This window comes from Protopterus annectens, chromosome 1.part0, assembly GCF_019279795.1.
Source record: "Protopterus annectens isolate FY-2018-M chromosome 1.part0, PAN1.0, whole genome shotgun sequence".
In the NCBI taxonomy this organism is placed as follows: Eukaryota; Metazoa; Chordata; order Ceratodontiformes; family Protopteridae; genus Protopterus; species Protopterus annectens.
The window spans coordinates 751,623,088-751,695,176 of NC_056725.1; positions in this window are offsets into that span (position 1 = coordinate 751,623,088).

Sequence of the window (72,089 nt, forward strand, 5' to 3'; positions counted from 1 at the left end):
GTAGGCCTAAACAGCACAGTATGGTGTATATCCACATTGCTTTGAAACACTGTTTTGTTTGTTACCTGTAGTCCCCACATTACATACCTCAGGCATAAGGTTTTGTAAGTGCTGACACACAGTACTGTATGGTACACAAGTAAAGCTCATCTGGGTTGCCATACCTTTGTGTCTTGTAGGTATGTCTGGTGTGTGTGGGTATGCCTGTAGCATGGCCTGGGTCATCTGTGTGTTACAGGATATAAGTGCATATCTAGCAACATGTATAGTGTAGTACAGCAGTATGCCACCTATATTGATGAATGTGTACATATGTTACTTAGGGGTTTGCTATCAACAAGTAGTGTGGTGTACTGGTAGTACTGTAACTGTACTTTACAATCATTTCAATGGATGACAAATTTCTGAATGCATTAGCTTCATATATACCTCCTGTGGCGAGGTGGTGCATTGTGTCACATACAGTGTGCCATGTGCTGTTGTATAGTCTTACATACCGGTTTCACATTGTTGCTGTGCAGAACATGGTTTAATATGTAGAGCGTGCCAGGCACTGTCAGGCAGTTGTGGGCTAAGCATTGATGTGTGGTATTAAAAGTGTGTATCTACTGACAGCCAATAGGTTTGCTATACATGGGATTTCATTGATATCTGTACCTTAGAATGTTAAGTGTGCCACAAGACCTGCTCACAATAATTGCCTTATTTTCTTCCAGGGACATGTCTCATCATCACAACTCTGCCTATTCCCCTGAAGAGGAGGAATTAATCATATCCACACTATTACAACATCACACCCTGCTGTTCTCCGGAACCAGCCAGGACCAGCATGAGTGTACTGCACTGTGGCAAGATGTTGTCCTTTGGGTTAATGATGTAGGCATGCTTAACTGGACTTATGAGCAGGTACGCCATCACTGCAGTGATTTAATCAGACATGTCCGGCAGCATGCCTCTGATGTCTGCAGACAACAGCTTGCCACAGGTGGTGGTGCAGCATCACACCCACCCCTCACCAGAGTGGAAGAGCTGCTCCTCAGCGTGGTGGCTCCTGGCCAACCACTACAACAAACATGTGTCATCATGGAGGCTGGAGTCATCCAGCAAGTTGACTCCGAGCGTACAGGTAACATGCCATATCTGTAGACTACTGCTAGCTCGATTGTTAGAACATGCATATGTCAGATGTGTACTGTGTATTTGGAAGATGTGGAGGATGGTGTTGTGCAATACTGATAATTTTGAACATAATCTGTATGCCTGTGACTGTCAACCGTTGTACTACTGTAAAATTGCAAAGTCACAGCAGCAATGCCACAGTTGTTGACACTGACAAACTGTTTCATATCCTTGTAGGTCCCTCTGGTGTGACAGCAAGACAGCAGACCCATGCTGGTGAGTGTCCTACATTTCATATGGCAAATAACATGTGCGTGGTATAGGTGGGTTTTAGGCCATTTACACATGTACAACACCTACACATAATGCATGCTCTGCAAGTTTTATGTGGGACTATGCACATCAGTAGCATGAGTGGCTGCCTCAAACACATGCTATACACAGAGCATCCCAGACAATTATGGTACACTGTAGTGGACATTGTATAGGCAGAGTCAATACACATGCACACAACATACACCACCTTGTCATCACATGCGTGTCAATATGATACACATGGCATATGTAGACACCTGCTGTAATGTCAGACTCCAGTATCACAAATGTCATCCACACAGCACACATACTATACCTGAGGGGTAGAGGCCTATCATGGGGCATTGCAAAACTCTTCAACAAACAAGACATTCATGTTAGGCAATCCTCCCTATTGAACACCTTACATACCCATGTAACAACTGCCTGTGAAATGGTTAATGCAGCCACAGTGCTGCAGTTCAGATACAGCAAGATAGTTGCCAGTGTGGCACACATTAGTGGCCTTGAGTGACCACATGATGCTGCCTGATGATGGCTCATGGTACTACACTACATCCAGTTACAGTAACTACAGTACAACACATGGCATTCATTGCTATACACCTGACAGTTGTGTGCATCCAGCCATGGTATGTATACCTGTGAGTGATGGTGCACAGGACATTGAAAAGCATTTAACACTTGCACAGCAATGTTTTGTCCATGTACACATTGTGTTCCAGGGTGAGGCCAATCATTGAACAACACACATGCATCAAACACATGTATACTGTTATTAACAAGGACTCTCTACACTCACACTGCATGATGTTGAGCAACACACATCTTGCATGCTGACACGTGATAGGACTCTTTGGCTTGTTATACTGTACTCCACCATCAACCACTAATGGGTATGTTCTGCATTGCTGTTGGTGTGTGTGTGTGTGTGTGTGTGTGTGTGTGTGTGTGTGTGTGTGTGTGTGTCTATGTGTGTGTGTGTGTCTATGTGTGTGCGTGTCTACTTTAGTGAGTAGTGTATTTGTGTTCATGTGTGCATGTGTGCATGTGTTCATGTGTTCATGTGTGCATGTGTGCATGTGTTCATGTGTGCACGTGTGCATGTGTTCATGTTTTCATGTGTTCATGTGTGCATGTGTTCATGTGTGCATGTGTGCAGGTGTTCATGTGTTCATGTGTGCATGTGTGCATGTGTTCATTTGTGCATATGTGCATGTGTTCCTGTGTGCATGTGTGCATGTGTTCATGTGTGCATGTGTGCTAACATCATGTACAGACTGTAAAGTGCGTTTCCTGTCTCCCTCTCACAGGTGCTGAGGTTGTGTTGGTTGAGTGCAGCAGGGAACCTGAAGACACTGCCACAAATAGTGGAGATGATGAAACTAGTGGCACAAACATCATGTACAGACTGTAAAGTGCGTTTCCTGTCTCCCTCTCACAGGTGCTGAGGTTGTGTTGGTTGAGTGCAGCAGGGAACCTGAAGACACTGCCACAAATAGTGGAGATGATGAAACTAGTTGTGGCACAGGCAGGTTTGACAGGGTCTGTTGTTGTTCCGCCAATCGACAGTACACAGCTTTCCACACCATCTATGCGCACATTCATACTGCTAATACATCCCTCATCACCAATGGCCTTAGCTGAGGGGCAGCATACAGTAGGCATTGACCAGGATAGTGTGGTATCTATGGCACATGCAACCCCTCACAGCAGCCATACCCAGAGTCCTGGAATGGTACTACATAGACGGATGTCCAGGGGTTCTCGTGGGAGCACTGCTGGTCGTAATACCCCTGGCAGATGTGCCCCCACAGGTCTTAACAACCTCAGGTATGTTCCGGGCTGTAATGCAGGCACAGGCACATATGGAACGGTACACCAAACAGGGATTGATGGTGCAGAGGGCCCATAACACCGCTATCAATGACAGTATCCGTGACCTTGCGGGTGCAGTGTGTCACTACAACGAGGTCATTGATAAATGTTGGGGGGAGACATTAGATGCCCTCTGCAATGTAATGTCCATGTGCCAGGACAGTGCAGGATGGCCAAGACGTCAACATGGACGTATGCCAGCAACATCATCGGCTGGCAGTCGTCGTGGACGACACAAAAGTCACAGCTGCTCCCGTAGTGGCAGTACCAGCCCCAGCAATGTTGCAGCAGGGCTGTCAATAGACCGTCATAGAAGACCATGTGCATGTGGCTCTGGCCAGTCCCAGTAGGGACATGGGTCCAGTTGACATCCCTCTGCCTCTGATGATAGTACCCAGTCTGGCTTAGTACCCGATACTGTCCGTTGCACCCCTGCCAGGCACAGGTACTGTGTCCGTGGCCAGAGATGTTGATCTGTACAGCCTGACAGGTACAGTCTGTGGCTGTCCCACAACCTCCCGTATATGGCAGCCACATGGTGGAACTGTGTGCATGCAGACGCACACACATAATCCAAACACCTAGGGCTAACACATACACACACACATTACATCAACATTGACCCATGCTGTACTGTTGCCCCCCCACACACACACACACATACACACACACACATACATGTCAATTGGATGGGTCAATGTCGGGCTCTGGCAAACCAGCAACACACCCTGTGCATATGATGAAACTGTGCCACCTCCTGTCATCTGTAACATTGATGCAGGAATAGGCTAACATGGTGCTGATGCACAGGGTGACTTTATAACAGTGTAGCAATGTCAGCATGTTGTCAACAGTACAATGTAATGATATCCCTGTAGGTATATCTGAGCAGGCATGATGCATTAAAGCTATGATTATCAATGTAGTATTGTTTACAACAGTGTAAATTTCAAAAAGGTATTGTCCATCCATGTGCCACTTGGCTGATGTGTGTAGTTTTGGCAGCATGTGTTGGTGAGTGGACAGTACGTGTGTGATGTGTGCAGTACAGATTTGCAGGTGTACATTTGTGACCATGTTGGAGGTGCACTGTCTGCATGTACATGCATATTGGACACATGGGAAGAGTGACATGCCCTGTATTACACAGTGTCAAGACTTCATTGTTTCTATTGGTGGCCAGTCTGCATTTTAATACACACATGTTTTAAGTTGGGTGCACATGTTTGTATGACATGGTTTGACACTATGCTGTGGGTGATACTGTTACTATCTTTCATTGGTTTGCATTCTGGCAGTGTACACAACCTCAACAGCCTGACTATAACCAATCATTAGATAATGTCTTGACAACTGACACACAGATGTAGGTAACTCAGTAGCATTTGGATCCGTCCGGTACTATACTATACCAGTAACCAGTGGTATTGACTGTCACCCATTTCTGGGACCACTCCTGTTTGGCATATAGCCCTCTTAGGTACAAGCAAACACACTAGGGATATGTCCGTCCACATCTGGAAATGCATACAGTGGCCTACAATGCATTCTCCGGATGAGACACTTATCCTGCACAAGGGTACCATACAGACAGATACCTGTTGTCCAACCCATGGTGTAAAGCTGTAAGCCAAATATAGCATAGTCATCCACATTTATTGAACATTGTATCCTGACAGTACCACATAGGTAGTAGCCCCAAACATGTAGAATGGGTACGGATGTGTACATACGACCAAGTGTTATGTCATCTGTCCTTTGGTATTCACATTGCCATAGGTATTCTGAAGTCCCCCGGTGTATCATATAACCAATAAGGGGTCTGTATGCATATCTACAAAGATGTTGTACACCTATAATGAATGTTCATTATTGAATGACTTTGTTGTGTTTGAACATGTCTAAAATATACCCAAGGCATGAACCCTCACTCACACTATTCTATAGAAACTGTCATGGGTGTGTGTGTCACAGATGACCTAGGCCACAGATCACTACAGTGGCTGGCCTTGTCACAAACATACATATGTGACCGAAGGTCTGAAAAGCAGCAGCACAACCTGTCATAGGTAACAGATGTATTCATGTAGAAAGCAGGCTTCACACCTTTGAACTAATTGAGGTCACATGTACATATATGTATTTGCCACACAGATACCTGAAGTGTGCAATGCACATACTGTTGTTATACTGATATATCATACAGTAGTAAAAGTTAAATATACAACACATTGACCAACAGTATCTCACACACACAGCAATTACAGGATTCAGACCCCTACCTAGTTATGTTACGATACTAGAGAGACACGCATTAACACGACACACTATATGCTTTATTGGGAATTTTCATTTCCACTGCTATATTTGTAGGATGCAGACAGCATCAGACTTGCCAAACAGGAATATAACACTTTTAAGGTGTTTGCCTAATCGCCAAACAGGGCAATACTCTGAAAGGAATTCACACACCCCCACACACACAGCAATTTCAGGATCCAAACCCCTACTTAACTATGTTATGATACTAGAGAAATACACATTAACACGACGCACTACCTGCTTTACTGTGAGTTTTCATTTCCACTGCTATATTTGTAGGATGCTGACATATCAGACTTGCCAAACAGAAATATAACACTTTTAAGGTGTTTGCCTTGTCTCCAAAAAGGGCAATACTCTCAAAGTAATTCACACAAAAACATACACACTCCCCCACACATGCACACTCAGCAATTGCAGGATTCAAACCCCTACTTTACTATGTTGTGATACTAGAGAGATATGTATTACCACGACGCGCTATATGCTTTACTGCAAGCTTTCCTTTCCACTGCTATATTTGCAGGATGCTGACATCATCAGACTTGCCAAACAGGAATATAACACTTTTGAGATGTTTTCCTAGTCTCCAAAAAGGGCAATACTTTTAAAGGAATTCACACAGAAACAAACACCCACCCCCACACACTCAGCAATTGCAGGATTCAAACCCCTACCTAACTATGTTATTATACCAGAAAAATACACATTAAAATGACATGCTATATGTTTTACTGGGAGTTTTCCTTTCCATTGCTATATTTGTAGGATGCTGACATCATCAGACTTGCCAAACAGGAATATAACACTTTTAAGGTGTTTTCCTAGTCTCCAAAAAGGGCAATACTCTCAAAGGAATTCACACAAAAATATATACACACACTCAGCAATTACAGGATTCAAACATCTACCTATGTTATGATACTGAAGAAATATGCATCAACATGACGTGCTATATGCTTTACTAGGAGTTGTCATTTCCACTGCTATATTTGTGGGATGCTGACATCATCAGACTTGCCAAACAGGAATGTAACGCTTTTTAGGTGTTTGCCTAGTCTCCAAAAAGGGCAATAATCTCAAATGAAATCACACAGACACATACCCCCACACACACACAACAATTGCAGGTTTCAAACCCCTACTTAACTATGTTATGATACCGGAGAGACACACATTAACACGACGCACTATATGCTTTACTGGGAGTTTTCATTTCCACTGCTATATTTGTGGGATGCTGACATCATCAGACTAGACATGGCACTGTGTGTGCACTTAGTTTTATGCAATCCCAGGACTGAGACATGGGGGACAGCAGGTGTTACCAGCTTGAACAGGGCTCCACAATTCCTACCTTGTGTAATCTATCTGTGGCACAGTTGCCAATCCATCTGATGACAATACATATTTATGCACAGGGTGTTGATTTTGTGGGTACGACATGTGTCTGGGATGTTGGGAAAGGCCTATTCAAAGTGTATGTGGGACGTGTGTAGCTCATTTCATTGATGCATGTCCTGGGTGGCTGCTTTGCAAACAGACTAGCAGGTTTGGGAAACATGATCTGCCCATGAAAAGTCCGAAGTTGGTAGGATTGTGTGTTTATAGGCTTCCAATAGCTCTGTTTCTGACTTCAATAATGATGGACTCCATGGCCTTGCAGATCAGACTTCATTGGCTTATAAGACTATAGTTCTCATGGTCTGTTGTGCACCAACACTTGTGTAGTGTGCCATATGTTGCTGTAACCCATTCAACAGTTTCCTATCCTGTAGAGAGGGTGAGGCTCAACAGACTGTTCAGGTGCATGGTCTATTTGTTTTGCAGTTCACTTATGACACATATAGGGGTACAATGTAATCCAATGGATGCCATGTTTTCAGCTTTGGAAGGAGCTGTTTACCCATTCTACATGTGATATCTCCTGGTATGATGAGTGGGCCTTTTGTCAGTGGGAGGTGGGTATGTATGTATGGGCCTGTCTGACAGGATGTTGGCATTGTCAGTCATTTACAGTTGTCCCTGACTCAGGGCATATATGAGTGTACATTGCTATTTATGACATAGCTGAAGGAAGTGTCATGGTTCTGTATGGACTCCTTAGCAGATAATCTTTCCATGACCTGGATTGGATTGTGTTTGGAGTGCACATTGTTTATTGATGATACTGATTTTGTTTTTTTTCCTTTTTCCTTTGCTTTTCAATTTTCTATGACCAACCTAAGTATCTGTAGTACATATTTGATTATGGCAGGGTTCCAATATATTATATATGTGTCTGTTGTCATATCACTGTGTGCACAAGTCAGGATTGCTGAATTTTGAGACGTTCCTGGGATAACACATGCAACTGCCTGATATGTGTGGCCCATTGCTGTACTCAGACATAGCCTAAGTGTGTGAGCATGCCCAGTGTGAACTTTCAGTATGTTGCTGTGTGAAGTTCACTACATTTGTTGACGTGTGTGAACACGCCCAATATTAACATTTATATTATATGTGTGTTGTAAATCGAGTTGTATTTTTACTGCAGGGCTCACCTTTGTGTCATAACTCTACAGGGATTATGCTGTGCCTGCGGGGTTTCCAGGAGACACTTTGCATAGACTTATCAACATTTCTTCATACAGGATGACCAGTTAAATGCTGTCATGGTTTAGTGGTTCAGTACTGTGACTATAGTGCACAGTATCCTGGGTTCAAGGACTATCACAGCTTCATATTTTCATACTGGGCAGACCAGACTGCTTAAGGAACAGTAAAGCAAATATGACCATGTTTACCTGCTTTTGCTCAACTATGCCCAGCTTTGACCAAACCTGCACAACATTGCTCAACGTTAACCAACATTGATGAACGCTGCCCAATATTGCTCAACATTGCCCAAAGTTGTGCTACTTAGTGTGTGCAATTTTGTTTACTATACTAAATAGTGGTTAAAGCTGTTTAGCACTGCTTTATGTTGGTTAACACATAGCAATCATGGCTCAGGTGGTGCTGCAGGGTTGCCTATGTCGGATTCCCATATTACACTCCCTATACATGTTTGACAACAGGTAGTGTCAAGTTGGGCATCCCTTTTATTATATGTGCGAGTCAGAGAGAGGTATAATTTCCAGGGTTCCTACTGAGCCAGTGTATATGCTATGCGTTGCCTCTTTGCCAAGGCCAAAGCATACTGGGCACTCCTCCTTCTGCCTACTGGGGCAGGCTCAGGTTGTTCCTCCTCTGAGTCAAGTTCTGCCTGTGTTGGCCTTGGCAATGGTGGAGAGCTGTTTGGCCTGGCCCTATGCTGCTCCTGCTGCAGCTGTTTTCACAGGATCATATTATGTAGCATAGCACATACCATGACTATTTGGGTACATGTAGTTGGTGAGTATTGCAAGGCTCCACCAGATGTGTCCAGGCACAGGAACCATGACTTGAGCAGCTCAAACACACGCTCAATTACATTTCGTGTTTGTGCGTGTGCCTCATTATGGCGTTCCTGTTCAGGTGTGTGTGCATTTCTGATGGGTGTCATCAGCCACGGCTCCAATGCATATCCAGCATCCCCCACTAGGTGACCATGAGGGATGTCCCCATTGGCAAATGTCTGGTACAGCTGTGTCACATGCCAGATATGGGAATCATGGTAGCTTCCAGGGCAGCCAGCACACACATTCATTATTATGCCCTGGGCATCATACATGACCTGGCAGTTGATGGAGGGGAATCCCTTGTGGTTAAAGTAGACCCTACCCCACTCACCAGCTGGTGCTTTGATGCATATGTGCGTGCAGTCTATTGCACCCACTACCTCAGGGTATTCTGCTATATGCTGGAAAAGATGCATATTGCTGTTTGCTGCATTATTTTAAAATCTGCACTTAAAGTTACATTTTAGTCAAATTTGATCGAAAGTTTGTTATTTGTTTGTTTAATTTAACTGTGGAGGCTGCCCACTCAAGTGTGCTAGCCGGTGTAACTAATTTATCACTGTTCCTGCATTTTCTGTGTGTTTCTAGCAAAAAAACAAAAAAAACAAAAAAATAATCCTTGTTTTCCCGCCTTGACTAGTTTAGACCAGTTTACAGGCATTGCTGTATTCTGGGCTGTTGTGTAGTTCCTGTGTTGTCCATTACCTTACTTGGATAGAAGGAAGTTTATTTGCTCACCAGTGGGAGTAGGGAGCCTTGAGCAGCCTACCTGTCCCTGTAGGAAGTGACCTCAGCACAAGAAGCTGTAGTAATTGGTTGTTTCAGACCATTTCTAGCTCTTTTGTAGTTCACTGCTTAAAATCCACCTCTGGGTATTTTTTTCTGGCTATACTACTCAGACAAGCTCCTCGTGGGTCTGCAGAGTGGTCCTAGCAGCAGGGAACTCAGAAGAGCGACTACTTTCTGGATTTAAGTATCTTTGCTTTTTTCACTTGGAATAGCTTCTGTAGCTTATCCTGAACTAGCTTGAACTGTTTTTTAAATGTTTGCTGCATTATTTTAAAATCTGCACTTAAAGTTACATTTTAGTCGAATTTGATCGAAAGTTTGTTGTTTGTTTAATTTAACTGTGGAGGCTGCCCACTAAAGTGTACTAGCCTGTGTAACTAATTTATCACTGTTCCTGCATTTTCTGTGTGTTTCTACCAAAAAACAAAAAAAACAAAAAAATAATCCTTGTTTTCCCACCTTCCTCGACTAGTTTAGACCAGTTTACAGGTATTGCTGTATTCTGGCTGTGGTGTAGTTCCTGTGTTGTCCATTACCTTACCTGGATAGAAGGAAGTTTCTTTGCTCACCAGTGGGAGTGGGGAGCCTTGAGCAGCCTACCTGTCCCTGTAGGAAGTGACCTCAGCACAAGAAGCTGTAGTAATTGGTTGTTTGGACCATTTCTAGCTCTTTTGTAGTTCACTGTTTAAAATCTATGTTTGTATGGCTTTGCGCGGTTGTGCGCATAGCGCAGTGCCGGTTAAACAAGGTTAAACTTTTTCTGGCTCCGTCAAGTCTGCTCTTCAAATTTTCCCTTAAGGAAGCTCTACTCTTAGTATAACCAGACTACTTACTATATTATAAGCCTAGCACTTGTTCTCAATACTTCTCTACTAAGTAAGCACTCTCATACTAAATAAAGCACTACATCTACTTACCACCCCTGTGAATATCCACTTCCCTTAAAGGTACAGCACTCCCTTATACAGTTCTAGCATGTCAAGTGGTAGATTACTGGTGTCGTCTCCAGTTCATCTGGTCAATCTGGATATCTTGAGACAATGCTACAATTGTCTCATGTACACAGACAACCCTCTCCTCCTCCCAACAAACGCAAATACATGTGAGAGATGCAACTATATAGCCAAACTGGAGGCTGAACTCTCTCAACTCAGGGCTGGCATGACCAGACAGGAGGAGATGGCAACCACACACACAACAATCCCAGTCCCACATAGACCTACCACAACTGCAAACCAAACACATAAAAACACAAAGACATACTCGGAGGCTCTAATAAAAAACTTACCAAAGCAACAGAGGCTCCCAAAGCAGACACCCAAAAATCCACCACCTCAAAACAAAACACATGCAACACATACTTCAATAAATCAGTGTGTCAACCAATCACAGTCCTTAAGGCCAAACACCTTGCCTGATACACTAGTAATAGGTGACTCTATAGTCAGATGCACTGATGTCCCGCTGACCAGGCTGAACAAGGAGAAGGTGACTGTGAGCTGTCTATCAGGAGCTAGGATCCGCCACATAACACACGCACTCAAGTCACTCCAAAGCAAGTGCAAATATGATTCCATCATTGTCCATGCTGGTGTGAATGACCTGAGACGTACCTCCCTGGACTACATGAAAAGAGACATAGAGGAGCTCTCCGATTATGTAGCCCAGGCTGGTATGACCCTAACCCTGAGCAGCATCTTGCCCTCACCAAGAATGATACCTCAATACAAAGACAAGATGATCAGCTTTAACAATTGGCTCAAGTACTGGTGTCATTCTAAGGGGATACAATGTCTGTCTGCCTGGGATGACATGTTGGATAAGCCACGCTGCTTCGCAAGGGATGGCTTACACCTGTCACCACTGGGCTTCCGGATATTGGCTAAGGCTCTTGCCACCCCCATAGTGCCTTTTTTAGGCAAGGCTCAAAAGACAAAACCACCTCCTTAGAAAACAATAATGGAAAAAAACTAAGGGTAATGCTGCTCAACGCCAGAAGTCTAAATCTCAAGATGCAGGCACTTGATGCACTCCTCAGCATGGAGAACATCGATGTCTGTGCAGTAACTGAAACCTGGTTCAAGGCTCCTGAGAGCACCCCAGCCATAGCAGGCTATACCTCGTATCATGCTTTTCGGCCCCAAAACCCGGGCCGAACCACAAAGGGAGGGGGAGTGTCCATATTCATTAAGGACATCCACACCTCCAGGTTAGTAGCAACACATGAAGCATCAGAGACCATACAGGTGCAACTAACCATAGGCAAAACTTCTATACAATTGGTAGCATGTTACAGACCACCCTCCCAATCTCAAGAACTCCACTCAGCCTTCCTGAAGACATTGGAGGATATGAATGTATCACAAAATACCATCATACTGGGAGACTTCAACTACCCAAACATAGATTGGGTGCATTATTCTAGCCCTAATACCCTAGCCCAATGGTTCCTGGAATTCATAAATTCAAATGCACTGGCGCAATTAGTCACCACTCCCACTAGGGGAGATAATATACTAGACCTGATCATCACAAACATGGAGACAAAATGCTCCACACCAGAAGTATACCCCTCACTAGTGAGATCTGACCACAAACTAATCACCCTGGATATACATATCCCACCTCCACCCCCAGCACAAAAGACCACAGTGAAAAACTTCTCAAAAGTAGACTTCACTCTTCTTAAGACTGAGATGGTATCCTTTAAGCCCACTGTGCCAGTGGATACCACATCCCACAATGCCGAATCCTTCACAAATGCTTTCTATGGACATTTCCAAGAATGCATGGATCATGCAATCCCAAACAAATCCAAGTCCCTCTCCACCAAAGGTAAGCATCCTGTTTGGTGGACCTCAGCCATAAACAAATTGTATAACAAAAGAAGGAAGCTACTGCACGTCAGAGCAAAATCCCATGAAGGGAAGACATCTCTGATCAACATTAGCAGAAAACTACGTTCTCTCATAAAAACATCCAAGGCCAACTTTGAGAGAAAAATTGCTAATGACACTAAAGATAACCACAAAGCCTTCTTCAGATATGTTAGAAACCTGGGTGGAAACCCTCAGATATGCTCAGAGTTGGTTCACAACAATAAAAAATACACTGAACCCACAGATATTGCCAACATTCTGGATGACAAGTTCAGTGCAAATTTCTCCCCTCCTTCACCCCCAAAAGAAGAAATACTTATCCCAGCTGAATGTAATCTCCCTGTCATCTCAGATGTCCAAGTGAGAACCGCCCTAAACAAAGCAAAAAACACAGCATCAATGGGACCTGACGGTATCCCGGGTTGCGTGTTATGTGAACTCCAAGAGGAGCTAAACCCACACATAAAAATGCTATTTAACCTTAGCCTTACTTCGGGATATGTACCTGAACACTGGCGTACAGCAACAGTGGACCCACTCCACAAGGGGGTGCCTCTACAGACCCTGGAAACTACCGCCCCATAAGCTTAACCAGCCTGGCCTGCAAAGCTATGGAAAGAATCATTATGGAACTCATAAACAGAGATATAGGGGACCTACAGACACTTGACCCCACCCAGTTCGGCTTTGTAAAGGGCAGATCCTGCCTTTAAAACCTGGTTGACTTTTTCGAAACAGTCACTAGAGCCATTGACGAGGGCAAAGCAGTCCATACAGCATACCTGGACTTGGCTAAGGCCTTCGACACAATACCCCACTCAGGCATCATAGATAAGCTCAACAGCTTAAATGTAAACCCTTATGTCACTAGATGGGTTGCAAACTGGCTAAAGGACAGAACCCATAAAGTTAAAATTGCTGGAGCAATGTCAGGCTGAAAGCCAGTCACAAGTGGTGTCCCACAGGGATCTGTCCTGGGACCCCTCTTGTTCGGCATTTATTTCCCAGATGTTAAAGCAAATACGGGAGGGCTGTGGCTGACAAAGTTCACAGATGACTGCAAACTAGGCGCCATAGTCGATACACCAGCAGACACACACATCCTACAAAAAGGCCTCACAGAAACGGATAACTGGTGCCGGAGTCATGGCCTTAAACTAAATGCCAAAAAATGTATAGTCATCCTCTTTGGGAAAAACAAAGTACCCACAAATTATCACATAGACAGCAACCCACTTGAGTACTGAAAAAGTAATCAGAGACCTAGGGACCCAAGTCGACAGCGACCTCTCATTTGATACCCACGTTGCCAAAGTGGTTAGAAAAACATTCTACCTTGCACACCTCATCATGAAGGGATTCACATCCAGATCCAAGGATGTCATTCTACCCCTATATTCCTCCCTCATCAGACCCATGATTGAGTACAATGCCCCATTTGGTATGTACCTCACCCGGCATTTGCAACAGCTGGAGAGACCAAAAAAGTACCTCACCAAGAGGATCAAGGGTCTCCAACATATGTCTTATTCTGCCAGACTAAAGAAACTTCAGCTCTATTCAGTATCATACCGCCTGCTCAGAGGTGATCTCTGCCTGACGTACAAGGCCATGTCCAATCAGGATCTGATGGACATGCTCCACCTCAAAAAATCCAAGTCCATCAGGACCACGAGAGCTAAAGACTTAAACCTCAGCACAAGCATGAATAGGACATGCTGGAGGGATAGATTCATAACCCAGAGGCTTCCCATGCTTTGGAACAAGATCCCAGTTTGTATCAGGCAGAGCCCCTCACTGACTCTCTTCAAGAGAAATCTTGATGAGTGGATGGGAGATCGTAAGTTTACCCCAGGGGTCACATCTGTGTCACTGCTAGACAGGGGCACAGTAAACTAATTCTATTATATAAGAGGACCTTCATGTCACTACTAGACACAGTATTCTAAATTTATTCTGTACATTTTTGTACCACTTCATGGGGTGGCAAATGCCACATCACTATGGCTAGGCTTACAAATGCCCCAGGGCAGATAGCCTAGTACTATACTATGAAACTATGAAACTATACCTCACGGGAATTGAGGAAATATACATGATCACCGACATGTGCTGACATGGCATTCAGGAACTGGTGCAGTACCCTGGATGCTGATGCCTGTGAAATCCCCATCATATCACCAGTTGGTCTCTGGAAGGTACCTGTTGCTAGTATTCTTAGGCCAACACATACCTTGGTTTCCACTGGAATGGGTTCCCCTCTGTTGGTTCTGTGTGTGAGGCATGGCCTGCACAGCTCAACAATTTGCTGCATGAGGTCTCTGTCCACTCTATAGCGCTCCACTATCTGCAGCTCATGTAGCTCCTGGTAGGTTACCCTGGGCCTCTACACTCTTTTCCATCTCCTCACTGTGGGTTGCTCAGCAGCATTTGCATTGTCAACACCCTCAGCATGTTGCATATGTCGCCTTATAACAGCAATGGCAGCCCTAACATTTCTTTGTCTCAGTAAAGCTTTTTCAGTTTTCACTTCTACTAGCTTACTGCAGTGTTGCAATGTCTTTGAGAAAAACATAGTGGAAAGTTGTTTGCAGAGTTTTAAGTGCTGGGCTGGGCTAGTGTACTGCCTGTGTAATTGGCTCATTCTGATTTGTTTCACCTGCTAGCTCTGCTACTTCTCCTTGGTTAAATTCCTAGTATTTGTTGTGCTTCCTTTTCCCTTTCTGTTTCCACAGGGGGCAGTGCCCCGCAAACATGCGCAAACACGTGCACACAAGCTCATACGCATGCACACATGCTTACATGGCCTAACACTTGCTGATTCTGGCTTAAACGCGCACACACAGGTGCAAACGCACTTACACAGGTCTCAACAACCTTACACTTGCTTACCCCAGCTTAAACACGTGCACACAGGCACTCACACACACAACCAGGCTTACTCGGTTTTACAGGCATGCACAAGCATGCATACATGTTGCAGGCACTTCTACAAGAAACTTTAGTGTTCTCCATGGCATACACCTAAAATTTCTTGCCATTAGTTAGGACACCTGTTGACACGCCTCTTCCAGTGATGGGTAACTGACAGCAAACACATGCCAATCTGCTCCAATGAGCTTACATTCTTTCATACATACCCCCCTCATGATGTCACCTATCTTCTACTCTGATAGTCCCCTTATCCTACTCTTACACTCCATGGACTTTGCTCATATGCCATGTGAAATTGGGATTCACTATCCTTACCCTCATTTGTATAGGATTGCCTACTAACGCTTGGTTACATCTCTTAGACTAAGCTTCCCCCCTTTGCAACCTCTACTCAGTAGCCATGTTGTCTTCAGCCTGCCATTCACTTGCATGGCAGATGTATATTTATAATAAAATGCCTATTTTTGCCTTTTATTTTTTTTTTTTTGATTTTTACAGCGCAGCACATTTGCACGACGGTGCGCTATGCTTAAACTTTGGAGATCGGGGTAAAAAAAAAATATTAATTTTATTTTTTGCAATGGGTAGAATTGCCAATGGCCGTATATTTGGCCATTGGCATGCTTCCTCAACTGGATGCATCCTTTATTTGGAGCTGTCATGGCTCCGTTTTGCTATTTGCAGAACGGTACTCATTTGACAACCGAGTACATTTCTGCAAATAACACTACTCTTACTCAGACAGGTTAGGGTTTCCTGGATCACAGATTTGCCTCATTTGCATAACTTTCAGCAGCAAATGAGGTAATTTGCATATCCTAGCCCTGTTCGTGTAAGAGGAGTTTTAGGAGCTCTCTTGCACGCCCCTGCCGGCTGTTCCTGGATCGCTCGGCAGACATGTTGGCTGCATGGAGTCTTTCTCTACTCTTAGACTCCATGCAAGCCTTCGTGAATCCGGCCCTGGCTGTACTATTACATGGACAGCTTTTTTATTGTTTCACCTTAGATTGATTTTACAGGTTTATATTATTATTATTATATAATATACATTTGCTGTACTTACTGTTGAGTGGAAAATGTGAAACTTTGCTGTTTTTCAGTATAGTAAATGTGTATAATGAGACATATAAAGTTTTTATATTTAGCTTTTTAATGTATTGAATAGATGTTTGTTAAAGGTGTTTAATGAAGAATATAAATTACTATATCTGTTATAAACATATGAGAGTGTTATTTTCCGTTTGCACTACATTACTAAAAGGTCATTTCTTTTAAGAAGCAGATGCATTTGATTGACATTTTGTGCTCATAATTAGTGATGTTGGTGAGTAGTTTGCATGATTGCTTCATCAAACTAGGAATTGTTCATTTCATGTTAGAGTGTAGTGGTATTAATTTATCACAGTATTTGATAGCTGTTTTTGTTGTTTTGTCCATAACAACATGTTTTAAATCTTTGTTTTCATTATTCATATTAGTTTCTCATCTATTATTTGTTGTTACAATTTATGCCATCAATGTTGCATTACAAATGATTGTCTTTAAATGTTAATGGTTTGAATAATCTTTTAAATTGAGTAGTTTATTTAAATATTTAAGATTACATAATGCTCATGTATTTCTTTACAATAAACTCATTTACTAGACAATGAAATAAATAGATTAATTACAAAAGATGATTAAATCTTAGCTGCTTCTCACTTTAAATCTTAAAGAAGAGGTACACACAATGACAAAATATTTGATACTTACTGTAATAAAATGGTATGCTTTGTCTTGTGATAGCTGAAATTAATAATAAAAGATTTAGCTTTCTTAGCTCTTATTGGATACCAGGATTTGGAGCTAAAATTGAAAAAAGCATTTAGACATTATATCTTCATATATGAGAGGACAGATAATTGTGGCAGGTGTTTTTAATTGCATTTTATCAGAAAGATTTTGTACTTCTAATACGAAGCATAGAATTTTATCATCTGCTAAAAATTTCTAATTTGCATTAATTCAATGAATTTTAAGGAAATGCATGATTTGAAATCACTTAATTCTCTTAATTTCACTCATTACTCTTATAAGTTTGGAACTAAAACTAATATTGGTAAAATTTTATTTCGAATGGATTATGCTCATATATTGGTGATGTATCAATATCTTGTCCTCTGTCTGACCGTAATGTGATTTCATTTAGCTTTACTCTAAAATCAAATAAATTGATTCATTGTAATAGAATTTCAGCATATATTTTTAAAATTAAAGGTTTTAAAGAATGTTTTTTGAATGAGATACATACATGTCTAGAAATAAACAATAACTGAGTAGTTTCTAATCTTATTCTATGGGATTCATTAAAAGCTTATCTTAATGGTAGATCTACCAATTGATACATGCAAAAAAAGGAATGGGATAAGGATATTCATATTTTACATTACAAAATAGACAAATAAAAGTTATATTTGAAACCAAATGATACTGTTTTCCATGCTGAATTGAAAACTTTGAATTCAAATATGATGAGATACTAAATCACAAAGTTTCCATTAATCTGGGAAAATTAAATTTCAATTATACTGAATTTGGGCCAGATTCACGAAGGATTGCACGGAGTCTAAGAGTAGAGTAAGACTCCATGCGGCCAACATGTCCGCCGAGCGATCCAGGAACAGCCGTTAGGGGCGTGCAACAGAGCTCCTAAAATGACTCTTACACGGACAGGGCTAGGATATGCAAATTACCTCAACTGCAGGCAAAAGCTATGCAAATGAGGTAAATTTGTGATCCAGGAAACCCGAACCTGTCCGATTAAGAGTAGTGTTATTTGCAGAAATGTACTCCATTGACAACTGAGTACGGTTCTACAAATAGCAAAATGGAGCCATGACAGCTACAAAAAAAGGATGCATCCAGTTGAGAAAGCATGCCAATGGCCAACAATACGGCCATTGGCAATGTTCACTGATGCAAAATAAAAATGAAATAATTTTTTTTATCCCGATCAACGATGTTTAAGTGTAGCGAAGCACCACGCAAACGTGCTGCACTCTAAAAAACAGAAAACCAATAATTAAAATCCACAAATGTGGATTTTATTGTAATTCTTAATATACAATGCAAGGGAATGGCAGGCCGAAAACAATATTTCTACCGAGTAGAGGTTGCTAAGGGGGAAAGCTCAGTCTAAGAGATGTAACCAAGCATTAGTAGGCAATCCTATGCAAATGAGGGTAAGGATAGTGAATCCCAAGTTTACATAGCAAAAGAGCACAGTCAGTGGAGTGTAGGAGAAGGATAAGGGGAGTATCAGAGTAGAAGATAGGTGACATCATGAGGGGGGTATGTATGAAAGAAGTGAAGCTCATTGGAGCAGAGTGGCATGTGTTTGCTGTCAGTTACTCATCACTGGAAGAGGTGTGTCAACAGGTACCCTAGCTAAAGGCAAGAAATTGAAGGTGTATGCTCTGGATAACACTAAAGTTTCTTGTAGAAGTGCTTGCAATGTGTTTGCGTGCGAGTACACACCCGTACATCCGAGTAAGACTGTGTGCACGTGTGTGTGCCTGTGTGCGCGCGTTTAAGCTGGAGTAAGTATGTCTAAGGTCGTTTAAAGTTGTAATAATCCAAAGCCACAGCCTAGAAGCAGAATCAGCAGCCAGTAGTAATAAAACAATCCCTTTAATGTCACGAACCGTCACAGCAAATAAAACAAGCGCTTTCGCTCAGGAAGTCCTGAGCTTTATCAAGTAACAGTTTGCAATTGAAGAAAAGTGTCTTATATACTTTACAGCAGTGTTTAAAACTAACCAACCCTATTTACCAATTAAAATTTAAAAGGGACACTGCCTTCCAGTATATAAAAACTTAATGCATTTTAAAGCTAAAACATGAACTGATACTATTATATACAATACTAAAAACATGCTCATACAAAATGTTGAAATAGAATATTACAATAATTCTATTAAAAGTTAAAATGTAATAAAGTGCTTAAAATCATTATCTAAAAGTTTGTAATATTCCTCAGCCAATTTTGTGTTGAGCAAAAACTGAGCCAGACAAACAAATCATCCCCAAACGACTGAAATAAGTAGTATTAAGCCGTGTGTTTTGCGCTTACCAGTATATTGTCTATCAAAAATATTAATAATACTGAACCCATAAACAGTGAATGTAAAAATACTTCTACCCACTGTATTTTGAATATTGACATGACATTTATAATAGGTCCATCGTCAAAGAACCTTCATGATGATTTTAAGAACATTTTGCCATCTAAACCAATGTTTGTAAGGAAAAGGGGAGTTAATTTTAAAGAACTATTTGAGAAGAAAACTAAGGCCAATAACAATAATAATAACAAGGCAAAGCAGCTCCGTGGAGGGACATTCAAGTGTGGTGCATGTGCTCAATGCCATGCATTAATTAATGGTCCATCATTGTTCATCCCATCCAGGAAGATCAAGATTGAGCCCCAAGGCCACTATACATGTGGCACTAAGGGGGTAGTATATCTTGGGTTTTGCACTACATGTACCAGTTTTTATGTAGGGAAGACAGAAAGGGAACTATGTAAACGAGTTTATGAACATTTTTACGACATCAGTAAACACAAATAATCTAATGCCTTCTTTAAACATTCCCTCACCTGCCCTAACATTAATTTAAAATTCATGGTCCTTGAACAGGTTGGCCAAGATGTCAGGGGTGGTGATTGGGAATCGACCCTAGAATACAGAGAACTCATCTGGCAATTGAGGCTGGATGCAGGGAGATCACCAGGGTTAAATGGTATAATTAGCATTAAACCAGTCTTGAAATTGAGGAGGGCAAGACTATAGGCCCCCTTTTGATGTCCTCTATGGTTCTTTGATGATAGACCTATTATAAATGTCATGTCAATATTCAAAATACAGTGGGTAGAAGTATTTTTACATTCACTGTTTATGGGTTCAGTATTATTAATATTTTTGATAGACAATATACTGGTAAGCGCAAAACACATGGCTTAATACTACTTATTTCAGTGTTTTGGGATGATTTGTTTGTCTGGCTCAGTTTTTGCTCAACACAAAACTGGCTGAGGAATATTACAAACTTTTAGATAATGATTTTAAGCACTTTATTACATTTTAACTTTTAATAGAATTATTGTAATATTCTATTTCATCATTTTGTATGAGCATGTTTTTAGTATTGTATATAATAGTATCAGTTCATGTTTTAGCTTTAAAATGCATTAAGTTTTTATATACTGGAAGGCAGTGTCCCTTTTAAATTTTAATTGGTAAATAGGGTTGGTTAGTTTTAGACACTGCTGTAAAGTATATAAGACACTTTTCTTCAATTGCAAACTGTTACTTGATAAAGCACAGGACTTCCTGAGCGAAAGCGCTTGTTTTATTTGCTGCGACGGTTCGTGACATTAAAGGGATTGTTTTATTACTACTGGCTGCTGATTCTGCTTCTAGGCTGTGGCTTTGGATTATTTGGTTTTGTTCATTATTTTTGGTTTCGTTTAAAGTTGTGTAAGCGTGTTTGCACCTGTGTGCGCGCATTTTAGCAAGAATAAGCAAGTTTTAGTCCATGTAAGCATGTGTGCGTGCGTGTGAGCTGGTGTGCGCATGTTTGCGCTTGTGTTCGTGGCGCTGCCCCCCTGAGGAAACAGAAAGGGAAAAGGAAGCACAACAAACAGTAGAAAGTTAACCAGGTAGTACTAGCAGAGCTAGCAGGTGAAAACAATCAGAAGCAGGCAATTACACAGGCAGTACACTAGCCCAGCCCAGCCCAGCACTTAAAACTCAGCAAACAACTTTCCACTATGTTTTTCTCAGAGACACTGGAACACTGCAGTAAGCTAATAGAAGTGAAAACTGAAAAAGCTTTACTGAGACAAAGAAATTTTAGGGGCTGCCACTGCTGTTATAAAGTGACATATGCAACATGCTGAGGGTGGTGACAATGAGAATGCTGCTGAGCAACCCACAGTGAGGAGACGGAGAAGAGTGTACAGGCCCAGGGTAACCTACCAGGGGCTACATGAGCTGGAGATAGTGGAGCGCTATAGAGTGGACAGAGACCTCATGCAGAAAATTGCCTCACACACAGAACCAACAGAGGGGAACCCATCCCAGTGGAAACCAAGATATGTGTTGGCCTAAGAATACTAGCAACAGGTACCTTCCAGAGACCAACTGGTCATATGATAGGGATTTCACAGGCATCAGCATCCAGGGTACTACACCAGTTCCTGAATGCCATGTCAGCACATGTCAGTGATCATGTATATTTCCCCAATTCCCTTGAGGTATTGGCCAGCAATATGCGTCTTTTCCAGAAAATAGCGGAATACCCTGAGGTAGTGGGTGCAATAGACTGCACGCACATATGCATCAAAGCACCAGCTGGTGAGTGGGGTAGGGTCTACTATAACCGCAAGGGTTTCCCCTCCATCAACTGCCAGGTCGTGTGTGATGCCCAGGGCATAATAATGAATGTGTGTGCTGGCTGCCCTGGAAGCTACCATGATTCCCATATCTGGCATCTGACACAGCTGTACCAGACATTTGCCAGTGGGGACATCCCTCATGGTCACCTAGTCGGGGATGCTGGATATGCACTGGAGCCGTACCTGATGACACCCATTAGAAATGCACACACACCCAAACAGGAACACCATAATGAGGCACACGCACAAACACAAAATGTAATCGAGCGTGTGTTTGGGCTGCTCAAGTCATGGTTCTGGTGCCTGGACACATCTGGTGGAGCCTTGCAGTACTCACCAACTACATGTACCCAAATAGTCATGGTATGTGCTATGCTACATAATATGATCCTGCAAAAACAGCTTCAGCAGGAGCAGCATAGGGCCGGGCCAAACAGCCCCCCACCATTGCCAAGGCCATCACAGGCGGAGCATGACTCGGAGGAAGAACAACCTGAGACTGCCCCAGTAGGCAGAAGGAGGCGTGCCCAGTATGCTTTGGCCTTGGCAAAGAGGCAACACATAGCATATACACTGGCTCAGTAGGAACCCTGGAAATGATACCTCTCTCTGACTCACACATATAGTAAAAGGGATGCCTAACCTGACACTACCTGTTAACAAACATGTACAGGGAGTGTAATCTGTGCATCTGACATAGGTAGCCCTGCAGCACCACCTGAGGCATGATTGCCATGTGTTAAGCAATATAAAGCAGTGCTAAACAGCTTTTACCACTATTTAGTATATGTAAACAAAATTGCACACACTAAGTAGCACACCTTTGTGCAATGTTGAGCAATATTGGGCAGCGTTCAGCAATGTTGGTTAACATTGAGCAATGTTGTGCAAGTTTGGTCAAAGTTGGGCATAGTTGAGCAAAAGCAGGTAAACATGGTCATATTTGCTTTACTGTTCCTTAAGCAGTCTGGTCTGCCCAGTATGCAAATATGAAGCAGTGACAGTCCTTAAACCCAGGATACTGTGCACTATAGTCATAGTACTGAACCACTAAACCATGACAGTATGTCAGTGGTCAGCCTGTATGAAGAAATGTTAATAAGTCTATGCAAAGTATCTCTTGGAAACCCTGCAGGCACAACATAATCCCCGTCGAGTTATGACACAAAGGTGAGCCCTGCAGTAAGAATAGAACCTGATTTTCAACACACATATAGTATAAATGTTAATATTGGTCATGTTCACACACATTAACAAATGTAGTAGACCTCAGACAGCAACATACTGAAAGGTCACACTAGGCATGCTCACACACTTGAATAAATGAGACAAATGTCAGGCAACAAAACACTGAAAGGCCAAACTGGGCATGCTCACACACTTAGACCATGTCTGAGTACAGCAGTGGGCCACACATATCCGGCAGTTGCATGTGTTAACCCAGGAACCTCTCATAATTCACCAATCCGCCTTGTGCACACAGTTATATGACAACAGACACATATATAATATAGTGGAACCCTGTCATAATCAAATATGTTCTGCAGATACTTAGATTGTTCATAGAAAGTGGGAAAGCAAAGAAGAAACAAAACCTGCAATCAGTATCATCAATAAACAATGTGCATCCCGAACATTATCATAGGTTCAGAAGTTGATACTAGGCTATCTGCCCTAGGGCATGTATAAGCCTAGCCAGAGTGTGTTTAGCTTACGCAACCCTGTTAGATTAGTAGACTGTGCCTGTGAATAGTAGGTCACACAAGATAGCTCATTTATGGTTAGTTTATTGTGCCTCTGTCTAGCAGGGACCCAGAAGATATCCCAGGGGTAAACATACGATCACCCATCCACTTGTCAAGATGTCTCCTGTAGGTGATCAGTGGGGGGGCTCTGCATATGTGGGACTGGGATCTCATTCCAGAGTGAGTGGAGCCTCTGGGATAGGAATCTGTCCCTCCAGCATGTCCTATTAGTATCTGTGCTGAGGTTTATGTCCCTGGAGTGTTTAGCTCTAAGGGATTCGGATATCCTGAGGTGGAGCATGTCCATTAATTCTGGGTTGGACATGGCTTTAAACAACAGACACAGATCGCATCCGAGTAGGTGGTAAGCGACTGAGTAGAGCTGGAGTTACTTTAGCCAAACTGCGCAGGGCATCTGTGTGAGTCCCTAGATCTAATTGGTGAGGTACTTTTGTGGCCATTACAGTTGCTGCAGGTGTCAGGTAAGGTACATCCGAAATGGCGCATTGTATCCAAGCATGGGCCTGATGAGTATAGGTGCACAATGACTTCACCTGATCTAGATGTGAAATCTTATGTGATAAAATGGGCTATATAGAAGGTCTGTCTTACCACATTGGCAACGTGATTGTCAAAGGCAAGAGTACTAACTACTTGTGTCCCCAAATCCCTAATAACACCTACCATACATAATGGATTACCACCTATGTGGTAATGTGTGGGCACGTTGTTATTCCCAAAGGGGATGACTATGCATCTAATGGCATTTAGCTGTAGGCCATGGCTCTGGCACCAGTTATCTTTCTCTGTGAGACCCTTTTTGAGGATGCTTGTGCGTGCTGGAGAGTTGATTATGGCACCCAGTTTGCAGTCATCTGCAAACATGGTCAGCCATATTCCTCCTGTGTTAGCCTGTACATCAGAGAAATATATACCGAACAAGAGAGGTCCCAGGACTGAGCCTTGTGGGATGCCATGTGTAACTGGTGTATAGTCAGACATGGCACCTGCAATACTGACCATGTGGGTGCTATCCCTGAACCAGTTAGAAATCCATCTTGTGACATATGTGTCGATATCGAAGCTGGTGGGCTTATGTATAATGCCCGAGTGGGGTATTGTGTTGAAGTGTTTTGCGAGCTCCAGGTAGACTGTGTGGACAACCTTCTCTATGTCTATGGACCTGGTAACTGTTTAAAGAAGTCGAACAGGTTCAAGAGGCAAGATCTACCCACAACAAAGCTGAATTGTGTAGGATCCAGTGTCTGTAGGTTCCCGATGTCTATGTGTATGAGTTCCATGATGATACGCTCCATAGCTTTGCAGACCAGGCTAGCTAGGCTTATAGGGCGATATTGTCCGGGGTCCATTGTGGCACCACCTCTGTGGAGCGGGACCAATGTTGCTGTATGCCATTCCTTGGGTACATATCCTGTAGTTACTCTGATATTGAACAGTGACTTAATGTGAGGGTTATGTTCATCATGAAGCTCGTGTAAGACACAGGTCGGGACACCGTCCGGTCCCATTGATGCTGTGCTGTCTGCTTTGGAGTAGGCAGCACTCACCTGTTCATCTGTGATGTCAGGGAGGCTACACACTGTTGGGATGGACATTTGCTCTTTAGGAGGGATGGGGGGAGACATTTGCACTGAACCTGTTTGCCAGGATGTTGGCAATGTCTGTGGGTTCAGTGTATGTTTTGTCATTATGCAGTAACTCACAGCATATCTGAGAGTTTCCACCCAGGTTCCTGACATAACTAAAGAAGGCCTTGTGATTGTTCTTAGTGTCTGGTGCAAGTTTCCATTAGAAGCAGGCCTTAGATGAATTCATGAGTGATTGTAGCTTTTTGCTAGTACTGATCAGAGATGCCTTCCCTTTTTGGGATTGTGCTCTATCATGTAGTAGCCTCCTCCTTTGGTTGTATAGCTTATTAATGGCTGGGGTCCACCAGACAGGTCCCCTGCCTTTGGAGGAGTGAGTCTTGTTGTTATTTGGGATAGCACGATCCATGCATTCCAGTAGGTGTCCATATAATGCGTTTGTAAAGGATTCAGTGGTTTGAGCTGTATTTACCACTGTCCCAGGGTCTTTGACGGATACCACCTTGGTTCGGAGAAGTGTGACGTTTGCTTTTGAGAAGTTCTTCACCAAGATTACCTAGGATGGGGGTGGGGACGGGATATGGATGTCCAGTGAGATAAATGTATGGTCTGACCTTACCAATGAGGGGTATACCTCTGGTGTGGAACATAGAGTCCCCAGGTTGGTGATGATCAGGTCCAATATGTTTTCCCCTCTTGTGGGTGTGGTGACCAGTTGTGCCATAGCATTTGAGTTTATAAATCCTAGCAACTGTTGGGTGAGGGTGTTGGTGCTTGAGTAGTATTCCAAGTCAATGTTTGGGTAGTTGAAGTCACCCAGTATAATGGTGTTTGGAGAGACCTTCATATTCTCCAGTGTTCCCAGGAATATTGTGTGGTGTTCCTGAGTTCAGGAGGGTGGTCTGTAGCAGGCTACAAACTGAAAGGCAGTTTTGCCCACTGTTAGTTGCACATGTATGGTCTCCGATGCTTCATGCAGTGCTACTAACCTGGAGGTGTGTGTATCTGTGATGTATATGGATACTCCGCCCTATTTTTGTTGGCCGGTCCGAGTCTTGTGGCCAAAAAGCATGGTATGAAGTATAACCTGGTAGTGCTGGTGAGCTTTTGGGAGCCTGAACTAGGTGTCTATTACTGCACAGATATTGACATTCTCCATACTGAGGAGAGTCCTGAGTGCATGCATTTTGAGGGTTAGATATCTGCTATTGATCAGCATTACCCTTAGTTTATTTTACCTTGTAACGTCTATGGAGGTGGGTTTGTCTTTTGAGCCTCACTTAAAAAAGCCACTATGGGGGTGGCAAGAGCCTTAGCCAGTATTTGAAAGTCTAGGGGTGACAGGTGCAAGCCGTCCATAGCGAAGCTATGTGGCATGTCGAGCATGTCATCCCAGGCTGACAGACACTGGATCCCCTTTGAATGACACCAATATGTTAGCTAACTGTTAAAAGTGATCAGTTTGTCTGTGACATCATTCTTGGTGAGGGTAAGATGCTACACAAGGTCAGGGTCATACTGGCCTGGGATACATGATCAGAGAGCTCCTCTATGTCTCTTGTCATGTACTCCAGGGAGGAAAGTCTGAGGTTATTCACACCAGCATGGACAATGATGGAGCCATATTTGTACTTGCTTTGGAGTGACCTGAATGCATGTGTTATGTGGTGGATCCTGGCACCCGACAGACAGCTCAAAGTGACCTTCTCCTTGTTCAGCCTGGTGAGTGGGATGTCAGTGTGTCTGACAATAAGAGTCACCTATTACAAGTGTATTAGGTGTGTTGTTTATCCCTAAGGGCAGTGACTGTGTGGCACACTGACTTTGTGAACTATGTGATATGTGGGTATAGTTGTGGGGTAGCAGTTGTTTGGGTGTTTGCTTTGGAGGTCTCTGCTGCTTAGGCAGAGTTTATTTAGAGCATCCGAGTATGTTTTTGTGTGGTAATGTATTTTGTTTGCTGTCGCTATAGGTCTATGTGAGACTTGATTTGTGGTGTGTGTGGTTACCTTCACCACCTGATAGACTGTGCCAGTCACGGGTTGAGAGAGCTCAACCTCCAGTTTGTCTATATAGTTGCATCTCTCACATATATCTGAGTTTGTTGGGAGGAGGAGAGGGTTGTCTGTGTGCATAAGGCAGTTGTAACATTGCATAAAAATTCCAATATTCACCAGCTGGACTAGAGAGTACACATGAAACCGACCTTTCGACATGCCAGGATATTATGATGACATACTCTGTTGACTGATCACAAATGATCAGTAGGGTGTTAAGTGTGTAAAAGAGTATAACAGGGGTTTATTGGTCAGGTTTGTCGGTGTTTTGGAAAGATTATCTGCGAAGGAGTCCAGACAGAACCATGACACCTCCTTCCAACTGTACCTGACTGACAATGCCGACATCCTGTCAGACAGGTCCATATATACATATCCACCTCCCATTGACAAAAGGCCCTATCATCATACCAGGAGATATCACATGTAGAATGGGTAAACAGCTCCTCCCAAAGCCGAAAACATGGCATCAATTGGATAACATTGTTTCCCTATATGTGTCATAAGTGAACTACAGAACAAACAGACCCTGCACCTGAACAGTCTGTTGAGCCTCACCCTCTCTACAGGATCTGAAACTGTTGAATGTGTTACAGCAACATATGGCACACCCCACAAGTGTTGGTGCACAACAGACCATGGGAACTATAGTCCTATAAGACTATGAAGTCTGAAATGCAAGGCCATGGAGTCCATCATGATTGAAGTCATAAACAGAGCATATAGTGTGTCATGTTAATGCATATCTCTCTAGTATCATAACATAGTTAAGTAGAGATTTGAATCCTGCAATTGCTGAGTGTGTGTGGGGAGGGGTGAATGTGTGTGTGTGATTTCCTTTGAGAAGAGTGGCCTTTTTGGAGACTGGGAAAACACATTAAAAGAGGTAAATTCCTCTTTGGCAAGTCTGATGATGTCAGTATCCCACAAATACAGCAGTGGAAATGAAAACTCCCAGTAAAGCATATAGTGTGTCGTGTTAATGTGTATCTCCCTAGTATCATAACATAGTTAGGTAGGGGTTTGAATCCTGCAATTGCTGAGTGTGTGTGTGTGACACTGTTGATCAATGTGTTGTGGGTTTTGCTTTTACTACTGTATGAGATATCAGTAAAACAACAGTATGTACATTGCACACTTCTGGTATCTGTGTGGCAAATACACATATGTACATGTGACATAAATTGGTAACTGTGTGGCAAAGACATACATGTACATGGGACCTCAATCACTTCATAGGTGTGAAGCCTGCTTTCTACACGAATACATCTGTTACCATTGACAGTTGATGCTGCTGCTTCTCAGACCGTAGGTCACATATGTATGTATGTGACAAGGCCAGCCACTGTAGTGATCTGTGCCCTAGGTCATCTGTGTCACACACACACATGACAGTTTCCATAGAATAGTATGAGTGAGCGTTCATGCCTGGGGCATATTTCAGACATGTTCAAACACAACACAGTCTGTCAATAATGGGCATTCATTATAGGTGTACAACAACTTCGTGGATATGCATACAGACCCCTTATTGCTTATGTGATACACTGAGGGACATCAGCATACCTTTGGGAATGTGAATATCAAAGGACAGATGACATCACATATGGCTGTATGTACACATCGGTACCCCTGCTACATGTTGTGGGCTACTACCAATGTGGTACTGTCAGGATACTATGTATAGTAAATGTGGATGACTATGCTATAGTTGGCTTATAGCGTCACGGCATGGGTTGGTCAACAGGTATCTGTCTGTATGATACCCTTGTGGAGGATAAGTGTCTAATCCAGAGAATGCATTGTAGGCCACTGTATGCATTACCAGATGTGGACGGACATATCCCTAGTGTGTCTGCTTGCACCTAGGACAGCCACATGCCAAACAGGAGTGGTCACAGGAATGTGAGGCGGTCAATACCACTGGTAACTGGTATAGTACAGTACCGTAAGGATTCAAATGCTACTGTGTATCCTACAGCTGTGTGTCAGTTGTCAAGACATCATCTAGCGATTGGTTAAAATCAGGCTGTTGAGGTTATGTACACCAGACTGTACACCAGGCTGTTGAGGTTATGTATACCAGAATGCAAACCAATGACTGATATTAACAGTATCACCCACAGCATAGTGTCAAACCATGTCATACACACATGTGTACCCACGTTGTAACATACGTGTAGTAAAATGCATACTGGCCACCAATAGGAAATATGAAGTGTTAACACTGTGTTATACAGAGCATGTCACCCTTCCCATGTGTCCACCATGCACGTACATGCAGACAGTGCACCTCCACCATGTTCACAAATGTACACCTGCAAATCTGTACTGCGCACATCACACACGTACCATCCACTCATCAACACATGCTGCCAGTACCACACACATCAGCCAAGTGGCACATGGGTGGACAATCCATGTTTGGAATTAACACTGGTGTAAACAATACTACATTGATAATCATAGCTTTGATGCATCATGCCTGCTCAAATAAACCTACAAGGATATCATTACACTTTACTTTTGACAACATGCTAACATTGCTACACTGCTATTAGGTCACCCTGTGCATCAGCACCATGTTAGCCTGTTCCTGCATCAATGTCACAGATGACAGGTGGTGGCACAGTTTCATCATATGCACAGGGTGTGTTATTGGTTTGCCAGAGCCCGACAATGACCCATCCAATCGACATGTATGTGTGTGTGTGTGTGAGGGACAACAGTACAGTATGGGTCAGTGTTGATGTAATGTGTGTGTGTATGTGTTAGCCCTAGGTGTTGGGTTTATGTGTGTGTGTGTCTGCATGCACACAGTTCCCCCTTGTGGCTGCCAAATACTGGAGGTTGTGGGACAGACACAGACTGTACCTGCCAGGCTATACAGATCACTGTCTCCATCCACGGACACAGTACCTGTGCCTTGCAGGGGTGGCACGGACAGTATCAGGTACTAAGCCAGACTGGGTTCTATCGTCAGAGGCAGAGAGATGTTGACTGAACCCATGTCCCTGCTGGTACTGGCCAGAGCCACGTGCACGTGGTTGTCTAGGATGGTCTACCGACAGCCCAGGCCCAACATTGCTGTGGCTGATACTGCCACTACAGGAGCGGCTGGGATTTGTGTGTCATCCATGACGACTTGTGAGGCATGCGCTTGTTTCTATGTCGGCAAGACGACTAGAAAACTTAAGGAACGCATCATAGAGCATAAATCAAGTATAAGGAGGGGAGTGGAGACTAATGCTCTATCTAAGCATATTTTAAATTGTGGTTCTACACACAGTTTCAAGTTTAGAGTAATAGAATGTGTTGTTAGCTCTATCAGGGTGGGGACTTATGTAATCATTTAGATAATAAAGAATATGAGTGGATAGTAAGGCTAGCAGCTAATACATCCCCTGGATTAAATTTTGATGTTTCCTTAAAACCTGTTCTAATAAAAATACAACACACTAAGTTAAAGTAACATAGGTAATGTATTTGCGTATATATGTGTGCATGTAAATATCAGTACACAAAAGTAAGCAAATATATGTATGTATAAATTTTATCTAATTTTACTTGTTTATGTTTTAAAATTATAAGCAATGTAATTATGTTAATGCATTAGTCACATGACCATGGCTGCGGGTCACGTGATGTGTTGGGCGTGTATTTAATGTCTGATTTTAATGTACCTGTGTCTATCATTGAGAAAGGGTCTTGTACCTGAAAGCTTTGTGTTTGATAAAGGTGTGTTTTTTACCTCAACTTTTTCGTTGTGCTTTGTACCTTTGACTCTGCAGCAGTATATACTTGGTCATCCATGACGACTGCCAGTTGATAATGTTGCTGGCATACATCCACGGTAACGTCTCAGCCGTCCTGCACTGTCCTGGCACATGGACATTACATTGCAGAGGACATCTAGTGTCTCCCCCCAAAGTCTATCAATGACCTCGGTGTAATTACGGATGGCACCAGCAAGGTCATGGATACTGTCATTGATAGCAGTGTTATGAGCCCTCTGCGCCCTTAGTCCCTGCCTGGTGTACTGTTCCATACGTGCCTGTGCCTGCATTACAGCCTGCAACATACCTGAGGTTGTGAGACCTGTGGGGGCACGTCTGCCAGGTACATTACGACCAGCAGTGCTCCCACGAGAACCCCTGGACATATGCCTGTGTAGTACCATTCCAGGTATCTGGGCATGGTTGCTGTGTGGAGTTGCATGTGCCATAGATACCACACTATCCTGGTCAATGCCTACTGTATGCTGTTCCTCAGCTAAGGCCATTGGTGTTGATAGATGTATTGGCAGTATGTATGTGCGCATAGATCGGGTGGAAAGCCGTGTGCTGTCAATTGGCGGACCAACGACAGACCCTATCAAACCTGCCTGTACCACAACATATGTATCATCATGTCCACTATTTGTGGCAGTGTCTTCAGGTTCCCTGCTGCTCATCCAACAATTCCTCAGCACCTGTGAGAGGGAGACAGGAAACACACTTTACCATCTGTACAGGATGTTAGCACACATGAACACATGCACACATGCACACATGAACACATGCACACATGAACACATGCATACATGCACACATGACACATGAACACATGCACACTATCACACATGAACACATGCACACATGCACACATACACACATGAACACATGAACAAATGCACACATGAACACATGCAGACATGCACACATGAACACATGCACACATGCACACATGAGCACATGAACACATGCACACATGAACACATGAACACATGCACACATGCACACATGCACACATGCACACATGAACACATGCACACAAATACACTACTCAGTCAAGTTGACACACACACACACACACACACACACACACACACACACACACACACACACACACACACACACACACCAACAGCAATATGGAACATATTCTTTAGTGGTTGATGATGGAGTACAGTATCACAAGCCAAAGAGTCCTATCACACATGTCAGCATGCAGGATGTGTGTTGCTCAACAGCATGCAGTGCGAGTGTAGAGAGTCCTTGTTGATAACAGTATACATGTCGTTGATGCATGTGTGTTGTTCAATGATTAGCCTCACCCTGGAACACAATGTGTACATGGACACAACATTGCAGTGTAAGTCTGAAACACTTTCCAATGTCCTGTGCACCATCACTCATAGGTATACATACCATGGCCAGATGAATACAACTGTCAGGTGTATAACAATGGAGGCTATGTGTAGTACTGCAGTTACTGTAACTGGATGTAGTGTAGTACCATGAGCCATCATCAGGCAGCATCTTGTGGTCACTCAAGGCCACTAATGTATGTCACACTGGCAGCTATCTTGCTGTACCTGACCTGCACCACTTTGGCTACATTAACCATTTCACAGCCAGTTGTTACATGGGTATGTCAGGTGTTCAATAGGGAGCATTGCCTAACATGACTGTTTTGTGTGTTGAAGCGTGTCACACCGCCCCATGATAAGCCTCTACCCCTCAGGTATAGTGTGTGTGCTGTGTTGATGACATTTGGGATACTGGAGTATGACCTTACAGCAGGTGTCTACATATGCCATGTGTATCATATTAACACTTACTGCATATGACAAAGTGGTGTATGCTGTGTGCATGTGTATTGACTCTGCCTATACAATGTCCACTACAGTGTACCACAATTGGTTGGGATGCTCTGTGTATTGCATGTGTTTGAGGCAGCTACTCATGTTGCTGGGATGTGCATAGTCCCACAGAGAACATGCACAGCATGCACTATGTGTAGGTGTTTAACATGTGTATATGGCCTACAACTCTCCTATGACATGCACATGTTATATGCTATATTAAATGTAGAACACTCACCAGCATGGGTCTGCTGTCTTGCTATCACACCAGAGGGACCTGCAAGGATATGAGACAGTTTGTCAGTGTCAACAACTATGGCATTGCTCCTGTGAGTTTGCAATTTTACAGTAGTACAAGAGGTGACAGTCACAGGCATACAGATTATGTCCCAAATTATCAGTATTGCATGACACCAGGCTCCACATCTTCTGAATACACAGTACACATCTGATAAATGCATGTTCTAACAACTGAGCTAACAGTGGTCTACAGATATGCCATGTTACCTGCATGCTCTGTATCGGCGTGCTGGATGACTCTGGCCTCCGTGATGACACAGGTCTGTTGTACTGGTTGGCCAGGAGCCACCACGCTGAGGAGCAGCTCTTCCACTCTGGTGAGGGGGGATGTGTTGCTGCACCACCACCTGTGGCAAGCTGTTGTCTGTGGATATCGGAGGCATGCTGCCGGGCATGTCTGATTAAATCACTGCAGTGATGGCATGTGGTTATGCATGCCTACATCATTCACCCGATGGACAACATCCTGCCACAGTGCAGTGCGCCCATGCTGGTCCTGGGTGGTTCTGGAGAACAGCAGGTTGTGATGATGTATCAGGGCATCTACGATGACTTCCTCCTCCTCAGGGGAATAAGCAGGTTTACTGTTGTGAGACATGTCCCTGGAAGACAAAAAAACAGTAATTGTGAGCAAGTGATGTGGCACACTTAACATTCTAAAGTACAGACATCAATGAAATGCCATATATATCAACCTATTGGCTGTCAGTAGATACACACTTTTAGTACCACATATCACTGTTCAGCCCACAACTGCCTGACAGTGCCTGGCACATACTATATACCAAACCAAGTTCTGCACAGCAACAAAGTGAAACCAGTATGTAAGACTATACAACAGTACATGGCACACTGTATGTGACACAATGCACCACCTAGCCACAAGAGGTGTATATGAAGCTAATGCATACAGACATTTGTCATCCATTGAAATGAATGTAAAGTACAGTTACAGTACTACCAGTACACCACACTACTTGTTGATAGCAAACCCCTCAGTAACATATGTGCACATTAATCACTATAGGTGGCATACTGCTGTACTACACTATACATGTTGCTAAATATGCACTTATATCCTGTGACACACATACCACCAAGGCCATGTTACAGGCATACCCACACACACATCAGACATACCTACAAGACACAAAGGTATGGCAACCCAGATTAGTTTTACCTGTGTACCATACAGTACTGTGTGTCAGCACCTACAAAACCTCATGCCTGAGGTATGTAATGTGTAAGGACTACAGGTAACAAACAAAACAGTGTTTCCAAGCAATGTGGATAGAAACCATACTGTGCTGTTTACGCCTACAGCTTCAGGTAGTACAACAGTTCATACGGGATTTGTATTCACTATTGTTAACAATCAATAAGCATACATGTACTGCTTTAGCCTACAATGGCACACTCCAGTCAACACCATGGGACTACATCACACCGTATGCCATACTGCTTTTCCTGCCTAGCAATAGCATACGTATCTTTTGCCGGGATTAGAGCTACAACACTACATACCATGATATACACAGTTTCCCACTTGGCTATCACACATATACACATCTTTGACACATTCGCCTACACATTCTCCATCACACCCAGTCAACCTCACATAGCAAGTAATGCAACAGGTACATGCGTGTGTGCATCGGGTCCTAGGTAGCTAATAGGCTATTATCCGTAGGGCCTATGGAAGCCTAGCCATATGGTACCCTGCCCTTCAACACCCATGTAATGTAGGTTCATATGCCCCTGTCATGCAGAGCCACAGAGGTGATTCCCGGGTTGTGTTTCCTATCTCACATCCAATCATCATGATTATTCATGGCAACTGCTAATGAGGACCTTCATTTGCTATTGATAGGTAGTTAGTTCCAGAGTATGGTATGTGTCTGAGATGATAATGTACCACTAAAGCATGTTCTGCTTTTTGACGTTACAAGGTTTAGATCAGTACAGTGTGCAGCTTGTATGGAGTTTACATGGAGCATGTCCAACACCTGTGGGTTTGGCATAGCTTTGTATGTTAGGCAGAGGTAGCCTCTGGGTAGGCGGTATGCAACACAGTGTAGCTGTGGTTTTGTAAGACAGTCTGCACAGAGCATCTGTTTGAGTCCGGTAATACTCTTTGTGAGGTATGTGTCTGGCGTCTACAGTTCCTGTGGATGTCTTCTGAGGTACACACCAATAGGGCCATTGTACTCTATGATGGGTGTTATGACTGATGAGTAGAGTGGAACACTGACCTCTATTTCCATGGATGACACACCTTTTCTGATGACATGTGGACCGTACTCAGTTTACATGACTAGTGTGGCACTGTGATTATCAAAAAGGACACTACTGTCTACCTTTGTCCCATAGTCTCTTATCACACTTTCAGTGTTGAGTAGACTACCACCTATGTGGTAGTTCATGGGTAAAGGGTTTTTAACAACAGGGATGGCAATACGTGTACAACATTGAGCTTGAGCATACATATGAACATCCATTGGTGTACATATAGATATACATATCGGCACATATACAGTCCACCTTTCATGGTGGGAATATCAATTATGCAAAGGTTGAGAGGGATACAGTTATGTAATGATATTGCACAGTCTTGTGCAGAATGCATGGAAGGTATTCTCAGCCCATGTATCTTTAGCAGGACCCCCTATCTGGAAGACTAAAAACCTAACAAATCATACCCATGGCGTTTAAACACCACATGTCATATGCCAGCACTGTATGCTGTCTGGTTTGACACACACTACAACCTACATATAAATATACACATAACAACCTGCACCAACATATAAATGTCCACCCTTCACAAACAGTTGCAGTATGTCCCTTGCTCTATGCACATGTTCAGATGCTAATATATCAGACACATATATATCTCTCCATATGTGTGTGCCATACACACACAGGGTCCACACTGCTGTAAGTCCATACATCTCACGGATGACCTGATGAGCCTTGCAACATCATGGACAGTTGTCACTTGTGTGCATACAGTAGTAGTACAGGAGTATATTTAGCTGCAAATGCTACATTACTATTCTAGCCTGGTACATCAGTTGCCAATGCTAAGCTACACATTATGTGACTATCATGCATGTCTTACTCTGTCACATCCAAGTTTATATAGGTGTTTGCACTACTCCCCCAAACTGCCATTAAACGCAGTACTGTGTAGACCATAGATAACATGTTCAGATGTTTGACATATAATGCTGAGCTGCATATGTCACAGTTATGTCCCAATGCACACAGCGACATACTAATTTCTCCATGGCAGTAGTTATGCATGGCATCAGTGCATACATATCTACTGCTGCCACATATACATGTTTCAGAGTATGTACAGTACTATTCATAAATATCTACTACTTGCCAGTAACTAAAAACCTGTTACATACCATCTGTGTATGCTTTGGCAATGCTTTTTTTTTTTTATTAAGTAAAGTTTTTTACTTAAGTTTTATTTTTGGTTTTTAATTACTTTTTTTCTTAATTAATAAATATAAGTTATAATTAAGTATATGTATTAGTTACTTAATTAAATATTTATTTATTAAGTACTACAGTTTGTCACTACTCTCCAGGAGTTCTAGAGTTGCTGACACGTGCAATGAAATGATTGCATGTGGGGATAGCAAGTACAATCTGCTTTTATAGGTATCTGCGCATGTGCATGTGATGCCCTCTGCACCAATTGGTGCCCAGCATTTGGTAAATGCATACAGCCTGCTGTGTGGCAATTGTAGTACTCACTGTCATAACAACCCAATGCTATAAATTGCTAAGGTATGCAGGCATAGCCCTTTCAGATTTCCAGAGTGGGGTCGATGCTTGTTTGCTCTGGACACTGATGTGTAAGTCAGAAGGTTGGTATACGTCTTATAAATGAAGCTAGTGGTGTAGACAGTGATGTACATGTTGTACTCAGACCTGACTGTTGTCACTTCCAGTACAGAGCTATCAGTGTAGAGTTGAACTCACACCTACAAATGCTTACACAACATTTATGTGACTATGTAGTTTCTTTTCTACTCATATAATTAACTGCCATACAAATGTAGCTATTGAGAAGTATTCTTTTGGCACATGAAGTTTTTGTGAACTGTTATACTGTGAATATTAATGTACTCACTTCTGCAGGGTTTGTGTTTTTTATTGTTGACATTAGCACAGGTTTCTCAGGACAACTGGACAATTCCAGTACTGAGTATGCCTACCTACACCCTTGGTAGACCCTAAACACACAAGTATATTTTAATTGTGGGGGGGTGCTTACATACAGAGAGCATTATGTATTATTGTGTGAATATTATCTTACTGGACATAAAGGATTGCTGTGTACCTGTTAGTTTATCAAGGCAGGTGGTCTGTCTGCATAGTTCCCAACTGTGAACCTATCCAGATGGTAGCCAGAAGTTACACTGTTATTCTTTGTCTGTGCAACTTACAGGTGTTTTCAGGACTGGTACAGTGGCATTGTTACAGTCAGTTGCTACCATTACATGGCTACATCCTTTGGTATTTCTGTGTTGTACTCCTACATAAGGATATGCTTGTGGAGGTCCTACCAAAGCTATTTGCAGAGTGTGCAACAGCAGAATAGCTTATATGCCTGTGTGTTTGTGCCTCTGCCAGGCCTATGAAACACTCAGATACATCTTTGTATGGAGACAGGGATAGGTAGTTAAAAGTGAGGTACGCCTTACACATAATAGGGACAGTAAGTGTAGACTTGAGTGAAGCAGTGCATATGGATTAGTACTCCTTTTATGAAGTACAAGCAGTGTCTAGTGTTATTATTGTCAGTATTCATTGTGTAATACCCCACCTTTCTGACTGATGTCAGTACTTTTCAGAGGGATTCAGAGGGACACAGCTAAAATATGTTTCACAATCAGGGACATCCCTGAAAAGTAGTCACAGTTAGGAAGTATGGCCTCTGCCCTAATCAGATATGCCACTGTTTGTCCTGCTATGATACTGTGTGGGGGTTGTAAAGTGCCTCTGTAACATTATTTGCTGCTTGAATGGCTGCTTCTCATATCACACTCATGTAATGCAATTCCACAACAATTACTGGTAAAAATCCACAGAACAAGCTTTGTGCTATGGCCTTCCTATTTTTTCCTTTACATGCACTCATTGTAATGCATGATATATTTATTTCAGCACCAAGTTATTGTATATCTGTTGTGGCTTAGTGATACTTCATGCAGTCTAGTGTGTGTCCAAGGTCTGGGGTTCGAGACTGACAGAGGTGATTTATTTTGCTGAGCAGAACAAGGGCCCTGACATAGAGTGACTAAGGCACTTTTAAGCAGTTGAAAGCAGGTTTGTGCGGGTTTGCGTGGGTTGCGCGATGCTTAGCGATGCTTAGCTAAGCGCACACATTTGCACACTCGCTTAAACCTGCTTACTACTGCTTAAAAGTGCTTACTCCTGCTAACCCCCACGCTAATTTCTTTGAAAGAAAAAAAATGGGGAGATAGGAAAGTGGCGAAAAAGGGGGCACAAAGAGGGGAAAGACAGTAGGAAAACAAGCTCGGGATGTGCAGGACGGGTGTAGGGAAGGTCCATAGCTGCCCATTTCTTTACCAGCAACAGCTGTGCATATGCAATAAATTTGGAGTGAAATTTGAAACCTTCCACCCCTGGTAGAGGGGTGAGGACAACAAAGTATGTTGTACTGCCAATTATAATTATCAGTATACATGTCCAGCGGACATGTGTGCGAAATGGGCAGCTATGTATGGGGCGTAATTTTTTTGTGGGTACAGATTGCCCTTTTTTTTCTTTTTGTTTTCAGGTGAGAGTGGAAAGTGAGGTAGAGGAAGTAGGTATATTTGGGGAGGTAGGTTGGGGAGGTAAACAGACAAGACAAACAAGATGCATACAGGGGCGGAGTATGACACATGGGGTGGGTGAACACAATTGACGGCCATGGATGTTTGGAAATCGCAAGCCCATGAGCCCACAGATGGTAACAGTGGGACTGACATCCCCACCCATGGTCAGTCACCACTGAACCTTCACAGACCCGAGGGTCACTGTGCTGGGGGCTGTGTAGGAGTGGCAGGCTCACCCATGAGTCACGCCAATCTCGCCTCGAGCTGGTGTAGGGGATCAGCGACTAAACACTGGATCTCCCTATGCACCACAACCCTGACCCTTTGGAGGGTGACAGGTGGCCCTTCTCCTCTCACGCTTGCAAGGGGGATGAGCCCCATCCCCTGCAGCGCTTCCACCCGAAGGTGGCACAGGACCAATGGAGGAGGGAAGCCCGGGCTGTGCACCAGACCTGCTGGTGCCAGGTGCAATCGCCAGCTGAGGAGGGACAAGTGGGTCTGCTGGGACCGGCCTTCCCATATGTACTGTGATTAGGTGTGTTTAATTACAACATAGACAACAGCATTCCAAATTAGTTATAACAGCATGCAGTAATATTCCCATTAATCCAACACACCAGGGTTACAACAGTTGAACAGCAAGCATAACACATGCATATATTGAACAACAGTGGACATTCCAACAGCATGCAGGGATGATTGGCGGCAACAGACCACCAAGATTGTGGTGTTTGAACAGGGCACATGCATCTAAGTGAATGCAGATATTTATAGAACAATAGGACATATGTCCCAACAAATGTTTTGAAATTAGGCATACCTACTGAGGTGTGGAATTGCACTGTTTATGCACATACAGTAGGGTGTAGAAAGAAACCTCAATTAACATCTTATAAGTACTTTTAGTCTACACTACATTCCTATTGACTGCAGGTGTATATCCCATACATGTATTATTACACTTGGCAACATGCATTAGGTTGTGTAATGGGTTTGGCAAGTTCATTATATACCTGACCTATATCTGACATACTAACTGTCCAAGATGCAGATGTTACTGCTATATAGTTATTTATTTTATTTATATTTCTATATCGACATATCTGGATGTGTTCACGTGACATTTTCAATTAAATTTCTACAGAACCCTACATTTCGTGTAGCACACTCACATTTCTGGGGAACACATTAACAAGCTACTCATGTGCCAGATTTACTTATGCATGCCAGCCATTAACTGACTGTTGAGGACTGTATATATGCTTCACAGCTACTGGCACTTCCTTCATCCACTTTATATGGGACTGCACAACTGTGGGTTGACAGCACTTAACACAACAGTACTATTTATTTAATGCAAGGGCACAACAACATTTCAAAGTAAGTGACACAGACACACTCCAAGTATTATACCTTTATTAATCACATTAAACACTCTTTTTTACAGGCTCATTTCCTTTATTTGATATAACAGTGCATACGGAAGACCTATTCAGGACATATTATACCTTTATTGAAAGGTTACAACACTCTTTTTCAGGCTCGCTCACTTATTTTATATGACAGTACATGCAGAGATAGTATTCCAGACTTATTTTACCTTTATTAATGGGTTACTTCACTCTATTCCTGGCTCTCTGACATATGTCATATAACAGTAAATGCAGAGAGTTTATTCAGGGCATTTTATAGCTGTATTATTGGGCTACAACACTTTTTTCATGCTCTCTCACATATATTATATAACAATACATGCAGAATAATTACTAGCCTGCCTGGTGGCGCAGCCTTAGCAGCCTATCTGCATAGGCTTGCTGATTCGCAACATGGACACCTGCAGCTGTGAAGTAAATTAAGGGATATTGAGACATACCTATCCATTATTTAGACTATATTAGCATGTCTTACATACTGCATTCCATGGCTACCTACTTAGTAGTGGGGCATCTTGCATATGATGGGCCTCCTGGATCCATTGGTTCAGTAGGTCCTGCTTCCATCTCTTCAGGTCTGCATGGTGGTGACGGACCTGCTCACTAGTCCGATGGATGCCTGTGGCACTGGTGAGTTCATGAGCCAACCGGTTCCAAGCCTCTGCCTTATACTCCATCCCTTGGAACTCGTCCTGCAAGAGTCGAGACTCATGACGATGGACTTGGAGCCAAACCATGTATTTTGACTCCTTGATGCCCCAGTGTTGCGCTCAAAAGTGAGTACCCTCTCCAGCACCAGACAGATGGGAGCTACAATCAGTTATGGCGAGTATTCCCGCCTATGGAGCTTAAATATGCCACATTTCCCACACTTTTTGGTGATTGGCCATTTTTGAAAATTCCTCGGCTGACTGCAGACCTGCTTAGCAATGGTTAATCTAGCATTTATAAGTATATATATATATATATATATATATATATATATATATATATATATATATATATATATATATATATATGTATATATATATATATATATATATATATATATATATATATATATATATATATATATATATATATATATATATATATATATATGTTAACTAAGCTGTCGTGGCTTAGTGGGTTCGGTACTTTGATTATGGTGCACAGTGTCCTGGGTTCAAACCTTGTCATTGCTTTTTATTTTACAACTGTCCAGACAGGTTAGGGGGTGTGGCTGTGTTTAAGCAACTTTTCTCTATGTTGCTCCACGTTGCCCGACGGTGTGCTGGTTGGCGCCGCGCACACCTCCGCGCAAACCGATTGCACTGTGTAAAGTGCTATTTAGCTATGGGCAACTACATTGCGCTGGGTAAAGCGCAGCTTAACTACGGGCAACTATATTGTGCTGGGTAAAGCGTTGCTTAACTGCAGGCAATTATATTGCGCTGGGTAAAGCGTTGCTTAACTGCGGCCAATTATATGTCAGGTTCCTTTATAAATATACATTTTGTTCACTAATACATAGGCCATTTCAATGCTTTTTAGTAAAAGTTTAATCATATATGTCAGAAATTATTTTATATGCTCATTTTGAACATAAAATAGGAAGGGAGTGGTGGGACTCGAACAGTGAATGTCTCCTCTTTGTACGAATGCTCTACCACTACGCTATTACTATTTGGTGTAATTTGCATAAACATTCCTTATTATGTTCTTCCATGTCAAGATTGCTAACTGCAGCTAAGCAATGGGCACACCCGTGCACACACGCGCAAATATGGGCAGCTATATCGGGAATTAGAAAAAAAAATAATGTTTTACTTGTTATAACTGTGCTGGGGGTTTACAATGTCAGGGAGTGTGGTGTTGGGTACATGGACATTTGAGCGGACTTGCTTTTGTGTGTTGACATTTTGCATTTCAGACACTTGCAGGGGAGTGAACCTTTAGACTGCTCGGCAGTCGGACACGCCCCCTGCTTTCCTGTATGGTCCGTGTTAGACTTGGGGTAGATTCACCGTGCCCTCATGAATATTCATGGCACACTGACATCATATCGTTCAACTGCAGCCACCGAGTAAGACTTATTTAGTCTTACATGGAGGATTCGTGAATCCGGGGGTTAGTCTCATGAATTTACATGAATTTGGTATTAGAGTTAAAAGGATAAGTAAACTAAATCATATTAAAGAGATCACTTATCAATATGTAGGCAAATTAAGAAAAGTGACATATTTAAATGATATCCTGGAATGTTATAGGAAACATTATGAACATATTAGTAACACAAATAATAATTTAACTGATAATTTGGTGGAAGCCTTTTTAAAAGATAATATACATCATAAGCTATGTAAAGAACAAATTAGAAAAATTGATAGATCATTTTTATTAAAGGAAATTAAAGTTCAAATTAAAAAAAATAACAAAATAATAAAACACCAGGTATTGGTGGAAGTTTACCTGAATTATGTAAATTAATGCCCTAAAATATAGTAAATATATTATTAAAAACATTTAAAGGAATACAATCCACAAATACAATCCACATTTAATGTCCCTACATCCTGGAGATTTTCTCTTATATCACCTAATTTAAAGCAAAATAAATAATCATCATTATGTTCTTCTGATCATCCTATTTCACTTTTAAATGTGGATTATAAAATGTTTGTGTTTATTTTACCTAATAGAATTAATTTAATTTTACCAAGCATAATTAATGATGATCAAACAGGATTTCTTTTAAACGAACAGATTCATGATAAGATAATTAGACTTATCCCAGTAATTGATTTAGCTAATAGTAATAATAAAAAATAACTTTTGATCATAACTTTATATTTTGAAAAGGCTTTTCATTCAGTGAATTGGTCATATTTATATAAAATTCTTAAAGAATATTATTTTTCCTTAGAGTTCATACATTTAATCACTCAAGTTTATAATAATTCTTATTCTTTTGTTAAAATAGGATCTTATCTTTCTAGTTCTTTTAAAATTCTAAAGGGTACTAAACAAGGTTGCCCTCTGTTGCCTTCATTATTTGCTTTGGTTATAGACCCTTTTGCAAATTATTTCAGATCAAATGATAATGTTGGTATTTCACTATATGATAATTTTACTTTCAAAATACAGATTTTTGCAGACAATATTTTACTTACAATTGGCGATGTCGAAGACTCATTAATTCATCCTGTTAATGATATGAACTATTTTGTAACAGTTTCTAGTCTGTGTTTTAAGCATCATAAGACTAACATTGTATTAATTAAAAGGTTAAATAATTCAATTAAGAAAATTGTAATTTTAATTGAGATAGCACATGCATTTAATATATTGGTATTTTAGTAACATCAAATTGTAAAGACTTAGTATTAGTAAATTTTAATCTTATTCTTGAATTGATTACATAATTAATCTCCAATTGGTATATTTTTTCACTATGGAAGATCATTTGATGTTAATTAAAATGATAGTCTTACCAAAAATATTGTTCATTATGCAATCATTAATTTTAATTCCATTTAAATCATTTTTGAAGAAAATAAATACTATTCTTCTCAAATTCCTTTGGCATCCATTCAAATCAGGGATTTCTTTTGAATGGCATAGAAAACGTTTGGAAGATGGGGTTTCCAGATATAGAACTTTATGTTACTTCAAACATTATTAAAATAATAGCATTAAGGCTTAATTCTTCCTATCAATTGAAATGGAAATTATTGCATAAGAAAATATTACTTTTTGATAATAGTTATGTTTACTCATTTCATACTCAGATTATATCAAATAGGTTTTATTGGTGGCTAAAAATGTATTATGTGAATGACACTATTAACTCTTATTTATTTCCATTTATACATTATATTTTTCTCTATGTATTTATTCCAGTCTTGTTATTAATAACTTTATATTTTCTCTGTTTCCTATTGCATTTACCAATGAATGTTTAGAAATGCATAAGTTAAATAAAATGCTGGACATGAAAAGTTGCAATTTAATTTTTGGCATCAATTTCTAAATGAAAATAAATCATATACTTCAGAATGTCATTTAGGAAAATATAGCTTAGATCTAAATAATTGGTTCTTTGTACAAATTTGTAGGCAATATGTAACTTTTAAAATTGATGTTATACCCAATACTTATATGAATTAATTTCCTAAGATTTTAGAATTTTTCATTAATATTAATAATAACTTGATTAAAAAGTCTTATTTATCTAAGATATATATATAACTCTTATAGCTTCTTTCTTTTATTCTACTGATTTATTTTGTAATTATTCTATGTGAATTAATAATGATGGTTCTTCAGATGAAAATAATATACTGATTTCACAATCTGCAGGAAGAACTATATCTTCATTACATTGGAAGCATTTCACATGGAAATACCTACATAGAGCATGTATCACTCCACATAAATAACCTTAATGTGTAATACATTCAATGTTAAATGTTGGAGATGTCATGTTAAATATTGGCGATGTCATTTAGTCATTTATGCAGATTGGGTACTTATACTACAATTTAAAATAGTGTCTCCATTTTGGGAAGATATTAATACCTTTTTGTCAAGATGTGACAATGTGAGCTGTTGCCATCTGTGCCAGGAAGAGTGGGGCAGTGCATGTGTGGCATGTGCCAGCATGGTTGGCTGGAGTGTTGTTAATAATTTTTACTCATTTGAAAGTCCCAGTGGCTTGTACAGATTCTTGTATTAAAAATGTTTTTTTTTCCAGTGTTATTATAACTGTTTAAATCTTTATGTTTAAACAAAGAATCCTATAATTTTCAAATAATGCAACATATCTTGGAAAAGCTTTGAGTATGTACTCTACCAGAGTCATGTGATGAAATGTAATGTCATTGTATAACCAGCACTGAGGGGATGGAACTCACAGATCAGCTTGTTTTTTTTTTTGTTTGTTTTGTTTTCTTTAGAACCAGATATAAAGATATATGACAGTTATCACATTAGTTAGTTGAGTTGAGTTCAGTCAGTTAAAAGCTCATCGCCTTGCCTTGTGGAAGTAAGCATTTCAACATCTAATCTTCCCTTGCTGTATTAATTAAGTTAGCTAGGGAACATTTCTTCTTTAGGCAGTCAGGAATTACAGTGAGATTAGCTTAGTATTGTTTTTCTGCATCTGCTTGAATCTGTCCAACTGTTTTATTTTTATGTTTCCTGTGATTGAAACTTTGATGTTTATTGCACTTAAATATTTAATGTTCTCATGTTTTCTATTTTATTATGTATTATTAAATATTTTTATATCTTTTATTTTGTCTGGTCTTTTAGAGATTACTTTTAACATATTGAGAGTACTTATGTTTATTCTAGTGATGCACTGGCCACTCTAAAAAGCCTTGCTGCTTGGGTTACACTCTAACGTTTATGTTAGTATTGATTTTACTCAGTATACTAGATACCTTTGTAAGACCCTCACAGTGACTGGCTGGTGGCAGCATCATTACCTTATTATCTGGGCATAAGGGGGCACAGCTATTAAATCTGTGACAGCGTTTCCAAGGAATGTGTGTGTGTGTGTGTGTGTGTGTGTGTGTGTGTGTGTGTGTGTGTGTGTGTGTGTGTGTGTGTGTGTGTGTGCATGAATGTATGTGTGTATGTATGCGTGAGTGTATGTGTGCGTGTGTGTCCGTGTGTTTGTGTGTGTGTGTGTGTGTGTGTGTGTGTGTGTGTGTGTGTGTGTGTGTGTGTGTGTGTGTGTGTGTGTGTGTGTGTATAAATCAAATATCCAGGTGTGGGTGTGTCAGCTACTTGGAACTGCTTTTGTGGGGAAATTATGCTTGATGCAGAGAACTGCATTTGAAAATACTGAGTAAATCCATTCCTATTTTAGTGACTATCTCTCACCTGTGTCAGCATTGAGGACTGAGGCTCCTTGATTGCTGGCTCTGGGGTAAAGAGAGGCCATCACACAAATGTTATGATTTGATAGATGTATCATTTCTAAATAGGTTATAGGTTAATAGGAGTTTACTAGGCTAATAGCCTTGGAGCCTTTACAAGCCTAGCCCATATAATTATCCTGGCATCATGCCAACCAACCTTAGTTCCCAATGTCTCTGTCGAGTAGAGCCACTAGAGTGATCCCCGGGGTGAATTTTCTATTTCCCATCCACTCATCAAGATTCCTCTTGAAGAGGGAGAATGAGGTGCTCTGCTTGACATGTATGGGAAGTCTATTCCATACCATGGGCAGTCACTGGGTTATGAACCTGCCCCCCTGGCTTGTTCTGTTATATGTATAATATAATAATATACACACATATACATAATTTACTCATATCTAAAATATGCAATAAAAATTGCAGTATAAATGCAATAAAATGCAATAAAAATATTATTATAATAGATGTATAGAGTTTGTTAGACCATTACTATGATAGTATGTCATTCATATCTTGTTTTTAATGATTATAATACATAGGTTGCATTTATAGTGCTGTCCTTTTAAGTTTTCTTCTGTGTTTGATTAGTGGGATGGGCTGAAGCATGTGATTTGATGATTTCTCCTATTTAAATGTAATAATATTGTTGCAGTGTTATACTGATGAAGGGTGTAGACCCGAAAGCTTTATCCATTAAACTTTTTATGGTGTGGTATCGTTGTACGTATCTTGCATTTGGCAGTAACACCATTGTTATTTTAATTTCTTTAGATGTATCATTTCTAACAGAGCTGGTTCAAACATGGCTTTGTAAGACAAGCAGAGAATAGTTGTAGTTGTAGTTTTCTGAGTCTGTCCATATAAGACAAGTGTTTAAGGCCTAGGATCCTCTTTGTGAGGTACTCTTGTGGCTTCTCCAGTTGTTACAGGTGTCTAGTGAGGTACATGCCAAATGGGGCATTGTATTCGATGATTGGCCTAATAAGGGAAGAGTAGAGAGAGACACTGACCTCTGTCTTCCTGGATGCAAAATCCTTAGTAATGAGATGTGCCATATAGAAGGACTTTCTGACCACAGTGGCAATGTGGTGGTCAGAAGATAAGTTGATGTCAACCTGTGTTCCCAGATCTCTTATGATGCCTTCTGTGTTCGGTGACTACCATTGATGTGGTAATTCATGGGAACCAGGTTTTTCCCAAAGGGGATGACGACACATTTTTTAGCATTGAGCTTAAGGCCTTGGTTCTGACGCCAGTCGTTGGTCTCAGTGAAGCCTTTCTATAGGATGTCAACATCCCTTGGGGAGTTAATTATGGCTCCCAACTTGCAATCGTCTGTGAACTTTGTAAGCCTGGGTCACTTCATGTTGGCCTGGACTTCAGAGAAGTATATACCAAACAGGAAAGGACCCAGGACCAAACCCTGTGGGACTCCACTTGTGACTGGTCAGCAGTCTGACTTGGAGTCAGATACTTTCACACTGTGGGTTCTACTTGTGAGCCAGTTTGCAACCCACCTAGTGATATAGGGGTTGACGCCTAGTTTAGTGAGTTTTTCTATAATTCCTGAGTGGGGAATGGTATCAAATGCCTTGGCTAGATCAAGGTAGGCTGTATGAACCACCTTGCCTTCATCCACAGCTCTGGACAATGACTCAAAGAAGTCAACTAGGTTGAGCAGGCATGTTCTACCCTTCACAAAACCAGACTGTGTAGGATCCAGCTTTTGGAGATTCCCTATATCCTTGTTTATTAGGTCCATGATGAGGCATTCCATATCTTTACATATCAGACTAATCAGGCTAATGAGGAGATAGTTCCCAGGGTCTATAGTCACTCCTCCTTTGTGGAGAGGGATGATTGTAGCAGAGTGCCATTCAGTAGGGACAAAGCCTGGAGTGAAGCTGTGATTGAACAGAGCACGCAGGTGAGGTGCCAGTTTACTCTGTAGTTCATGTAGAACACAGTCAGGGATATTGTCAGGTCCCATAGAAGCTGTATTCTTGGCCTTGGACAGTGCTGTTTTAACCTGTGCAGCAGTAATACTGGGTGTCTGGCAATCTACTGGTATTGTGATTGGTCCTTTGGGGGGGAGTTAGCGGTAAAGTTGGCAATGAATCTGTCGGCCAGTATATTGGCAGTATATGTCGGTTCAGTATAGGAGGTGCCATTGTGCAATAGCTCAGAACAAATCTGGGTAATGCCATGGAGATTCTTTACATAACTATAGAAGACCTTGTGGTTGTCTTTATTATCTGCTGCAATTCTGTTTTCATAGCTAGCTTTAGAGGATTTGATGAGGGATCTCAACTTTTTGTTGAAGCTGATAAGGGAGTTTTTCCAGTCTTGGGACTTCACCTTATTTTGCATCAGTTTCCACCTTCTGTTGTAGAGTATGTTTATGGTAGGGGACCATCAGATTGGCTTCCTTTTTTTGGAGGAGAACATCTTGGTTCTATTGGATATGGTGAGATCCATGTAGCATTTGTGTACATGTTTGTACAGGGCAATACTGTATGATTCAACAGTTATGCAGCTGTTCTCCAATTGCATGGGTGCTGTGAAGTTAGCCACCTCTGTTTATAGGAGCCCAAAATTAGCTTTGGATAAATTTGTCATGGTGGTTACCTTTGCAGGGGGGTGGTGGGAGGGATGTGGATTTCCAAGGTGATTAGTTTGTGGATGGATCTAACCAGGGAGGATTTGACTATTGGTATAGAGCAATGGTCACCCATGTTAGTAATGACCAGGTCAAAGATGTTGTTACCTCAAGTGGGAGTAAGAACGAGCTGGTCCAGGGCATTGGAATTAATGAATTCCAGAAAATGTTGGGCAAGTTTACTAGTATATGAGTAGTTTTCCCGGTTAATTGAGGGGATAGTTGAAGACGCCCAGTATGAGAGTGTTAGATTGGACCCTAATATTCTCCAGGGTGTTTAGGAACATGGAGTGTGAGTCTTGGGATATGGTTGGGGACATATAGCAGGCTATGACCTGAATCACTGTCTTACCCAATGTTAACTACACAAGTATTTCTGATGCGTTATGTTGGGCTACCAGTCTGGAGGTGTGTGCATCCTTTATAAATATGGAAACACCACCGCCTTTGGAGCTTTGGTCCATGTTCTGGGGCCGAAAGATGTAGAATGAGTTATAGCCTGGTAGTACAGGGGTGCTTTCTGGTGCCTTGAACCAGGTCTCCGTTACAGCACAAATGTTGATGTTCTCCATTTTAAGGAGTGCTTTGAGCGAGTGCATTTTGAGATTTAGACTTCTAGTGTTGAGGAGAATGACCCTCAGATTGCATTTGTTTGAAGCTGTTACGGTGGTAATTTGGTCTTAGTAACACCACCTAAAAAGGCACTATAGGGGTGGCAAGAGCCTTGGCCAGTATCCAGAAGCCCAGGGGTGACATATGCAGGCCATCTCTGGCAAAACATCGAGATCTGTCAATCATGTCATCGCAGGCAGACAGATGCTGGATTCCCTTAGAATGACACCAGAAACTTAGTCAATTGTTGAAATCAATCATTTTCTGCTTGTAATGTGGTATAATTCTGGGTGATAGTAGAAGGTTGATCAGGGCTAAGGTCATACCCACCTGGACTGCATAATCCGAGACTTCCTCTATGTCTCTTTTCATGTAGTCCAGGGAGGTATGTCTCAGGTCATTCACACCCACAAGTACAATGACAGAGTCATATTTGTAACTGTTGTTGAGGGACCTGAGTGCATACATTGTGTGGCAGATCCTGGCACCTGACAAGCAGCTGACATTTACTTTCTCCTTATTCATCTTTGCAAGTGGGGACATCAATATGCCTCACTATCGAGTCACCTATGACTAGTGTGTTGGGCATGTTGGTTTGCCTTAGGGGCTTTGGCTGAGTGGCACACTGTTTAGGAAAGTTATGTGTCTCATGATTAGTGTTGTGTTGTGGTGGTCAAGTGGGTTTCTGCCTTCGAGGTCTCTGCTGTTTGGGTAGATTTTTATTGAGAGCCTCCATGAAGGTGGGTATGTGGTTTGTGTTTTTATGTGAAGGCAGTGCTGGTGTGTGTTCTAGAGGGCTATGTGTTCCATGTGGTGTGGTGTAAGTGTTGACCTTCTCCTCTTGACCAGCTATTCTGGTCTTGGCTGGAGAGTGCATGGCTTCCAATTTGGACATTTAAGTGCATCTTTCACAAGTCTGAGTGTTGGGTGGTAAGAGGAGAGGGTTGTCAGTGTACATGAGGCAGTTAATACATTGCGTCAGGATGCCCAAGCTCACCAGGTAAACAGGAGAAAGCACAGGGAACTGAACTTTAGACATGCCTGGAGGGGTGGGCATTAATAATAAGTACTAGAGGGGTTTCCTTGTAGAACGTTTAGTGCTGGTAGCAATTTTGTGCACTACAATAATTGCTACAAGAATTCTAGTAAAGTGCTAGACTAATAAGCTAGTAAAAGTTCAGGAGAGGAGAGGAGAGAACTAGCAGATCTAAGGGAGAAATTAAACAGCAGACTTTTTGGTACGACTCAGAAGCTTACAAACAGTCCTAGATACAGCAAATCTGTATCTGGACTACACTTGTTCCAGGAAAGGCAGGATACATTTTTTTTTTTTATCTGTAATTTTATTTAATGTTCCAATTCCTGTTAGGATGTAAGTGCCTCTTCTTTGGTCTATATTAGACATCACAAGAAAGGTAATAATTAAAAATCAGAAACACAAAACTACTCCATCTTTTATTGAATTTAACAATATAGCAAAACTTGTTTGTAAAAATGCATTATTGACCTTAAAGATGAGAACTTCAAATGTTACAAATTCTTATAAATCTTGATTAAAACTTAATAATCTTCTTGAAAAATATTGATAGTCAACAATTTAATTATATGTTATATAGCTTCTTTGTTATTGACTTTTCTAAATATTTATTGTTATTTTTTATATATTGTTCTATTATCATGCTTTTTTCTATATTTTAAATTTTTTTAAAAAAGTTAAAAAAAGAATATCTTTAATCCAGGGATATATGTGGGGGAATTTAGACTTAAAATCCTACTCTATGTGATGATGTTTTGATAATGATGAACCAACCATAAGATCTACCAAAACACTGGGAGTTTTTAGAGAATTTTGGATGTTTATCAGGTTAAAAAATAAATAAGAATAAAATACAAGCCTTAGACATAAACGTCCCTAACATTAACACAGAAACAAGGTCCAGAGATGTAAGGCTGTAATAAAGTAAGATGTATAGGAATAAGATTAGAAAGGTGGGTGGAAGAGACTTGGATATGAACCCTTACAAAAATGATGCAAAAGATATCAAGCAATCTACAAAGTGGAAGAAACTGGGTCTAGATCAAATCAATGTGTACAAGTGTTAAATTAGCATGTCTTTTCTTCTGTGTGTGTGTGTGTGTGTGTGTGTGTGTGTATATATATATATATATATATATATATATATATATATATATATATATATATATATATATATATATACACTTACTTCATAACATTGAAATTTCATAACATTGAACTGCATAACATTGAGACCAAAACATCTAAATCCCAAAACACTGAAACCCCAAAACAGTGAAAACTCAGAACATTGAAAGTCTGCTTTATAATATTGAAAACTACAGTGTATATGTAAATAACATAGGTTCATAGGTTCATAGGTTCATACTAGGCTATCTGCCCTAGGGCATTTATAAGCCTAGCCAGAATGTGTTTGGCTTTCGCCACCCATTTTAAATTTATTTTGCCCTTTTTCGAGGTTAGTATACTGTGCCTCTGTCTAACAGTGACACAGAAGTGATACCCGGGGTAGACCTATGATCTCCCATCCACTCATCAAGATTCCTCTTGAAGAGAGTCAATGAGGGACTCTGCCTAACCTGGACTGGGATTTTATTCCAGAGTGAAGGGAGCCTCTGGGTTATGAATCTGTCCCTCCAGCATGTCCTATTTATTTCAGTGCTGAGGTTCAAGTCTCTCGAGCGTGGCTCGATGGGATTTGGATTTTCTGAGGTGCAGCATGTCCATTAATTCCGGGTTGGACATGGCTTTATATGTCAGGCACAGATCGCCTCTGAACAGGTGGTATGCCACTGAGTAGAGCTGGAGTTTCTTTAACCGGGCAGCATATGGCATCTGTTTGAGCCCTTTGATCCTCTTGGTGAGGTATTTTGGGGTCTTTCCAGTTGCTGCAGGTGTCTGGTAAGGTACATCCCAAAAGGGGCATTGTACTCAATTATGGGCCTGATGAGGGATGAGTAAAGAGGCATGATGACGTCCCCTGATCTAGATGTGAATCCCTTCATGATTAGGTGGGCTATATAAAATGTTTTTCTAACCACTTTGGCCACGTGGTTGTCAAATGAGAGATTGCTATCAACTTGGGTCCCTAATTACTTCTTCTGTACTTAATGGATTACCACCTATGTGGTAATTTGTGGGCACTTTGTTTTTGCCAAAGGGGATGACTATACACTTTTTGGCATTTAGCTTGAGGCCATGGCTCTGGCACCAGTTGTCTGTTTCTATGAGGCCCTTTTGGAGGATGCTTGTGTCAGCTGGAGAGTCAATTATGGCGCCCACTTTGCAGTCATCTGCGAACTTGGTCAGCCACAGTCCTTCCGGGTTGGCCTGTACCTCCGAGAAATATATACCGAACAAGAGAGGTCCCAGGACTGAGCCTTGTGGGACACCACTTGTAACTGGTTTGGAGTCTGACATGGCTCCAGCAATTCTAACCATGTGGGTTCTGTCCTTGAGCCAGTTTTCAATCCATCTTGTGACATAGGGTTTATATTTAAGCTGGTGAGCTTATCTATAATGCCCGAGTGGGATATTGTATCGAAGGCTTTTGCGAGGTCCAGGTAGGCTGTGTGGACCACCTTCCCCTCGTCAATGGCCTTGGTGACTGTTTCAAAGAAATCAACCAGGTTTAAGAGGCAGGATCTGCCCTTAACAAAGCCGAACTGGGTAGGATCCAGTGCTTGTAGGTCCCCAATATCTTTATTTATGAGGTCTATGATGATCCTTTCCATAGCTTTGCAGACTAAGCTAGTCAGGCTTATGGGGCGATAGTTTCCAGGATCTGTTGAGGCACCACCTTTATGGTGAGGGACCACTGTTGCTGTACGCCACTCTTTGGGCACATATCCTGTAGTAAGGCTGAGATTGTACAGTAGTTTTATGTTCGGGTTTAGCTCTTCTTGGAGTTCATGTAGGACACAGCCCAGGACACCGTCTGGTCCCATTGATGCTGTGTTTTTTGCTTTGGAGAGGGCGGCTCTTACCTGAGCATCTGAGATGTCAGGGGGGCAGCACTCTGCTGGGATAGATATTTGCCCTTTTGGTGGGGAGGGGGGAGAAGTTTGCGCTGAACCTGTCAGCTAGGATGTTGGCAATGTCTGTGGGTTCGGTGTATTTTTTGTCATTTTGGTCTAATTCTGAGCATATCTGGGAATTAACACCCAGGTTCCTAACATAACTAAAGAAAGCCTTGTGATTATCCTTAGTGTCCTGTGCAATTTTTCTCTCGAAGCTGGCCTTAGACAATTTTATGTGTGCCCATAGTTTTTTGCTAATACTGATCAGTGATGCCTTCCCTTTTTGGGATTTTGCTCTATCATTTAGTAGCTTCCTCCTTCTATTGTATAGTTTGTTTATGGCTGGGATCCACCAGACAGGACGTCTGCCTTTGGAGGATTGGGTCTTCGTTTTATTTGGGATTGCATGATCCATGCATTTCTGAAGGTGTTCATAGAATGCGTTTATAAAGGATTCTGTGGTCTGGGCCGTATTTTCCACAGGCCCAGGGGCTTTGAAGGATTCCACCTCAGTTTTGAGGAGTGTGAAATTTGCTTTAGAGAAGTTTTTCACTGTGGTTTTCTGGGCAGGGGGTGGGGTCGGGATGTGAATATCCAGTGAGATTAGTTTATGGTCTGATCTTACCAGTGAGGGATACACTTCTGGTCTAGAGCATAGACTCCCCATGTTGGTGATGATCAGGTCCAGTATGTTTTCCCCTCTTGTGGGAGTGGTAACAAGTTGTTCCATAGTATTTGACTTTATAAATTCTAGGAACCTTTGGGCTAGGGTGTTGGAGCTAGAGTAATGCTCCCAGTCTATGTTTGGGTAGTTGAAGTCGCCCAATATAATGGTGTTTGGAGAGACCTTCATATTCTCCAGTGTTCTCAGGAAAACCGAGTGGGGTTCCTGGGTTTGGGAGGGTGGTCTGTAGCAGGCTATAAACTGGAAGGCAGTTTTACCCACTGTTAGTTGCACATGGATAGTCTCTGATGCTTCGTGCTTTGCCACCAACCTGGAGGTGTGGGTATCTTTGATGAATATCGATACTCCCCCTCCTTTTGTGGTTCGGTCCAAGTTTTGGGGTCGAAAAGCATGGTATGAGGTATAACCTGGTAGTGCTGGGGTGCTCTCGGGAGCCCTGAACCAGGTTTCTGTTACTGCACAGATATTGATGTTCTCCATGCTAAGGAGAGTTTCGAGTGCGTGCATCTTGAGGTTTAGACTTCTGGCGTTGAGTAGCATTACTCTTAGTTTCTTATCCCTGGTGATACCTATGGAGGTGGGTTTGTCTTTTGAGCCTTGCCTAAAAAAGGCACTATGGGGGTAGCAAGAGCCTATGCCAATATCCAAAAGTCCAGGGGTGACAGGTGCAAGCCGTCCCTAGCGAAGCATCGTGGCTTGTCGAGCATATCATCCCAAGCTGACAGGCATTGGATCCCCTTTGAATGACACCAGTACTTAAGCCAATTGTTGAAATTGATCATCTTGTCTTCATATTGTGGCATCATTCTTGGTGAGGGTAAGATGCTACTCAAGGTCAGGGTCATACCGGCCTGGGCTACATGCTCAGAGAGCTCCTTTATGTCTCTTTTCATGTAGTCCAGGGAGGTACGTCTCAGGTCATTCACACCAACATGGACAATGACTGAGTCATATTTGTACTTGCCTTGGAGTGACCTGAGTGCTTGTGTTATGTGGCGGATCCTAGCACCCGACAGGCTGCTCACCGTGACCCTGTCCTTGTTCAGCCTGGTGAGCGGGACGTCAGTGTGCCTGACGATGGAGTCACCTATTACAAGTGTATCAGGTGTGTTGTTTAGTCTTAAGGGCTGTGACTGTTCGGCACACTGGCTTTGTGAGATATGTGTTCCATGTGTTTTGTTTTGGGGTAGCAGCTGCTTGGGTGTCTGCTTTGGAGGTCTCTGCTGCTTCGGCAGATCTTTATTTAGAGCCTCTGAGTATGTTTTTGTGTGATTATGTGTTTGGTTTGCTGTCGTGGTAGGTCTATGTGAGACTGGAATTGTAGTGAGTGTGGTTTCCTTCTCCTCCCTACTGGTTATACCAGTACTGAGTTGAGAGAGCTTAGCCTCCAGTTTGGCTATATGGTTGCATCTCTCACATGTGTTGGAATTTGTTGGGAGGAGGAGAGGGTTGTCTGTGTACATGAGGCAGTTGTAACATTGCCTCAAGATTCCCAGATTCACCAGCTGGACCAGAGAGGAGATTGACAACTGACCTCTGGACATGCTAGAATAATATTGGGAATTCCTTAATAATTGAAAACCAGGGCCAGTGGGGAGTGAGGGTGTAGTGCTTTTAATTTTTAGTGCTGACTTATATAATTGCTTTAGTGAGCAAGTGCCAGGTAACTTAAGTGCAATGTGTTACAGGTAACTTAAATGCAAAAACGACAAACAGTAACTTTCTTTCAAGTGAAACAATCTTGCATCTTCTCCACCTACAACACCTAACTAACAAATAGACTTTCTACTACATTTCTGCAGGGGGGAAAGTCCCCCTGCACCTCCCCAGGTGGGGACACCCCCTCGTAAATTAAATATGCCAACTCCAAGATTGCACTACAGTGAAAAAAAGTTAATTACATCTCTGGACCTCGTCTCTGTGTTAATGTTTCTACTATGTTTCTGCAGGGGGGGGGCAAGTCCCCCTGCACCTCCCCATGTGGGGACACCCCCCCCCGTAAATTAAATATACCAACTCCAAGATTGCACTACAGTAAAAAAAGTTAACTTTTTTTTCACTGTAGTGCGATCTTGGAGTTGGTATATTTAATTTACGGGGGTGTCCCATAGTCTGCAGGACTTGCCCCCCTGCAGAAACATAGTAGAAATTGTGTTTGTTAGTTAGGTGTTGTTGTAGGTGGAGGGGATCTTATTTACTTGTGCAATGTAGTTTTCAATGTTATGAAGCACACTTCCAATTATTTATTTTATTTTACATTTGTTGACCGGGCTAGTCTAACTGGATACATGTCCATTTTCAGTAGAGGCCTGGGGAGAAAAGCTCCAGACAAAACATTTATACAAAATAAAGATTAATATTGGAAATTACATTAGCAATTTTAAACATTGAAAATCAGAGTATGGAGGGGAAAAAAATAAGTAAATTGATCAAACAAAAGAAAAAGAATAATAACAATAATGTTTTTTTTTCTTTTTTTTTTTTTTTTGTAAATATTAAAATTCTATGCAAACCTTTGTAAACAGGAGAGAAATAGGAAGGTTGAAGAGGAAGTAGGTAGAAGAGAGGAGAAGTCAGAGAGCAAAGAAATGAGATCAGTAATCTACATTAGTGGGGTAAAGGGTCAAAGTGGACCCTAGGGAGTAGGAAGATAGAAGTGAAAGAGGAAGCAGTTAGTCAGGGTTTGTGCAGGGGCATATCCAGTGAGATTTTAGGTGAAGTTTGAGTCTTAGTTTAAAGAGAGAAAGGGATGGTATTTGAGTTAGGTCTGTTGGTAGGAGGTTCCAGTGTTTACCAACAGTGTTTGAGAAAATGCTATCACCTGACAAGTTATTAGATTTCATAGTACAGACAAGTAATCTAGTAGAGGAACGAAGTGAAGTTAGATTTGTGTATGGGGTGATAAGGTTAGTGAGAATTGGAGTATTTTTAGGTTGATAAAAGATTTTATGAGCAATGATGAGTTGGGAAAATGTTAGTAAGTTAGGTAATTCAAGCCAGTTGAGTTGCTTAAGATTAAGACAATGGTGTGTCTTGTATGGGTTGCTGGTAGCAAACCTGGCGATATTGTTATAGGCATGAGGAATTTTTTGGAGGTTAGTTCTTTTTAAATTAGTATAAATAGATGAAGCATAGAGAAGTGTAGAGATTAAGTGAGAGTGGGCAATGGTGGTTCTGGCTTGAGGAGTAAGGAAAGGTTTGATTCTGTATAAGGAACCAATTTTTCTGTTCACTGCTTGTATGGTGTTGTTAATGTGAATATCATAGGAGAGGTTGTTGTCGATAGTCACTCCTAGCAGTTTGGTAGATTGTTCAGGTGTTATCAGGGTGCCTTTGCTAGATACAATAGAGATCAATAGGTGGGGACCTATTGGTAGGTGGAAATAGTAGCAGCTTGTTTTTTTTGGCATTGAGAAGAAGGCAACGTTTTAGGAACCATTCTTCAACCATGTTAAATACCCTTTGGGTTATGTAGTGGAGGTCAGAGGTGGAGCTAGCGGAGCATATAAGTGTGGAATCGTCGGCATATTGAATACAGGTGGCCTCAGGGACTGCAATGTGAAGGTCGTTGATAAAGAGAGAAAAAAGAAGAGGTCCTAGAATTGAGCCCTGGGGGACTCCTATGGAGACTGGTAGAAGGGATGATAGTTTATTTTGCCAGACAACTGCTTGTTGCCTATTGTTAAGGTAAGATTTGAACCATTGAATAGCTGGGGGGTCGAGAGCCAGAAGTTCAAGGGTATTTATCAGTAGGGGATGGTTGACCATATCAAAAGCCTTTGACAAGTCGATGAAGAGAGCAGAAGAGAGGGTGCTGTTATTACGGTTTTTATTGATGGTATCAGTGAAGGATAGAAGGGCGGTGGTGGTGCTGTGAAATGGCCTAAAGCCATGTTGGCAAGTAGCCAAAATATTGTGTTTCATTAAGTGGTTAAGTAACTGATGGTGAATACATTTTTCCATGACTTTAGCTAAGGGTGAAAGAAGAGCTATCGGTCTGTAGTTAGAATAGTCAGTGGATTTTCCACCTTTATGAAGTGGGATGATATGGGAGACCTTCCAAATATCTGGGATGATACCTTCATTAATGGTTCTATTTAGTAGGATGGATATGGGAAAGGCAATGGAATTTGCTACTATTTGCAGATACTCAGCAGGTAGTTGGTCTGCTGAGGGGGAAGAAGGTTTAAGCTTTATGAAGATTTTATAGATAGAGTTAGTAGAGATGGGGTGGAATGTGAAAGTTGGTAGGGTTATAGAACTATGGGAAGTTTGGTTCATATTATCAGAAGAAAGCTGGCTAGCCAAGGACTGGATGGTCTCTGTAAAGTAGGTGTTGAAATTATTCGCAGTTTGGAGTGGGGTGTTTTTGTCAGCATCATGAGGAGATGGTGTACTACAGTGACCAGGTTTAAGGAGACTATTGATGCTTGCCCAGAATTTCGGAGGTTGCTTTTGGTGAGTTTGTTGAAGCTTGCTATAGTAGTTCTTTTTGTCAGATAGTATAGCCCTTTTTGTCATATTTCTTAATTGTTTAAAGATTTGTCTATCAGGAGAGGTTCTGTTAGTTCTCCAGTTATGCCAAGCCTTATTTCTTTGTAGTATTTTATTCTTAGTTTCAAGTGTTAGCCATGGGGCTGGTTTGAATTTCATTCTTATAGATTGTTGGGGTGCATGCCTATCTAGGATGGCAAGAAATTGTGAGTTAAAATATGTCACAGCTTCACTGAGTGGAAGGTTTTTAACAGGTTTCCAATCACAAGCTCTAAGTTCGTTCTGGAAGAGTTCGGGGTTGAATTGTTTCTTAGACCGAATTGTTCTATATGTTGGGGTGATAAAGATATCATTTTTTTGTCTTATTATGTAGGTAAGCATGTGATCACTAAGATCGTCTGGTAAGGTACCCACCTTGTAAGTGGTTGGGTCTTTATTTGTGAGTATCCAGTCTAAGGTACTTTCTTTGTTATTAGGTTTGTTAATTCTGGTCGTTTGGTTGATAGTTTGGTTAAAACCATGAAGATTAATGTGTGTGGCGGGGTTAATGGTATTAATGGTTTTCCAGTCGTAATTGAAGTCACCTAGTACTATTGTTTCTTGTGGGTAGTTTGTAGACACCCATCCGAGGATTTCTTCAATAATTATGTTGTTTTTACCAGGGGGTAAATAGAGACAAATTATATAGATGGATTTTTTAAGGTTAATCTGCAGTTTAGAGATAAGGATTTCAGCTTTATTTTGCAAGGGTGGGATGTCATTAATAGAGGAGATCTGGAGTCCATTTTTGTAAAGGAGTGCTACTCCTCCTCCCTTACGCTTTAGGCGGTCCTGCCTTAGAATGTTGAAACCAGGAGGAATTATTTTGTTATCCTTGATTCCTGGCTTTAACCAAGTTTCTGTAAGGCAGAAAATGTCAATTGAGTGAGTTTCAAGTAGAGCGTGAATGTGGGCGATTTTGTTATTTATACTGCGAGTATTTAGGTGCGCTATTAGTAGGGAGTTAGTATGTTTATTTAGACTGGTGGGATTTTGGTCGGATGTGGGGTGGTTGTTTAGTGAAACTGCTATGGTAGGGCCTGGATTAGGGTGTATGTCCCCATCCTTTAAGAGATGTTTTGTGGGTGAGGATATGGGGATATGTGGGATGTTTGAGAGAAGTTTCCATTTCTTTGTGTTCAGGTTCAGTAGCTTTATATGGATACATCGATGGTATTGCGGTGACAAGTAACAAGGAGAGAAAGTTATGTTTATGTGTTTGTGGGAGTAGACTATATTTGGTGTGGTAATGTGTTTTGGAGGGAGGTTAGTGAGGAATAAATTGGGTTTCTCATAATGGGTGAGGAGGTAGGCAGAGGTAAGGATGGGTAAGAAGATTAATATGAGGAAGACACTTAGAGTGGGGACTTTGGATATAGTAGGCATCCTTAGAAGAATGTTAATATGAACTTCTTGTTGTGTGGTTGGAAAAGGATAAGGGGGGCCAGGTAGAAAAAGCAGGAAGAATTATAGGAAGGAAGGAGTCAAAGATGGTTGGGGGTGAAGTAACCAGTAGTAGAGAGTAGTAGTGACAGAGGTGTGGGAGGAAAGGTGTGGTTAGGTGCAGGATGTGAGTAGTTAACAAGTAGGTGGGATGAGGAAGGGGTGTGGCTTGGTGTGTATAAAGGTAGAACCACTGGGGGTGGGTGGGAATTGGGGGTAGGGTAGGGAAGCGGAGCGGGGCAGACACAAGTGAATGAGGAGTAGAGAGGAGACAATCAGAGATGCAGGTAGCTTTAGGTAAGTATGTAAGAGCAGTAGGAGTGAGGGTTAGGTAGGATGGAGGATATCCAGAAATAGGAAAAGTGCAGTAAAGTGACAGGGGAAGAATCTGGAGAGGGGTAGTGAAGTGCTGAGAGGGATAGATTTCAAGGGAAAAGGGAGATAATGAAATGAAGAGGTGAGACAGGGATAGTGTAAATGTAAAGAAAAGAATTAGGGAGAGGGATAGGAGCGCCACCTAGTGGACAACGGTGGTATATGGAAAAAAGGTGAAGGTGTAGGAAAGACTCAGCTAGTCAGGAGCTCTGGAAAGACCAGTGGGAGTGAGGCAGGACAGACAGAATAAGAGTTGCAGGCTTATGTGGAAGCTAGAAGAGGGGAGAGGAGGAGGAGGAGGAGGTGGAGGGTGGGGAAAAGCTGCTGAAACTCAGACCCAGGGTAGCCTTAGGACACTGGTAGGGCAGAAAACTAGAGACCTACAGCACAAGAGGTTTGATTCAAATAACCTACTTTCTTCCTTCTTTAGTTTGAGGATGTCAGGAAAAACAGTCAGGTAGGTGCAGCAAGGCAGTGTGGTCGGGCCACAAGGTCCCAATAGAGCTTGAGGTTAAGAAGAGATTCAGGTCCTTGTTGAGCTAGGAATTTCTTCCTTCTTTAGTTTGAGGATGTCAGGAAAAACAGTCAGGTAGGTGCAGCAAGGCAGTGTGGTCGGGCCACAAGGTCCCAATAGAGCTTGAGGTTAAGAAGAGATTCAGGTCCTTGTTGAGCTAGGAATTTCTTCCTTCTTTAGTTTGAGGATGTCAGGAAAAACAGTCAGGTAGGTGCAGCTAGGCAGTGTGGTCGGGCCACAAGGTCCCAATAGAGCTTGAGGTTAAGAAGAGATTCAGGTCCTTGTTGAGCTAGGAATTTCTTCCTTCTTTAGTTTGAGGACGTCAGGAAAAACAGTCAGGTAGGTGCAGCAAGGCAGTGTGGTCGGGCCACAAGGTCCCAATAGAGCTTGAGGTTAAGAAAAGATTCAGGTCCTTGTTGAGCTAGGAATTTCTTCCTTCTTTAATTTGAGGATGTCAGGAAAAACAGTCAGGTAGGTGCAGAAAGGCAGTGTGGTCGGGCCACAAGGTCCCAATAGAGCTTGAGGTTAAGAAGAGATTCAGGTCCTTGTTGAGCTAGGAACAGTGGAAAATAAGGACGCTGGACAGGAGCAGACAGCTGCTGAGGACACACACGCGTGAGAGTTTTCAATGTTTTGGGTTTTCAGTATTTTGATATTTCGATGTTATGGTCTCACTGTTATGAAATTCAACATTATGAAATTTTAATGTTATGAAGTAGGCCTATATATATATATATATATATATATATATATATATATATATATATATATATATATATATATTCACTTTGCAATCCCGAAATACTGAAATATCGAATTTCAGTATCTCAAAACTATAAAGCAGAAAACTCACAAACCCCAATCCCCAAAACTGTGAAATTCAAAACCACGACTGTTAAAAAACACTACATCACACAATCAAATACAAATACACCTACCTCCCAACACTACAACAAACCAAAACAACACAAACGAACACAGGAAAACAAACACACACACCTACCCTTCCTATGCACCTCAATGTGGGTAGCTGCGCCCCCCACACCCCCGCTGCTTATATATACTAACTCCAAGGTAGCACTAAAAACCAAAAGACAGAAAACCCACTACTACACATTCTACACCCCCCTTGCACAGACTCACATCATATACATACAAACACCACCACTCTCAACACTTACACACTCACACTCTTACCTACCTACCCTAACCCACACCTGAAACCCCCAATACACTCACATACACACAAACCCTCCCCAAAACCCTTAAAAAACATTACACTTACTTAACATGGCATCACTACTGCGGGTTTGACATTTCGCGCAACTGCAGATTCGATACTTTGGTCACGAGATACTGAAATTCGATATTTCAGTATTTTGACGAGATTCCAAAGTGAACCCATACATATATATATATATATATATATATATGTATATATATATATATATATATATATATATATATATATATATATATAGATATATATATATATATATATTCAGTACAACATCATTGGAGACCTATACAAATAAAAGACAGAAAAAAATAGAAAGGTGAAGAAGAAATGTATTTGGTATAATTAAAAAAAACAAAGTTGTATGGGATAGGATGATGCTTCCAAGGGACCTACGAAGAATGGGGGTCCTTAACATAGAGTTTTACTCTTAAGCAACTATATTAACATCTAATGCTAGATGTCAAAAGAGGAGATATGTGGCTAAATCTAAAGACATGCTGATTGAAAAGGACCTTAAGATGACAGATGAGGGCTTGTTAGACTTAATGTGAGGTACAAACAGACAGATGTTTAATACACTATTAGTGCAAGATCTAAAAAGGGAAATAATCAGACTGTTTTTGAGTGGCATATTAAGGAATGTAAGTAGAATATTATACCTATTGGAACTGGATAAAGTCATGGAAAATGGCGGTTAATAATTTGGTATTGGTGGAAAAGCACTCCTCATATTTACTATTGGTACCAGTTACTTGGAAGTGACAGGACCAAGCAAAGCAGAAGTATGCTATTCCAAAGGGAAAAAATATTCCAGTATCAGAGATTGATTAGTCAGTTCAGGGGGCAAACTGAGGTAAGAACGAGAAGGAAAAGTGGCCATTATTATTAAGTCAATAACAGATATGAGAGAAGTGGAAATAGGATATAAAGGATTAATAACCTATGCCAGTAGAAAAATATGGTGTCTTAAAGAGCCAATAGCAATTCAAGAAAGGCAAAAGTTGGTGATATTCTTGAACAGAGAAATACTGCCAACATATGCAGAATTTTTGGGTGGAAATGGCAATATAAATTATTCTATACTCCATCTAGGCTAGCAAAGATATTCCCAGGACTATAGAGATGTCGGGAAGGAGGGAGGTGAACCTGGGAAAGTATATTCTGGGGATGCAGAGAGGTGAGGAATTTTATTTATTTTTAATTTTATTTTGTACACATCAACATTTCATATTCAACAGATAGTATGAGGAAAAAATGGGAAATAAAGAAAAAAGAACATTGTATAGGGATCATAGAACACGGCAAATTATAAATTGTCACCGTATAACTAACCAGTGCGGTAGATAACAAATACAAGTACTACACAACCACTCAGATAATGAATTAACACATAAAATATTAATAATCAACCACACCTGAATTGAAGATATATAAAAGTATAGACCACATTTGATTCCTGTCTTTCATATCCACATCTGTATGATTTTAAATTATAACTTAACTTATGAAAACACACTAGAGAATCAGTAAAAATAACTTTCCACTGCTGGAATATTAATGTCAATAAGGTAAGGATTACATGCCAAAACCACATGAAGAATTTCTTATCTGTCTTTAGCTGCGTAAGAAGGGTGCCTAGTAGACAGAAACCCATATCCTGATTCCCTGGTAACAATACAAGAGAGATAGTTGTGATTAACTGAATCACTTGGGCTCAAGAAAGGTGAGGAATTTTAGAGTACATGCTGAATTCCTATTAAGGTGGGTTACAGAGGAAGATATTCAGCTGACAAAGGATCTGTATTTTATAGTAGTCAGGAATGATACTTTTGCCATACAGGAAAAAAGATACTCTAATATGTATTTTGCTACTTTTGGCAAAAAAAAAATGGTAATAACAATGCAATAGCAGAATCAGGAACATCCATCATAACAAGAACAGAGTTGTTTGATAATCTGTTGTGGCAAGAAATGAAGAGAGTTGGACATAATAGTAAAAGGGCTAGGGGAAAATTGAGCCAGTGAAACAGGTAAGGCAACTATCGAGAAGGCAGGAAAAAAAGGTGTTACCCCCTGTTTCTCCAGATAAGAGCAGACAATAATAGGGCAGACTATGTAAGATTTCCAAGATGGTAAGCAGGCCTGACTATGAAGTAAATGAGTATAAGGACTGTGAAAATTCCTTTCATTACTATAGACATGGGCAGTACATTATCTGCTGAGTATATAAATGAGTAACAACAATAACATTAAAATGATGACACCTGATTACATAATGATAACAGGCAATAGGGGGGATACAACTAAGGAAAGCTATTAATAATAGAATAATAGGCATTTATCAGGACTCAGTTATAGTAGTCTCCGAAAAGTGATATTTTAAGAAAACAGTGGAGGATATGCAGTGTAATGTAATTATACTAACAAAATTAGAAAAGACCCAAGTGTTTATCTATACAGTAATCTAAGCAATGCCTAACCCAGTGACTTCATAGCCCATATTTGTTTACATTGGTTTATCTGTTATAAAGTAGAAGAAATATTTTTCTTTCATTCACGTTCATGTTTGACATGTGATCTGTAAGTCCTGTGATTCTGGGATTTTCCACCTGCATAAAGAAAGTTTTAACTGTTACAAGATATATTAGTGTTTTGATTAAAAGTGAACAGCTGTCAGGGTAAAAGAAGTGGTGTATTAAGTGTGAAATGGAAGATAATAAAAGCTGATAATGAAAAAGAAAAAATATTTAGCTCACTGGCCAAAAAAAATATTTACCTTACTGGCTTCTTTTCAATCTGACATTTGACCAAACTGAATTCACCAAAATGACTTTGACAAAATAGTTACACTTCTTTTAATCAAGTGTGTGGATCCGAGTGGATAAGTAAGAGGATCATTGACCAGACCAATACTCAAAGGTGGGTGGCTGACTGTTGACTAGACTAATAGCTAAAGAGGAGTAAATGACTGCATCAATACACACAGACAAATGTATGACTAGACTAGCGATTTTGTAGATGTATGGCTGAAAAGAGGCACAGCGAGAAAATGAATGTCTGAACCATACCTGAAGATGGAAAGATGACAGAAGCTGTTGTCCAGTCATGACATTTGATGTGTAGCATACCTTTAGAAAGATGGACGATTCCATCATTATTTCAACCACACTAGATAATCTAATGATTTCTTCACTTTCACATGTCTAAACAAGTCACATGACAGACCTCCAGATGGAGACGTCATTTCAAACTGGGCTTCATTGATGCTGTCCAATGCAGTTCAGAAACAACTGCAGCAGTAAATTTGTGGAGGGAGATGAAAACTGTTTTCTGAACAAAAATAAAAAAGTATTGTAGCGGAATTTTGGGTTAAAATGATGATAATGATCGATCCATGCAGCAACAAAGTGGAGCAGAGTTTAACATTGCTGTCTCACAGTTCTCAGTTTTCCACTTTGGTTATAGTCTGGGGTACCCTATACACACAGTTTGCATGTCCTTTCTGGGTGCCCAGGTTTCCTGCATCCCAATGATGTGCTGGAGTTGAATTGACATTCTGTCAAATTACCCATAAATCTGTGCCATGTGAAAGGGAATGAGCAGAGTAAATCTTGCAATAGATTGGCACCCATTTCAGGATTAGTTCCTTTGGCATGCACCCAATAAGCTCTAGGACATGCCCTGCTTATCTGATACCCTGAGGTAGATTTAGTCAGTAAATAAAAAACGAACAAATGAATAAATGGATGAATCAACAATTGAATATTTGTTAGTAGAGGGTAGCATAAATGCAAATATTATCACCATTTAGCTAGTTTAGTTAGACACATATCTGTCTATCTATCAAGCGGTCTTTCTATCTGTCTAAGGGATGCCTACATTTATGTGTTTTTACACTGCATAGTGAAAAAGCTAGTAGTACAACTGAACAAAAATCAGCTGATATAGCTGTGCCATTTTCTTTTGATAGAGGCCTTGGAACTGTGGGATTTGGAAATTTGCCCTTTCACTACTGCAGATGATCTCAGAGATGCCATATATAATTAGCAGGGTGTGTTTTGATATGTTTAATTTTAAACATTAGACATTAAATGATTAGAGGTTCAAATTTATGACATTTCAATATATACACACACACACACACACACACACACACACACACACACACACACACACACACACACACACACACACACATATTTAAATATAATGATCTAGTTTGTTAACTCATACTAACAAAGGCTGAATGGAAAAACATTGAAAAAATAGTGAAACCAACATAGGCTTGTAAAAGAAAGAAAGAAAGAAAGAAAGAAAGAAAGAAAGAAAGAAAGAAAGAAAGAAAATGTATTTTTCTTAGAGGGCAAGTCCCCCTGCACCTCCACATCCTTTGCTAACTATATACTCCAACTCTGCAACTCTAAGATTATGAAATAAAAAATGTGTTACCAGGAACATGCTAGAAAACCATCAATGAGAATAAACTCAAACTTTTAATTAAGGAAGAGCACCGACAAACACTAAAAACACTGAATCGGGATTGGGCACTTTCATATCCTCACATTTAAAATTAGACTTTATCAGAGTCACGGAAATTGAATCATAGCAGCAAATATATACTATCCATAATAAAGACCTACTGATAACATAATTGATTGATTAAAAAGCAATAATCTGTTTAAGAAAACACTTATCTTAATATGACATTAAAAAGCATACATTATTATAAACATAAAAAAACACAATTGAAATGATTATTAAATGCTCAAAACTAAGCTATAACTTAGCTGCCCTAAGTTTTAACACAGGAATGATGGAAACCATTTCATTCAAGCCAGGTTGTAATGTAGTCTGCAATCTAAGTTGCCACAATAACTCCATATTCTAGCCTGGTTTCCCAGGTGCCCCCTCTAGGGCTTAAAGCCACTTTCTCCAAAATCCCAAATTTAAAGCACTTGAACTGGGGGCAAACCAGAGAATGTTTATACGAAGCATTCTTTTGATTCACCTTTCTGATATCATATAGATGTTCATAAATACATTTTCTGAAGGTTCTCTCAGTCTTTCCAATACAGAAAAAGTGATAAGTGGAGTACCTCAGGGTTCAGTCCTGGGACCGCTCTTGTTTGGCATCTACTTCTCTGAAGTACAGACCAACACTAAGGGACTCTGGTTAACAAAGTACACAGATGACTGCAAACTGGAAGCCATTATTGAATCCCCAAATGATGTGGATATTCTACAAAAGGACCTTACAGAAACAGATGCTTGGTGCTAGAGCCATGGGTTCAAGCTCAATGCCAAGCAATGTACAGTTATCCCCTTTGGGAAAAAAACATGTACCTGTGAATTACCACATAGGTGGCAGCACACTAAACACTGAAAGTGTGATAAGAGACTTAGGGACACAGGTGGACAGTGGTCTCACCTTCGATAACTATATCACCACAACAGTCAGGAAATCCTTCTATCTGGCACATCTCATCACTAAGTGCTTTTCATCTAGAAAAAGGAAGTCATTGTCCCACTATGCTCATCCATCATTAGACCCATTATAGAATACAATGCCCCATTTGGAATGTGCCTCTCAAGACATCTGCAACAACTGGAAAGGCTGCAGAAATACCTCACTAAAAGAATCACAGGCCTAAAGCAGATGACCTATGCTGACCATCTAAAAAAACTCCAGCTATACTCTGTCACATATCGTCTACTCCAAGGTGATCTCTGCTTAACATACAAGGCCATGTCAAACTCAGAGCTGTTGGACATGTTACACTTAAAGAAATCCCAATCCCTCAGAGACACACACTCCGGGGATCTAAACCTTGTCATCACAATGAACAAAACATGCTGGAGGGAGAGGTTCCTGACCCAGAGACTCCCCAGACTCTGAAATAGACTGCCCATACATGTCAAACAGAGCGCCTCTTTGATCCTCTTCAAAAGGAACCTTGATGATTGGATGGGAGATAGGAAATTCACCCTGGAAATCATGTCAGTTACCCTGCTAGACAGGTGTACAAGGAAGTAAATACTGTGGGAAGAAATAGCCAGGGAATTGTTATGGCTAGGCTTGTATAGGCCTTAGGCTGATAGCCTAGTACCAACCTATGAACCTATGAAAGCAGGGCAGTTAGGACAAGTGGCTAAATAAATAACTCCTTTTGTCTCGCAAGCACCCAAATCAAAGAAAACCTTGCTCCCACAATTGCTCTCTAAAATTAAAACATTTTCATCAAAAATAAGCATATTGGTTACAAAAATCACATTTTTAGTCCTCTTCTTCATTATGTCACTGCTAAAATTCACCGTTTCAAAAGCTGTTTCAAATTGGCAGCAGTTTTAGTCACTCACAAAAATCAGGCTTGTTCCCCAGTAATTGCAAAAAGTCAGCTGTAGTTTTAAAAATATTCCAGTTACTTTTCACTGTTCCCTTACTTTATATGACCCTAAGCTATGCTGAAAAATCATAGCCCTTTCGTACTTATCATCATTTCTAAAAGATGTATTACTTACTGTTACCAAAGAAGACCTACTACAGGCCAGCAATGATTTATATTTAAAATACCAGCTGGAGGCTATCTCTGAATTAATGGCCTTCACCAAGTGGGCTGGGGGAGGTAACCTCTGTGAATTAGAATCAACTCCCATTTCTTAATTATTTATTTAGCATTTGTTTACTGGGAATGTCTGACTTGGAACAAAGCCAGTTTTCAGCTGAGGCCTGGGGAGAAATGCTCCAGATGCACGGCTTTGCAAAATGGGAGGAAACCGGAGCACCTACAGGAAACCCACATGAATGTAGGGAGGACATGCAGACTCCAAATAAAAGGCATTCCAGCTGAGAATTGAACTGGAGAATCACTTCCTGTGAAGTGACAACACAACAACTGTGCTGTCTGTTCTTCATTTCATCTTGCAAAACATCCCAGGTAGACACCATTCTAGTGAACCTAATAAACTGTCCTTTAATCAGTCTTCTGTTGTGAAAGAAGGACTGATGGCTGTTAAAATGCAGACAGCTATTGCTAAATGTGAGTTTCCTAAAAATGTTAGATACAAAACCCACAGTGGTCTTAAAAATAGATATATCCAAATAATCCATCTGCTCATAATTGAATTTAAAAGTAAATTTCAGAAAGGCGAACAAGTTTGGAAAATAATCCACAAACTCTTGCAACTGAGATTCCATACCTGACCAAAGGATGAAAATATCATTTAGGTACCTTAGATATAATCTACAATAATTGAATAATGAACATCAGAACACATATCTGCTTTCCTAAGTCATTAACACTTAGTTGGCAAAAATAGGGTCACAAACCACTAACATTGCAACCCCATTTGATTTGCTTTTAATACTCCCCTTCAAAAAATGCAGTTATTATCCAAAACAATGTTCAAGAAATCCATAATCACATTTATCTCATTATTAGTTAAAAAATTGCATCCAATCAATGCTTCATGAAAAAAAATACATGCTCTCCTGTTGTGGGGTAAAAGTGAAGAGATCCACAACATCCACAGTAAGAAAATTTATATCACGACTCCAAAAGTCATGGGTCAATCTATTAAGAAAATCTTAGGACTCTATAAGTAAGTGTGAGGGAGTCAGAAGAATTGGTTTTAATTTGCTATCAATAAACGTTGCAAGGGATATGTCTTTGAATGCTGTGTTGCAAAAATAGCTCTAAGTGGGGGATATGAAATGTCCTTATGGAGTTTTGATAAACCACAAATAGTGGGAACCATGGCTTTAGGGACATATAAGGAATTGTAAATGTCCAGGGCAATACTTCCCCTGCATGAAACAATCTACCAAAAATAAACCAATACATCTGTAAGCAATATTAACCTGATTCAGGGAAACCTGTAAGTAAATATCATTGTCCTATAACAAGCTCAGCATATTACTAAAATAACCAAAGAAGTCCATAATAACAGTACCTCCCCCTTTACCAAGCTTGGATACATGGATAGTGTTTCCCCTAATGAGTTTGTGCAGTATCTTATGCTCTTTAATCATTAGATTACTGCCAAAGTCCTTGTTTTTGAAATGTCCAAAATTACATAAATCAGTTTCACAAGCCTTTTCAAACGTCTGAATAAATGGATGTAAGGGGGATTGAGGTGAACTTTTCTTTTTGAAACGGTAGTGCTGTTTTAACACAAACTCTTCTTGATTAGAGAAATATATGGCTATGTTAAATTTCCTAGAATAAAAGTAATTCTTAAAGTGCATCTGCTAGGTCAACCTTCTTGGAAGGAACAAAAGTAAAAGCTTCTTCTGAAAGAGCAAAAAGCTCAAGCTCAATGTTCAAATAACTGTAGTTAAAAATGCTATAATCATTCAAAATTAAATAAATGTTATACTAAGAAAAGATAGAAGAAGCAGACACAGGAATTAGTATTTCTTCTGACCCTTCCCTTTGCCTTTCATTTTGTTGCCTTTGCTGCTCACTGAATGACCCCTCCACCTGGAAAAATCCCCCTGATTAGAACACTGAGGGGATAAACTAGGAATTTCATGCACATATTCAGATCTTTACAGAGAAAGAAAGGAACAATCATGCTTATCAGCAAACAAATTAGTGTCAACCATTTTTAAAAAAATCCAGACTTTGAGATTTATGTTCAATATGATTTGTTTGTACCCCTTTAAGATGTTTTTATAAGAACAGTATTTCCCCCATAAGGAACATGTGGTTCATATTGTCTAAGATCCCTCTTAATTTTATTTTATTTCCTAGCCAACATTTTTTCACAGCCTTTATCAATTTTTGAATATACAGTCTGAATATTTTTCTCATAATGATCAAAAAGTAATTTACTAGAAAATTTAATGAATAAATCTTTCACTTCTAACATGAATAAAGTGACAGTCTCAGTATTCTTTCTGATTAATAAATTAGTTCAAAACCATGTTTGTCATACATGGAAACTAATTCCATATAGAAAGTAGAATCTAAATTAAAACCAAAGGGAATAACATAGGCCTGTAACCCCTGTGACACAACTTTAAGTCGCTAACATTCATTAAGGTAAGGACTGCAAATTTGTAAATGTCTGAGTTTAAAAAGTTTCTCCTTGAAAGCAAGAATCAGTGTCAACAGGGCAGGAAAGTCATATTGGCTCTTATGTGAGGGGCTTTGAATTCTGACCAGAAAACAAAAATATTTAGAAAGCCAAGATTGAAAATCAGTGTTGGCTGCACCATCAAGTAACAAATTTTGATGCATACCATTGTTTGGATGTGGTACAATACTTGATAATGAAGATTCTACCAAACTAGAAGGAAAGACTGAATTTGCTTGTTGTAAGTCCAAATTCT